Raw genomic sequence first — 72,089 nt, forward strand, 5'->3', positions numbered from 1 at the left:
CATCTACATGGATTTTTTTCCTCCTTCTCTCATGAATCAAAGTTCAATTTCCCACCAAGATGATATAAATTTCTTTTTCTGAGGTAAACATTCCTGTGCTTTCCTCCTGGCTCCTTTTATTGTTAAAAGAAAATCTCAGAATTACACTAGTGAGAAATGAATTTGCCCTCTCCTCTGTCTTAATAAGAAAAATTGATTGTGGGTAATTGTGTTGTCTGTCTTTGTAAAAAGCCAATGTAGATGCAAAATGTTCGTGGCCGAGCTCAAATTATCTTTCAGATGATTAATGTGAATATAGAAATTGGGCTTCAATACTGAAGTCAAGCATCTGATTTTATTCTCTGCCTGGAAAAGAGCTGAGTACTTGCTACTGCTTAAGAAATTCAAATCCTGATGAAATGAACTGAACATTGCCCGGTACCAGAAAAGTGTGGAGTGCACTGCAGGCTCTAAATCTTCTTGTAAGACATCTTTCAAGGCAAGATTTTTTTCCTCTTGTTTTCTAACAGGTTGATTCAAAGACCCCAAGGAATCCCAGTTCCAGATGTGTTTATACTTCCAGCTTTTCATCCTGGTGTCCTCAGAATAGCACAAATAAAAACCAGAACCCCTATAACGACGTATCTAAACAAAAAACACAAACATGGTCTGCATCAAAGAGTTTGGGCTGTAGGATCCCAAATTTCTTTAAAGTACAGCTGCTGGAGTTATCCTCCACACAGCTATTGTTAATTCAGTTAAACGGCTCAACCAGAAAGTATATGGCCTGTTTTAGTAACCTGCCAAGTCCTCGACTTACAGAGCCAGGGACATGCCCCAGGGCTCAGATGAGTTGGAAGGAGACACACCTCTTCACGGGGCTTGGAGGAGATACCTTGGGACCACTGCACCTCTTCACACCATGGCTGCAACTCCTCCGATCCTTTCCTTTCTCCCCCTCCCCAAACTCTAGGAAGCATCCATTGCAGGCTCATCTAAAGCTGAAATAAATCCAAACGCATCCATTTATCCTGGTCTTGAGGGACAGGTCACCTGCTGGACAGCTTTTATACGCTGGCAACCATTACATGAGCAAATATGGCATGTTGCCTTCCGTCAGGGAGGCTTCAGTGCCTAACAACTGAAAAGAAATCCTGAAAAGCTGTCAAACTGATTGTCAAACTAACATGGCTGTCATCTGTTTGTGGTCATTGCTTAGTGTGTATCATCAGTTATAAAAGAACAGCATCATAAATTTAGAAAATTAGCAACAAGCTGAATGATTCAAATCCCTCCCCCAATCATGATACTCAAGTCTCTTCATAGGATCCTCTCTGCTACTAGACAGGCTCAAACCATAGCCTGACAGTCAACAGGCTCCAGTTTCTGCTAGATCAGGAAGAGAAGCCAGACTTGCCAGCTGGGCATCCTCTCCCAGGCTCCATGGGTTTGACCTGCCTGAGCCAGGGTTCTGGCAGAACTCTGCTTCTGGAAAGGGGCACAGCACTGAAATGGCCACGTCTGCCTAGTGTCCAACCGAGATGATCAAACCATAACTTGCTGGAAAATCTGCTTGAAATTCCAGATTTTGGGCAGAGGAACAACTTTGCTGAAATGTGTGCTCCCAGACACAGTATTTCTAGCAGGGTTGCAATGGTTACCTTCAAAACCAGAAACACAGGCTCTTTCCCATCACTCATATTACTACCTAAAAAAATACATTTCTGGCACTGTTTAAAATATATATTTGAAAAGAAAGTTCACATCCTGTTGGTATGCAAAAACGACTTGTAGGCAGTAGACTACATAGCCTATTAAAAAGCTCCCAAAATGGCCCTAGAATTGATGAATAGGCAACCATTTACTTTTCCAAAGCGTTGCTAAGTTGGTAAACGTGACCTTTCATTTGCAAGGAAAAACAGAAGTTGCCTCTACCATTCTCCTGCCTTTCACTTCACTCTGCAGTACTCAGAGGATCTTCACAGTATTCTCCTCTGTCCTGTATATTAGAAGTTCAGATGAAACCTTTTCTGCCTAAATTTAATGAAAAATACAGGACAATAAAAATCCTTTCTCTCTTTTTTCCCCCACTCACTATCAAATAACTTTTTGGAAGGCACTGAAAAGTGATAATGAATACACCAGGCTTTCTAATATATTTGGTTTCCTAGACTGGATGGAACTTTTATGTTAATACTCTTCATATTCAACCCGGATGGATTTAATATAAAGACAAGAAACAAGAAAAACCATATAGGAATAGGGATAGTGAAAGGGTAAGATGTTGTAGCACAAGGACAGTGTGCCTCTTTGTGCTCTCCAATTACACTTTGTGTTTTGGGACCACGTAAGTTAAAAAGGACCTATGGTGCACTTCTAGAATTTGCACATTTTTATCATTAAAGATTTTTAAAGACACTAAAAAATTCGATTAAAATCCCAAATCAATGAGACTGCTGTTATCAACACAATTATCCTAAAGAACAGAATCTGCCCAGAATGAGATCTGCACCTCTTTTGGATCCCAGACACACTAGTGGCAATTATGGGGTTGAAGATCTGCTTATATTTCAATTGTAGGCTGTTTCCCCTAGAAAATGCCTTTGCCAAAAATTTATGATCATCTTATTTCTTTGTAAACAATACAATTGCAAAAGAAGGAGAAAAGGCTTTAATATTAAAATATTTTGAAAATCTGCACACACAAAAAAAGTCTTCAAAGGTTGTTTCCATCCTTTCTCAAAGTTTGAGCTATAGAGAGGTCATCATGGAAAAGGCCTCTAAAGCTACAAAAGCCACTATGCTCATTCAAGAACTACAACCAAAACTGCCATCAAAGAAAACAATCTTTTCCAGTCCTGCTAATGTTATTTGCAGACTAGACTGAACTGATATTATATGCTACATGCTTGTTTGAGTTTGTCATGACTTAGCACCCAGCAAAAGAAAAAATGTGAGCTCCCTTAAGGTTAGGGCTCTACAGATAGTGGCATGTCATTTTGACTCTTACTGCGATGCACAAATTATGATACTGAGCACAACCGGTTCTCTCATGCCAAATACCAAGGGCAAAATTAAATTCCAAAAGTCTCATCAGACACATATTTAAATACACACACGACAGTTTCATAGCTCCACTTAAACTTACATACAGCCAAGAGCCCAATGACTTCAGAACAGCAGAATTAGGCTGTTAATATATGCTGAGCAACAAAGTTACACCCATATACAAAAGCTAAAGCATCTTTCCTGAGCTTCTAATACTATTAATCTGGAAAAATGCATTCATAGAGAGTCTAATAATTCTGCTTATAAAGTAGCTGGTTGGAAGAAGTACATCTAGTATGTACCTCTGTTATGAGTTTCAGCTTGAAATTGTTTTCCTAAATTGCCGCCTTTATAATAGCTTAGCACAAAACTCACGTACTTACACATCTGTTCTTAAAGCAGTTATCCTAAAAACAGACTACAAACAGAAAACAAATTTAAAATAGTAATTTTAAAGAACAGCCATGAAATCTGCATACATAGCTGATTTCTTCCCTATTTTCTATTTAAATATGTCTATTGCTGCAGCAAATCCCTTACACTTTTTCAAGATACTTCATACTTCACTCGGTAGTACAGATAAAGCATAAGAGCAACAAAATGTTAACTATAAACAAAAATGTCCTGTTCTTTGGCCCTTCACCAGAAGAGCCAAAAAGCTTAATTCTGAGAGACAGGTGTTGTCTTTTTTTTCAATAAGAAGAACTGGATCAAAGTTCAGAGACTTTGAGGATGCTGAAGAAAAACAGACTGCAGATCAGTCAACTGCTGTTAACCCAATGCGTTTTCTCTCTCATGCTGGCCTGAAGAAAATAATAAACAATTGGTTTAGGACCAACATTCCTTTCATGCATCAAATCAGCTCTTCTTTTATCTTGCTGGGAAGCAAAAAAACCCCAACACCCAGATAGACAAATTACAACAAATGTTCTTCCAAGATATCTCTGATATAACTGTTTGCTGAAAACATCTGTACAACCAAATACAGTCCCTGTGTGCAAAACCCAGCTGAGATTGCATAGTCTCATGACCATGATGTCATGATTCACAAATGGAAATGTATATCTATACAAAGTTCTTGAAGTAACCAAAATTCAATTTACAACTAAAGGGGACATAAAAGAGAAATTTTCTGGACAGATTGGTCTCTAGGTTTTATTAGGCAAGAATGCTTCTTTGCTGCTTGGGACCTTCAACTCGGGAGAATGTCTGCTTAATTGTGTGCTCTACAGGTAGAGCATAACAGGGTTCTCCAAGCAAACCACCACTGGCACGCACCATAAGCTGTGAGGTCTGACACTTCCCCCAGAATAGAGGGGAAGGTCAGTACACGCAGTTCTTAACCAGGCGTGGATTAGGCTTCAATAACAGCAGCAATAACATGTCTGTTGCTTAAAGAAAGGGCTGAAGCATCTGCAGTGCTTAAAGCATAAGGAGCAGTATCTTGTGCAGTGACATGGTAACTTTACTGGAAAAAGTGAGACCTACACTTAAGAGCATATAGAAACCTCTTGGACCAGCCCCTCCTTATTTGAACATCATGCCATTAAACCTAACACGTGTACAGTGGCTTTTCATAAAGCCTGACCTTTAAAAACAAACCAGTGGTATTAGACAACAAACACCAACAAAATACTCAGCGTTATGGAGGGATAAAGGAGAAAATCCTCTTCCCAAGAGAAGGCCAGGCTTCAGGACTGGAAGGCAGTACCACCTGCCTCAGCATACCTCACGGGCCACCAGCATGGCCCCAGCTGACCAAGGAGTTTATAAAATTTCCTTTTTTAATAGAAAAGCCACAGACCACGTTCTGTGGCCTTATGAGCCACCAAGACATCTACAAATCTCTGCAGCAGCCAGGAAGGGACAGGTTTCCCTCTGAAGAGCATGCCCGTGTTAGTGCCTCAGGTCAGGCAAGGGATGTGTTGGTAAGGGAAGCAGTCTCTTTGGTTCACAGACACCCGGACACCCTCCCCTCCCCAGTGCTCCTTTGGGCTTTATAAGTGTAGCATGGATGACCGATCCTGGCACCGACTACACAGGGTGCACACTGCCTCAGGCAGAAGTGCCAGTCTCATTGTATTTCCTGCCAACCAGCAGAAATTAGGTATATCCCAATACCTCATTAATTTTGCACCTTGGTATCATGTTGGAACATGGAACATGCTCTTAGACTTCCCTCCACAAGTCAGGGACAAAAAAGGCTCCAGGCTTTCCCCTGGTGGAGTAGTCAATAATGCAGCTGCTGAACACCCACCATGTTAGTGGCGCAAAGAAAATCTGAAGGCGCCTGGTCAATTCAAGTGGCAGCGGTTAAGCCTGCGTGTGGTAGGAGAAGCCAAAGGAAAAAGCAATACAAACAAAACCTCACCCCACACCCCCTGATTTCCTCTTTCTAAACAGTACCATAATAAACCAGATGTGTGTGTTATTGCCTTTCTCTGGAAAAATCTCTTATATTGCGGTTTTTCCTTCTTCCTTGTCACACAAGTCAAAAAAAATGTGGCAAAGAGAAACATCATAAGCAGTTCCCTCAGGAGGGAAGGAGAGAGATGCTTAGAAGTATAATATGTACTGAGTACAACGACTGCTGGATGCCAAGAAAAAAGGTGTATTTCCAGGAAACCACCGATCAGCTTCCGGATGGGAGAGATTGGTTTTTCTTACTGTTATTCTACAGCTATGAAAAAGGACAGCATATGGCTTTCACTTAGGCATTACAACCAAGATAATATAATTAGCCAAATATTTGTATAGGAAAATGATTGAAGCTTTGTAGCTCAGCTGCATAATGATGGGGAATGAATAGCAAAGAGGCTGGCAAAAGGACTCCAGGGTAGCTTCTCCTCACCACCCAGAGGGAAGAGGAGCACTTAAGGTACAGGACACACATACAACCTGCCCTAAAATCTAACTGAAATCCTTCCCCCTACTCTGTTTGTAGGATAAGCCACAAGCCAGTCTTGTACAAGGCATGCTAGAAGCCTAACCTGAGGGCTCCAAAGGCACTTAAAGGCTGCAGAGCCTTGTGCAAGCTACACAGTGAATTTTAGTTTTGAAGCAAACAGAGCGACCATCTAGTTGCTGAGCACTTCGCATTATGTTTTAGGCTCAGAGTTGAGCAACCCCTCCAAATCCTCAGGCAAATCACCAGTCCAACCACAAAACAAACTCCCCCAGTTTACGCAGGGAACAAGAACCTGTCCCCTGGCACAAAACCAACCTTCACACATGCCCAATGCATCAGTGTGAAAGTGGAAGACCTGGAAAGAGAAAGCACCTGCTGTGCTCTAATAGCTTGGTTTAGCTATAAGCTTGCAACCGTGGTCCCCGCGATTGCGTCAGAGAGCTGGTACAATAGCAACATTGAAGGGATCATTGAGAAAAGCAGTTGGGGATCCTCTTCCTTCTTGCCACCTCTCAGGAGCCAGTCGAGTCCTCTTCCTTCTCACCATCTCTAGGGAGTTTTGAATCCGCTGCCAAACCCATCTTTGAGAGCAGGTGTATTCATTAACCTTTAGGAAAATGCCTCACCAGATGAATTAAGTCAGGTGACATTTTATAGGCAGCGAGTGATTTTCCAGACACGTTTCTGTACTCGTTAGTAATATACATATGGATAAAATTTCAGTGTTGTTCCTAATGCTTAGAGCTGGAAGAAGAAATTGAGCACACTTGCACGATGAGGACTAGGAAACAAGTGGCACCAGTCTCCCCCTCCGCTGCAGAAAGTGATGTTTCCTCTGAAGGACAACAGATGAGAAGCTCTGGCATACATTAGGAAAAACATATGTTTTGCTTTTCTAACAGCCCTAGCCTATTATTCCCTAAAAGTCTGAGGCCAAACCTTTTAAATCATCAAGTATTCATTCAGAATTCAAGCATAAAGAGACCAAACCAAGACTGAAAACTATTCCCATTTCTCTCCTTCCCTGGGAGATTTTCTCCCCATGCCCTCTTGAAAACCGCTGTCCTCAACTCCCTAGACAGCCTCTCCACATCAGCCTCCTGCCACCCCATAATGGCCTCTACTGAGAAGCCGCTGATTTTAACCCCGCAGCAATGCTTCCCCTTGACTGAGCTACATGTGGGCACAAGCCTTCACAACTTAACTCCTCTGACTATAAACCCTCTCTGGATAGGAATGTTGCTTTCTCTGTTGGTGAAGAAACTCTGCTCTTAATTTACTTAAACCCAGCTTGCTTTAAATGGAGGCATGTTATGGCTGACAGATTTAAGATCTCAAACATTTCAGTGGAAGGATGTAGCCGTGCCTCTGCGCCATCTCTGAGGACATTCACCATTTCATATGGTAGTGTTCAAACCTAACAGGAGCAGACAGACCCCAGTGCCCGAGAGCACATGGATATCTCCAAAATCATTCCCAAGCAGGATGGAAACTAATAGTAGACTAGATCTGAGTGCAGGATGCCATCTGGATAGCCCTCGTCTGTGAGGCAAGGTGAGATATGAGCTCTGTTAACAGCACTTAGTAGCCCTGCAGAGTTTTATTAAAAACAAAACACCTCCCCACACAGCCCATGCCAGATCTTGAGGTTTACATTTATCAAGAACATGCAAAGGTAATAAATAGGACAGAGAAGAAGGTGTGGCTGCCAGAGTAATTGTTTGCTTTCATGAAGGCAATGAGATGTCATTTTGCGTATCACAATTTTCTTCTCTACTGCAGATACAGAAAAACTTCCAAAAAATATCACGAGAGCATTTCAACGAGATTTTTACAGATAGGTGCTGATCAGTCTGAGTGGGCCAGAACCACACTTTAATAACAAGATCATGTTTCTCTCTGCCAAACACAAAGCCATTTAGAAGTTGAGCAATATACTGCAAATAGAAATATTAACCAGAGCACTTTGTACTAAAAAGCCACAGATTTATTTTTTCAATGTATGGACCATAAATATTGCTAGAGAAAAGAAACACTAAACATACACCATCTGGCACACATCTTTAACTTACACACCGAAGCTGTTAGCAGCTTTATTTCAAACATGGATCTATTCTAATGAGGCCGTTCCAGCTTCTAGCACTGTATTATATTGTTTCAATACACAGCTGAAAAGCTTCCATTATAATTAATTTTTCTGCATTTTCAGAGCCCTGTTTGGCTTTCTAACATTTGGTCTACAAAGGCTAGAAGCTCAGCTGGTTGGAATCAATGCAGCTTCAGAGCAGGAGACTTCTCAGATAGCAACATCTTCTCTAGCAGACTGTACTGTACTGACTGTTGGTGCTAGCTCAAAGGGGCTGGAAGAGATTGTGGTGGTGGTGAGGGAAGACTTAAAGCTTGGTTGAAGAGCCTCAGCTAGTTAAAAAGAAAAGCTCTGCTAATATTTCCCAAACTTCCTTTTGCAAAGGGTGTACCAAGTGAAAATATGAAATACGCCACCTTTTCTGCTCACATGACTGCACAGAGAATAACCCATACAAAAGGGAGGGGTAGCCTTTTAGATGAAGAATTAAAAAGCTAGGATGTTAGTTATGTGCCCAGTCCTTGTAAAGCAGAGGAGTTTATAAACAACAAATCCTTTCTGGTGAGTGGAAGTGCTGGGGGTTAAGCTTAATTGCGAACCTCTGATCCCTTCCCTCCGTTTCTGCAATTGCAAGCTCTCTCCACATGTACTACGCAGCCACTCTCTACATCAGGAGCTCTTGCTATGTTTAGGGTTTTTATTACAGACTCCTGCAAAAAACTAATGAGCAATAAACTTGTTGTCTCAGACGTCAGCAATGACCGTGACAAGGGTATTCTGACTAAGTTTCCCTGAATCACCCAGTTATTTATCAGTTGACTAGAATAAATATTGACTGTTCTTTGCACTGTCCTCTACAAATACAAACCCACCAAAGGGCTCAAAAGGCTAAAAAAAAAAAAAAAAATCAAAGTTGCTAGATAAATACGAAAAAGAGCTGGTTGTTTGCCCAGGGATTTTCTTGCTGTTTCAGATGTCCAGTGTATCAAATAATGGCATTTAGAGAATAATCTTAAAGAAAGAAGACCTGATATTAATATTAAAACCTGAGTAACTGAAGTTTGTGTTGGTTTGTTTGTTTTTAAAGGAATTGTCCAGAAGAAAAATAAAACCAAAAGTTTTCTTTCCAGGAACACAGATAAACACACATACTCTGATTCGCATGGGTTTGGAAAAGCCAAGCACAATTAAGCCTGGCGCTCTTTCCTAGATCTTTAGCTATGAGTTTTCTGCTTCTCTCTCTCCTCTCTTGCTTAAGTTTTCAACTGTAATCACTATCTGGGAGGTTTCCTTTTGTAGGCACTCAACTTGAGGCACCTTTCTTTCAATTTTTCAAGGTACCCATTTCCAAAAACGTCAGTCACAGTCTGAGGGATGCAAAACAGCACCTGAAAGCAGCAGCCCTCAGCACCTCCATCTGAGCACTCAGCCAATAAGGCGCTGAAAACCACAGAGCACTTGACAATGTGATACTTTTGTTTACTTGCCTGTATCTTGCCCAGAACAAGCAAAAAAGCAGTGAAGACTACAGAGAAGTCAGTCTCCACTCGAAGTCACTCATGCAGACCAAACATGAGTGCAAGCTTTGCTGCATGTGACCTCATATATAACTTCTTCTATTAATGTAATCACAAAACATATAAACTTATGGTCTTACAAAAAGCACAGCTTCACATGACTATCTTTCAATTCTCCCCCCAGCCCGCTTTATTTAGTGAACAAGGGCTCTAGGGAGCCAAACCAGAAAAAACTTGCATTGACCTTGGTGCACTGTGGGCCAAAACTTTAACCTCTCTCTCCCTGGGCACCAGCATAAAGTTAGGTCTTCCATTCCTCCACCACTGGACAAGTTGAATGAACCTTCTCCTACCCAGCTGTGAGCTACACTTCATGAAAGGGGAGGCCAGCAGTGGTAGAAAAGGAGATCATGAGAACCCAACAGGGAGGGCAACTGGGGTTACCATGATGAGGTACCATACCCAGGAGACACAGGAAACATCAACAGAGAAGAAGCTCCTGTAATTCTACCACTCACAGAGTCCTTGGTGCTCAAAAGTACATTGAGAAGGGAAAGATAAAATCCAAGAAGTAACACTTGCAGGAGTAACTGGATGCAATTAAATGGTTTATGTTATTCTGGATGATGTTAAGAGTCAATTTTAGCCTGAAAATGTCTATGACGTATGTATCGATTTCTGCTGCTGGTTGACAGGTAAAAAACCCCAAACCACACAAACAACAAATCCCCCTAAGCTTATAAGCAAAGAAGTGTAGCAGCAGAAATACCAGTCAAAGGCAGTAAAAAGGAAAAGTCTTTCAATTTTAATTAAAAGAAAAACCTAAACACCCTATTTGGATGGCTGTCAGGCTAACACTTTCTGTCTCTATTAGCTCCCCTACTAACAGTGTGCATCTGGTGAGCCTTAGCTAAGGGTAGCACTCTAGGAAGAGAAGGTGCTCTTTCCTTGATGCTTCTCTTTCTGCATGAACATATCCATGGAAATTTTGGAGGTGAATGAATATAACTCCTGAAATGAAAAGTATGCGTGTAATTCCAAGATGCTGCACACACTACTATATTTTTTTTTAATAAAACATGGGCTCAAACAAAGCATTTTTAATAAAGACCAGACACCAAAAGATTCTTTTCATGTTTTCAAAAATAGTTTTAATCTCACACTTAATGAGATTTATTTCACTTTTCTAAAATTCCAGCCCTCTTCCAGATAGACTAACTTAAAACAAAAGAAAAGAAACTCCACTGGCTTCAAAGTCACTCCAGCTGCACAGCCCAGCTGGAGGGAGACAGAAGGCGTTACTCCCCATCCACTCCTTCAGGGGCTGGAAGAATCCAGTGTTGTCCTTGACGGTTTGATACGCGGAGGGGGAGGAGAAGAGACACAAAGTCAAGAGCCATCAGAAGGTCAGATGCCTGGGTGGGAGTCCTGCCTCAGATACTGCTGTCCCCTGAATGCCGAGAAGCACATCCAACATCGGACATTCTCCTGCTGCTGGCTCTGCTGACGGGCCCCATCAGATCCCATGGGCATCAGCAGGAGCCTGTCCATTCACTTCAGTAGCGCTGTAGTACCAGGCCCCCATGTAAGTAGGTGGAATTTTAATTAAAGAAAGGGAAAAAAAATGTTAATCTCATTATTAACCATGTAGGGGAAAACCCACTAAGATGAAAGACTTGTTTTCTAGGGACATGAGAAGAATTTCCCTATGTCTGGCACGTGCAGTGCTCTTCCGCTGGTCTGTCCGTCCATCCTGCTCTTCAGGAACATTTGGTCAGTGAGGGGTTTTATTGTCTGTGCGTGGGTAATGTCATGCTTCTGTCACTACCCTCATACTAAGCATCAGCAAAGCCAAGACAAGCATGCATATGAACAATAGGTAACTTAATGCATTATATCAGCAAAATCATCCAAAGCACAGCATCCTTGTGACGGTCCTTGCACGGTTACACATGCAGTGGGATTTCTTAAAAAAAAGGAGTATTTTTGCAAGGCACATGCCAAAGCACATTACACAGGCACTTGATAGATAATAAATACACTAAGAAAAGATAGTGCAACTATGGCAAGTGACGACAATCCTGCTCACAGCTGAGAGAATCAAAGGAACACCACTGTAACATTTAAATCATAGAATCATAGAATCGTTTAGGTTGGAAAAGACCTTTAAGATCATCCAGTCCAACCATTAACTTACACTACCAAGTCCACTCTAAACCAATCAAGGGTAGACTAGACTAAACCATGTATATGATTGTTCAGGTAATTGCATGGTCATAAGGGTCGCAATTTGTGTTATGCTGGCTACTTACATGTGCAATCAAAGTAGATAACAGAAACAATATGAATAACTGATCTCAGATCTTATTTCAAAATGTAAGTCTGTTCTTTTGTTAAGGAAGAGAAGAAAACTCCTCAACACCCAAACAATTTGGAGAAACTTGTCATTGGCTGATGGATGAGAAAAGAGAACCAGGTTACAGAAAGAAAAGGGAATTACATTGAACAAATTTTCAGGGACTATCCAAGCAATTTATGTTCTACTTCTCAGCTGTGAAAGCTCTTATTCATCTGACTTGGAAGCTTTAAATAGTCCTCTGAGCATCAGTGAGTAAATGAAATGAAGTATAGATGATAAGGTTTGTAAGCTGTGGCCTCAGAGCTCTCTCTGATATCAAAGAAAGTAGAGAGTGTTTATCACCTTAGAAACTTTTAAGCCTCCATTTGTGCCTTTGCTTTGCAGGTTTATCTCCTGTTGGCTGAAACCAAGGACAAGATTAGACTCAACAAGTAAATTGCCATCGGTTTGTTAAAGCACAGGACCGTTTTCTGTTCTGTATATTAGACATCTTGGATTCTTGGACTACAGCTTAGATGCAACTGCTGTGAGATGAGATGAGACTGATGCCCATGAAATGAAAATAAGAGACTCATATGGGAAGTGGAATAGCACCGAGTTCATCAGAAAGGGTTCTGTGCTGGCAAATGTCACCCAGGCCACCTTGTAAATAAAGTGGTTTTATCTGTATTAAGCAAACATTTGATAATCTAGAGTTTCCATCTGATGAGTTATTTCCACATAACATTTCCACAAAAATTTTAGTTTTAGAGTTTTTTTAAAATGGTCTGAGCAGATGGACAAAATTAAACATTTGTCAATGCTCTTCTAACTTTATCAGCTATGAAACAAATGCACAGGGCAAGTACTCTATTAAAGAGCAGCAGCACACATTTTATTTAACCTACCTTGTTAATATTGTGCTGGATGTATTTCTTAGAGAGTTCAGTATAGCATACAGCACTGCACTGGTTATATCCCAGGGTTTTTACCCTGGACTAGAACTTCTTGCATGCAGCTCAACACTATTTACATTACAAGTCTTAATTAATTTAAAAAATTTAATTACGTTTTCTAAACAATGAGCAGAGAATTCATGCTTGGAAGATGGCTGTGGTTAATATTACTTGACCATAGAGAATACATGAACTTGATATCATTTCATCATTGCATCTGGTTCAGCAAAATTAATCCAAACCTCCCCTGAAGTCTAAAGCCTACCATTTCCAGGAGACATCTGAAACTTAACAATATTCCTGTGTAATAGACAGGATGAGTTACGTCTTAAGTGGGTGTGCAGTTTGATATTGTACCAATATATTTGTTTCCATCAATGGCAACTGCCATCTGCACAGAAACAAAAGTTCCAAAGGAATAAATGTTATCACCAGACGTCATCCCCTGGGACCCAGCCTCAGGAATTATGTTTTCCTCTTGCAATGTGGAAAGTTGTTCAGTGTGAGCATCTCTGGGAGCATTGTGGACAGCATGTTCTCCCGTTAACTTGAGAAACATATTTAATAAACGACAGGGTTTGCATTTGATTGCTAAAATACGCCTCTCACCTTATTCTCCTTGGGTACACATGGAGGATGTCTATTAGAGTCCTAAGGCATGACTTATGAACACAACAGGGTTCACTACGGCAACTGGATGCGCTTAAGAAAAGCCAAGATCAGCTCTAAGAGTAACATACCGGCAATTGTGACTATAGTGGTTCTACTACTGATGCTTCAGATGGTTTTGGAAGCTATAGAGGAGAAAGAGGAGGTTCAAGAACTGTTTCTCATATACTTGAAATCCAGGAAGGCTCTTTCTGCATGCCCTCACATCCATCCTAGCCTCCAAAATATTTTCACTAAGAGTTTAGTTAACAGATGGCTTACACGTATCTTTTAAAGACCGTTAAAGCTGCCTTAAGATGAACAAAGTCTTCTCCCATATGCCCAAGAGCCCAGCAGCTCACTCGGGTTTTGGGCACAGCAATGATGAGGGGACAGGCCACCCTGGCAGCAGTGCTGTCTAGCCCCCCTCCTTCAGGACCACAGCCCAGAAGACGAGCCCACTGGGGCCCAGCATAAGCTTCTTCCTGGTCACAAACATACTCCAGACTCACTTGCAGTGCACACGGAGAGGGGAGAGAGCTCCTTTTCACCCCTTGCTTGCCCGTCTTCTACAAAGCCCTTCAAAACATTTTAAGCAAATATTAAGCTAATTAGTGTTGAACTATGATAGCAGTCACTAGTTTTATTCAGGGCGTTTTAGCTTAAAAAAACAAAGAATAAATGTTATATGTCTAGTGGAGCGTTGCAGACTTGCATGGTTGGCACAACAGCACGTACATGTGGTAAGAGTTGTGTGTGTGCACTTATGTACTCGCAATGCCTCTACAGGTCAAAACATCCCACTGCTCATCCTGAACGCATTTTCAGAACAACAGAAATCGACTGTACAACATGAATGTAAATTTGGGGCTCAAAGATCACATAGCTATTTTCTCCTTCCCATTTGCCATAACACGGAAAACTTACTGCCTTTTCCTTCCTCTTCTACGATAAGCAGCACAGAGTTCCTGACAAAAAACAGATCCTGTGATCTGCCTCATGCACAGCAATTTTTTCAGTGGTTCACCTACAGGTTGGCTGGATTACCTCCATTATATCTGAATGGCAAAACCAAAGTCACAGGTTATCCCAAGCGGGTGCTAAGGAACTCTTGCTTCACACCCCCCTAATTACTGTGCTCCACAACCTTGGGAAAACCTGCTTCAGGATTCACGATATGTTATTGGCAATAGCTTTCATACTCTCTCATTACTACATGTTAAAGACCTACTGCAACTGCACCCGCAGAAGGGAATAATTAGGCTAAAGCTGCAAATTTGACAAACTTATGAAGCAGTTTTTCTCTAAATAATAAAAATACTGTCATTTTATGTCCCACGGATATCTTGTAAATAGTAGATCAAGGAGAGGAGGTGCTTTTCAGTCTTTGTTTGCACTATAATACGCCCCCTCAAGCCTCCCAGTTTGCTGCTGGAGTGGAGCAGGAACCGGGGGCTCCTGGCCGCGGCCCCGGGAGTGAGACGGCAGCACAAAGCCCATGGGGACAGGCTGGGCCAACAACCGAGGGCAGCTGGTGGTGGCGGCTCAGCGGTCAGGAATGCGAGCAGGGCGCCGGGGATTAAGTGGGCAGAGTGCAGGTGGGGCAGTCACATGCAAATGCAATTTCTGCATGTAGCTATCAACTGCAGATGCGCAAGTTCACAAAGGGTCTTGTGATCACTTGGGAGCTGTGTGCTTGGAGTGCGGAATATACATTATTGACACAGTCCAGTTCAAATATATATGCTTGCTTTTATGGAGGATATGCATTCATGTTTTCTGCTCCAAACCCAGCCTGGGCAAAGAGCGAACAATCCACAAAGTCCTGCCAGCGCCCACACCCCAGGCCAGCCAGCATCACTGGGATGAGGCTAAACCTAGCACACACCAGTGGAAGCCAGTGAGTGTGCATTTGCATAAACAGGCTGCTGGCTGGCCGCATGGCTGACCGTCAATTGCAGAAGATGGGCCAGCCTGCAGCAGCCTTGCACCAGCACCCCCCTTTTGCTGGGAGTGTACCTGTGCCCACCCCGAGACCCACACCAGCCTGCATGTTTGGACACAGCGGTCCCACTTTGGTGCCAGGACACGGAAATCCAGGAGAAAAACGCTTGGTGAAACTTTGCAGTTGATAATCTCGGCCCTAACCATCTTCAACAAAAACTAAGGAGGAACGAACGTATAAAGGATAATTCCTGTGCATATTTTTGTTTAGTACACATCTAATTCTTTGGCTTGAGTAGCGCCACAGAGTGATTACTACTTGTAATAGAAATGCTGCAAAACAGATGCTACAATCCTGTGCCTTTTTTTTTTTTTCTAAAAGAGAGCTCAGAAATGCAATTTAAACTTCCAAACAACTCAATGGCTCTGTAGAAAGAGAAAGAAGAACTAGAAGCCTTTAAGTATTTGACTTGCCAAATAGTCCTTTCGCAAGATAAACCAAATACTGCAATAAATGTCAGCATTTCAGAAGAGAAGTTGAAACTGCAGCTCTGCAAAGACTCTGATTTAGCACAAAGGAGTGGACTGGATCTTTTCTTTCACATATGTCACATAAGGAAGGATTTCTTTCAAGGGCCAATAGATGTGGTAATCACAGGGGTAGCTCACGCTATAATGCACTTACTTGACTTTACTGGAAATGTCACATGCCAGAAGGTGTTCCACTGTACTATAATTTGCTCTATAATGTAGTATTACCTTAACAAAATAACACCCTCAGATTTTATTTTTAAAGTTAAAAAGACCTGGCAATTCACTTAGAAATTGCACTGAAATTTTCTGCATTTGATGTGACTAGCCACATGTATTTGAGCTGCTCGCTGAAAATGAGCGAAGTACCTTGGGAAGGGAATAACCTTGTCTGAGAGCTGCCTGCTGGAAGGTGAGCATCATCTGCCGGCCAAGGCTCAACTTCTCAGTGCGTGACGGTATCAAATGGATGATAAGGAAATGACCAAAATCAGATTAGTGATGTCAGATTTTAAGCCCTACTCCTGAAAAAGAAACCTAGAGGCTCTTCTCAGTATTGTATACAATACTGTATACAATATTGCATGCACTATCCCCTTGACCTTCAGAGCCAAATCTGCCTGCTGTGCTGTTTGGAAGAAGGAAGGGCTGAGGGCTAACCAGCTTCAAATTACTTCTGACTTGGTCTTTGCTGTCTCAAATCCATGCATCCTGCCAGCTCAGTAAGTGGAATCTGAAGAGAACTTGGCAAAATAATTGAATGTTTGCTTTTTCCCTCTGTGCAGTGTCGCTGCATATATTACCGTGTGGCACAGTCCACACCAGCTATTTTCCCAATGTACTATTACTTCCAAGCATCAGAAACGCTTGAATGACAACTTCTAAGCAAATACAACAACCAAAACACACTTTGGGGTTTATCATCCACTTCCTAATCTAGATTTATCACAATATTGCCAGCATGCTTCAAAGTAGAGGAAAGGAAGGAAAAGATAAGGGTTTCTGCAATGATTAATAAAGAACTGCTGTTATCTGATTATACTGTTCATGAAATATACCCAAGTAAAATAAGCATTTAATATTTATAACTCCTGGGCAGCCCTAATGGTGAAGACTTCTTCAATCAACATTGTACAAAATTATCAGTGCTGCTGGATTGAAACATGCATGTAGCGCTTTGGGGGTCTTTCATGCAGGTGAGTCCCCAAAGCTCTCCCGAGAAGATAAACGGGATGCTTTATTGCCATAGTTTTTCTTCCTGTTGTTATTTTTGTCTTGGGGGGGGGGGGGGGAAGTTTCCAGATGAAAATATGCGTGAGTGTAATGGAAATGACATGCAGGCAAGAGCTTCCCTCCCCCATTTGGCTGTCAAATTGAGCTCAGGATAGAGCAGCCCAGCAAACTGCGTAGGGGGGGTGAGGGGGAAGGTTCAAGTGGGCAGGGGAAGCAGTGAAAGCCTAAATAAACTTTGACCATTAGATAACAGGGCTATTATTGCTCTGTAAGACTTCCTGAATGGCCTAGAAAAAACAGAGACACTTCTTGTTCCTGCCTGAAGGAAAGGAAACACAAGGATGAGTGCTCAGTATGTCAACTGAAAACTCTGGTTGTTTCCTTCCTTCCTTCTTTCTCTCTCTTTTCTTTTTCTTATTTTTTATTTGGATTTTTTTTCCTACTTAAAAAACACACTGTATTGTATACTTAGCCAAAGCCAGGAGGACCCTCTTTTCATACAGAAAAAAACCCTTTAAGTTTCTATTGCGGGATGTAAACCCCACACATTTTGCCCAGGCGCTGGGCGCAGGCTGCCAGCTGCTCTGGCTGCAAGGCGATGCATCCAGCCATGCTGCCAGCGGCACCCCGGCAGGGAACAGCCGCAGCTCCCCGGCGGCATCTCTGCACTTGGGTAGCACTGACAAGAGCAAACAGAGCAAGAATAGGAGCATCCCCAGTAATTAAAAGAACTAAAAGATAAAAAGAGGAGGAAAGAAAATGGCTTTTTGAGGAAATACAATCATTTTTAACAGCAGGCAATTAAAAATATGCATGCTTTATGAGGGGTTAGTTCCCCCTCTACAGATGTTATACTGAAACAACTGGCTGGCAAGTGCAAAAACTCTGCCCCGTCCTGTATCTTTCCTTTTCCCTCCAATATACATCACCTCTCTGCACAAAGACATTTCATCCTTTCAGAACTTCGAAAAGGTTTTTACTCACTTAAGTTAACCTTTTTTCTTGCATATATTATATTGTCAGTGTGCTAAAGCTGTTACTCATTAGGAAAGCATCTACACCAGTGATGTATAATTACAGTTCCTCAGGCTCAAAACAGGTGCTCCAGACTGTCACGACACCACTAACTTGTGCTGTTTATATTCACTGTTCTCTTTTAAGGTGAAAGAAGTGAGAAGTAGATGACTCAACACCACATTTGGAAGATGGTGTGTCTTAGATCTGGCGTCCCAGCTGATCTTCCTCTCCCAAAACATTACAAACTTCTCCTTTCCTCTCCACCTCCTCCTGGTCCATCAAGCACTCCCCGTCTGCTGTGAGCTCCCACTCTGGCTGCTCAGCTTGCTCCAGCTACACAAAAGTTGTTACAAAATGCAGCGACTAAGACCACCTCACTGCACTGCCTCTCAGGCGAAGCTACTCACCTCCCCAAATCTGCTCAACAGCTTTTGTACCAATGTGAACTTTCTACCTATTGCTCTCTGCTACCGCTGTCAGATTATACCTGTATTTTCCACTTAATTCCACACTCCTTGTTGTGTTCATGCTCTTGTCTAAGCCACCCACTTACATAGTAGTTTTCTGTTCTTCCCCAGCTCCCCACTGCTCCATACTCTCTTTACCTGTACATACATTTCCAACTCCTTCCCCACAAATCCACTTTAAAGCCTTTCTTCTGCAGCATTCAGCCATCTCTTCGGCAGAGGAAAGGTGGGCTGGATCTGCGCAGGACTCCACACACCCTAACACCTGCTCCACAGTTCTGAGCGGCATCAGGTTGGCCACCAGGCTGACTGGTGCTGACCGCTGAACAGGAATGTCAAACTGGAAAGTACTGGTTTGTAACAGGAGCTAAGGGGACAGCCTCTATGGACAGAGACTTCCGATCTCTGTGCGCTCAGAACTGAACAGAAAATATGCAGCTAAAACAGACACACACATTACAAACAAAAAAAGACCAAACAAAAAGAAAAGACCAAACCCTTGAATGCCCCAATTTTGGTCTAGTGGCCTTAATATGTTGCTTCTTGCTCAAGCAGGGAGCATGTTAAAAAACAGAACTGTAGAGGAAGGGAAAGAAGCTCCAGACCCATGAGACCACATGAAGGCACCGGGAAGGTGTGAGAGAGAGAGACAGACAGACAGACAGCGGGAAGAGCAGGTTGCTGAAATGTAAAACTGAGCTTGTGGCAGACGAAATGAAAATAATGCTTAAACATATTTCTGGTGCAAATAATCGTGATTTAATTTTTCGTAACTCTTTTCCTGATATTCCCCCAAATTGTTCCTCCTAAAATACCTGCTCCTGGATAGGAGAATGAACACCCAGAGGGAAAAAAAGAAAAAATGGGAGTGAAAGCAAATTTTACACTTGTATTTTAGTAAGTCTCCAACATAAAACATTCACAGGCCGTGAGCTCATCCAAAACCTTAAGAGGTAGAAAAGTCACTCTTCAGGACTGGAAAACATGATGTTAGTTTACTTTTAAGTGACTTAAAAGTCTAACCTCGTTGCCTCCAGTTTCAGCATCTTCCTAGGAATGCCAGAGTCAATTCAGGAGCCCTTGTGATCATAAACAGTTTTTTTCCTGGTTAGTGGCTGTTTAATTTTTTTTTTCTCAGAAAGGCTGTCATTAAATAAACAACAGGGTTCACTTATGAAAAGACAGATATCTGTCGAGCCTGAACAAAGAGAAAGCAATTCCAAAAGCTCCTAAAATGAGCAACCAAACAAGAGACAAGGATGGTGTTGAATATGACTCAAGGTCTGACACACTCCAAGTCCTAACGACTGACCTCGACTGGGACTCAATGGGGAAAATTTCCAGAGAAAACAAAGCCATTACATGCAAAATAGGTGAGGAAATAAAGGAAGCCAAGGCTTGCTAGTGAGAAGCCCTGTCACTGCACTTAGTGGTACAGGGAGGAGCGGACCCTGCAAGTGCATTCATAGGTGAATATTCACAAAGGTGAATAGCACCAAGCAACTAAAGCACGTTGGCTTTTGCCTTTGGCCTGCGGTGAGCTTCCCCGCTAAGAGCTGGCTGGTAAAGTCTTCTAAGAAAAAAGGTTGTTGTACCAACTCTTGCGTGCCCCTGATGCTGGTAAAGCCTCGCCTACGGACTCCATCACCATGTTGAAAAGCAAGGACCTGTGCTACTACTGAAGCCTTTGGGGCTACTCCAAGCTCATCAGGGCTGCTCTGAGAAAGCGACTGCTCTAAAAATGATGGGTCCAGACCAGTAAACATGCTAGAAATCAATTGTCATCACTCTTGACTGAGAAGCTGCAATTATATAATCAAAGCTGTCTTAAGTGCTAACCTTTGACTTTTGCCTGTGCCATTACCAAGTACCATATAGGACTGTCTTCTCTGAAGAAGGACCTGTTGGAAATCCTCCATGAAGATGAAATCATTTACCATGGCCAAGTGCAGTGCAAGGGTTGGTGTCTGTTATCACATGGTAAATGATTATCAGAAAGGGTTACCTTGATGGTGGCTGTGCATTTGTTCAAGCCTGGAAGGAATTTTTCCCATCATGACTGCACTAGGTGTTTTGAATTGACAGAGTCATCACAAAGAGAAAGCATAAGCAAATTTGGAAACAATAAGCTCAGAAAGAGATGTTCTTTGCACTAAGACTCACACCTTGATGCAAGCATTTCAATGTAAGAAAAATAAAGGAAGACAGGGACTTTCCATGTCCTATTTTTATTAGATCTCACCGAGCAAGGGACGCTTGCTGCAGGCTTGTGGGAGCCGCACTTCAGTAAGATGGGGGATTTTTGTGCAGCTTTGCACCCATATTACTTGGAATGAAATTTCTTTTTAGTGCACTAAAAGGAGTACTCTTGACTATAGACTGTTAAAGTTAAGTAACTTTAAAAGGGAAAAAAAGTATGAAAACAGTTTTGAACTGGCTAATAATAAAATTTTTCTGGTTGAATGCATTTACCTCTATGCTCATTTAAATGAAAAGAAAGTACTCCATCGAGTCCTATTAGTCTGGATAACTAAGGAACTTGGCCAAAAATAAATGAATGGAAAGAAAAAAAAAATCCTAAGTTTTGCTCTAGTTTCTTGTTTCAAGCTATCTGATCAGCACGTTTCCTTTTCCTGTCCTCAGCCCCCTGAAGCAGTGGCAAGCTATCCTCTTTCACAGGGATCATCATCGCTTTACCTGGATAATTCTACCAAATGAGGCTGAATCCCAATCCCAGTTTTTCACCAAGTGATACTATTACCAGAATGATGAAAAAGGAAATATAAAAAACAGGACAGAAATGTAAAACCTGAAATAAGTTTCTGAATATGAAATCACAAGGGGAAGAGCTGCAGAAGGTCACTGTAGTCCCTTAATTCACTCTGTACTGGGGCTTCCTGTGAGCAGTGATGCCTGTAAATTGTTGAAAGCACAAACAGATCTGAAACATTTCTGCGTCTTAGCATCAAACTGAGACAGTTGCTAAGAAAAGCTTCAACAATTGTGCCTTGCACATCTCTGTCTAGGAAACAGCATTAAAAAACCAAAAAAACCCCACCAACAAAACATCACAGACCCAGTTACTGATAAATAATATACACGAATACATCTGAAAGTTTCAATGAGAGATATAAGTGCCCAGAATACAGTTCATACCTTCTAAAGCTGAATAAAATACATTTTCCACATTATTGAGGGTAAATTATAAGGATGCCTGATGAAATAGCAAGAATACGAGGTAGGAGTGATTTGCAAGGCATCTCTTTTGATGCCTGCCCATGTCAAAAAACCCTCACCGTTTCCATCATTGTCAGTAGCATAGGAAACCTCAGCCTATCTCTTCTCCCCCAGGACAAGAAGGCAGCTACCAGGACACACACAAATGTTTTGGGGAGTGTGGGTGGAGATCACCCTCCATTCGAAAGCTTTCCTGGTATGAAATTCTTCAGGCTGCTGTTTCCAAAGGAGAAGGCTTCCTTCACAAACCACATTGAACATAATGGTTTGTCAGCTATAACAACATAAGACCACCAGCTTTGGCAAAGAGATGGTCTATACATCTACTGACTGCTCGTTCACATGGTAGCAATGCAGCAAGGGCAAAGCCTGCTGTCTCCAAGGCCTGATCTGTTCTCCATCAGACGTAAGTTCTTATGCTCTTCCACTGTTTTCTTACCACTAGCCCACATGAGGACTCTGGTGTTGCTGAGTTAAGATTATGGGGTTTATTTATTTTCCCCACTATAAATGTTCTCCCACTGAAGCCACTTGGTGTCAACCAGAATGTTAAACAAGTCACTTGAAGTCTAAAACATGGGAAAGCCATAGCCCCATCTAGCATTTCCAATTCTGCAACAGAGGGATGTTGCACAATATAAAAGGCAGGATTATTTCTTTTTTAGCCTGCCAGAGCATCGTTACCTCCAGCCCTTCAAGGACCCTGTCTTCTCCACTTCTCTCTCCAGGCCTGTTCTTATCCCTAGCCCAACTCAAAGCATTGCTTTTTTTCCATGCCCAACACTTCAATCTCCTCAAACACCACTTTCATCCTGTGCCAATGGGACCTCTTACTGTTCTCACAGCTAAGAAACACCTCTTTCTAAGCAACCTCAGGAGAAAAGTAGCTAAAATGCTGTAGTTAATGACCTGGATGGGGAAACATTACCTCTGTGCTCCAGCCTGGGCCCCATCACACATCTCCTACATGACATTGGGTAAGTAAATCACTCTCCCTATATCTTTGCAGAGCCAGGCACGGAAGAGTCGAATCAAAATTGGATTCGCTAACATTTGCAAAGCACTCATTGATCATAGCTGGCAAGTGTTATTAATACTTTATTACGGAGATGACTGGCTTCACTGCAGAGATATACCTCTTCTCCTCCACAGCTGAGGGTTTGTGAAACAAACAGCTGACCCAAAAACCTCATCAACCTCCAGTGAGACCTGCTCTAGCACTGCCATGCTCGGGGGGGAACTGTGGGACAGAAATCTCATTTCATCTCATTAAACAGGCTCAGCTACAAAAAGTTAACAAACTGCTAGAGAACCGTGCAAACCCATATCTGTGCGGTGGTGGCGCGTGACTGCAACAGAGCATACAGACTGCGAGCCATGTGAAAAGACTGATGAGATCTTGAAGGGAAAAAAAAAAAACAACCCACCACTGAACTACAGACTAGTAAATTAAAAAGAGCTTGTGTGGGCAAGTCTGCCTCACTCCCTCTGGTTTTTGTAGTAGTAAAGATGCCATTATGAAGTGGCTGGGGCGAGTTAAACACCTTTTAAGTGTGTTCTAACAATTAGTGGTGTTATGAAAAAAAAAAAAAATCTGGCATTTGTTTAAAAAATAAAAGTTGTCTTATTTAACTACAACTCCAGTGTTTCAAGTATTAATAGCTGCCTATGCTGCTCGTTCCTACATGCTTACATGCTTTTCAAATTGCATTTGGTAAAGCTCGGTCCATCTGTTTTCCCACACTCCGTCAACACATGCAATAAAGTGAGCAGAGGGTACCTACGGTAGGGTTGTATTTTGTTCAGAACTTTCTGCTTGCATACCAGAAATTCAATGCTAATTCAACATGCTTTGCGGGCATTCAAGCTACAAAGGAGGGGGCTCAGGAAGGGGAGGGGAGAAAGGGGGGGTTTCACTCATCATGATATACACACTTAGAGACGAACAAGTGGCCAGGAAGGATTTGTGCATTGCTGAAGCCTGGTTGCTTACCAGTGCCTCTCAACTGCAGCACAGACCTGTTGCAACACGACAATATTATGCACCAGAAACTGGACAAGCGGCTGCTAATTCTTGCACTAACTTCAAAAAACCATAAATTTTCTTTTCAAACCCATCCAACAGGACAAAGAGAAGTCTGTTTGAGATTCATTACAAGTCCCAGGCTGATGGCTAATTTGTATGGAAATGGGTATGGTGGTTCCTGTAAACAGCTCTCCTCAGATGCTCCATAGGTAAGTGGCCTCAGGAGGATTTCAAAATAAATCACCCCCCAAGACAAGCCTGCACAGAGTCTAGAAAGAGACGAACGCTCAGACCTGTAGCCCCAAAAGGGGTGGTGAGGGGTCTTCATACAGAGAGCCAGGAACCACCAAGGTGCAAAGGCAGAAGGAGCAGAGGCAGAAAATGAGGATGCGCTAAGGCTGTGGCTTTCCAGGTGAATTCTTCACCGGCCATGTGCCCTGGTTCACTGCTGTCTTGCTGCTCCCCCACCCCGCCTGTCCCCACAACGCTGTCTGTCTGCCACCCCTCCGTTGCGCCAGCACAACTGTTTCAGCAGCCATATTCTGTGAACCGGATTAACAGGTCTGGCTCCCCCCCCAACAAAAAAACAAAACAAACAAAAAAAAAAACCAAACCCAAACGTTTTAATTGCCAGGCTATTTTTAATTTCTCCAGTGTTACACAACGTGGCAGGTACGACTGAGGGGGTGGCAGTTATTAGCACAAGGTAAGGGCAGAAGGAGAATGAGGATGCTTTTAGCAGGTAACATCAGGAAAGGTTTTGTCAAATGAAATGTATGGCTTCACTTTCCCCTCCATTAGAGTTCACACTTGCTGCTTTGTCTGTCATTACTTTTCGGATGGCCTGATTTTGGAGTCACATTAGCCTTTATCCTAGCACGGACATTTTAAACTACTATTAATTTCTTCAAACTTCTACATTTTGACTCCTTGAAAACATTTAAACAAATCTACCAACTCTCAGAAGGAAGCCAACCAGACACAGAATTTTAAGTATTTTTTTTTTAAATGTCCTCTTTGGTAGGGATTTATACCAGGAGGCACTACATCAAATGCTAGTCAGGCATAGAACAGCCATCATTTATATTATCACTTTGTCTGAAAATACCTGGGAAAAACACTGCATTTGGCAAAGGACAGAGTAAAGACACAAGCAAATGAACTAGCACTACCATCCCTGGAAGCAGTTTTAGGTGGAGAAATGAAGAAGCTATCACCTAAATCCTTTGTATGTGAAGCTTGGGAGGCTTTTTACAAGAAGAAACGATTCTCAAAAGCCATGAAGGAAAAAATTCTGAGTTGTCTCACTGCTTTTTTGCTAATGTAATTTATCATCTTTGCTACGCATCAAGGTAGACGGGCTGCTGAGCATTTACTGTTAGACATCACAATGGATATTTAAAATACCCCCTCTATTACAGATGGGTTTCTGGCGATGCAGATGGGATGCTATGTACACATTCACTATTAAACACACAGGCAGTCGTCACCTGCATGTGCTCTGGATGCCATCTGAATGTCAACCAGCAACCCTGAAAAGGAGCTCAGAACAAAAAGTTCTTCTGTTCAATATAAAGGTCAAAATCTGTCCTCATGTGAAGCCTAGATTTTACATAAAATATTTTTCCCATTTAAAGCTCTTGCGCTGTAACACACTGAATTCTAATGCAGTAATGGTTTGTGCTTCAGGACTAAAGGTTATTGTTTTAAAATATGGGTCCCTACTTGATTCATATATCCCCAACCATATATTCAATGACACTATAAAGTCTTCCAGTAGCTTATGCCAATGTAAAACCTGGAATAACAAAAAGGGGTCCCCATTCAGCTTTTACTCTTCCTGGGAAAGTCCTCATGGAAGCATTTAAAAATATTCTTTGGCTAAAGATTTCAATATTTGGTTCAAAGAATGATATCCCAGTCCTATTCAACTGTAAAATTCAGTGAGGCTAAAATTTAAGGCCAGACTTTGCAAAGCTGACTGACTGGCTGGCTGCTACATTTGAACTAAAACTGGTTTCCAAAACCTATGTCACACTGACTGAAGCATGGAGGCACACTGTTTGACTGATGAGTTTTATTTTTCTCAGCCTCCCTCGTCTGGAGCTCTTCCTGTGCCATCAAGGAGCTACTCATGGCTCTGTAAACTTTGACTCCGCAAAAGAAAAATTCCCGCACCTTGTGGGATTTCCCCACCAGGCAGCGTGGTTGAACTTAAGGGCCAGCAAATCTCTGCTTCCACTGTGTTTATGTTGAGTGGCATGGCAACTCCGAGTCAATTAAAGGAGTTTATCTGGTGTCACTGTGATTCCCCCTGCCTCCCCCCCCTCGTTAGTTTTTATACATACAAAGGGGAAGGAAGGAGCTCTGCAAACATTGGAGACCGTTACAAGTTCTTCCTTCAGCCATTCTGCTGCTGCATGCAGTTAACTTGTAGGGATGGAATAAAGTGAAAACATCTTATACTATGACTTACAGTCACAGAGGTTTTCTCCAAACAACCATAAATGTAAATGACAACAGAAGACTTTGAGGGAGCAGAATTATTCTGTGGCACAAAATGAGCCCATTCAAAAGAAAATCCAGAAAGATGGGGTACCCATCCCACTACCAGAGCTGGAGTAATTAAAATAACATTTCAATTCTGTGTACTTGGTTCACTTTTGCTTTTGAATAGTGCAGAATCTAATACCAACCTGGGCCTTCCAGCCTGCTTTCAACATCTATGTACCAGGCACCAGGTGCTGGTGGAGCCTCATGTCACCTTCAGCTCCAAACAACACTAAACCTTGGTTCTGTTAAGATGATAGCAGAGAACAGCTAGACTTTTATTCAATGCTTTCATAATGTTGGCCAGGTTGTACTTTGCTGGGAACAGGACGAGGCTATCAAAGCAGCACAGGGGGGATTTTGTTCACCGCTATTTTTCTTCCTAAACCAAGTGCTCACTTGAAACGTATCACTTTATCTAGGAGAGATTTTCATTCACAAGCAATTTGTCATGCAACTCCGAACTTCTGGGACTGTATTGATTCCAGAACTGCAATTGCAGTTGTCAGCAGCGCGGGTTCCTGCGATCTGTTAAACACATTCCTCGAAGGTGGTTAGTATCCTCCCTTCTCCTTTCCTGTGGGAAAGACAGCCGCAACGGGCTCTCACTCATCCTCTGGAAAGCTTCACTGGGGTGGTTTATTATCCTAAGGCCCCACCAGTCTCTTTGCCCTTCCTGCCTGTGAGCTGCCTTGGAGCAGAGCTAGCCGGGCTGGCTGATGCCCGGCGGTAGCCTGCTGACTGATGATATCCCGTAAGGGATCGGGCCAGCCATAGGGGCTGGAGGCCCAGTGCCTGCCACCTCTGACACCCCCGAGACAGGGACAACAAAGCCCCAGGGGTAGCCAGGGCATCAAAGGCAACCCCAGCTCAGTATGGACAAGAGTATAAATCATCCCCTCAGTGTGTCTAAACACAGGGTAAGAAGACTTTTTTTGTTGTTACCTTTATTTTTTTTTCCTTTTTAACGTGTCCAACAGGGCTAGAGCAAATTAGCAGCAAAACACTCAGTCCCCCACATACGGCCAAAGAGCCAGAAGCCTGGCAGTTGGGTTGCTGTTGCTTGCTGCTGCCACGCTGCAGCAACGCCTCCTGCCTAACTCTCGTTAAAAAAAGGCCGTGAATTACATACAGCGTGGAACAGACCCATTCTCAGGACCCGTCTTCTTCCAGGATGTTTCCCATTGCGAATTAAACCCTTTTTCAGACCTGACAGTAAGGTGAAATGAGGTATAAGAAATCATTTGAGCTCCTCAGCCAGCCCTTCAGCTGGCAGAGCCTGGCAGAGGGCCATGGAGAAGCAATGGTACTGTGCTGATTTGCACCGACTGAGGCTCTGCCAATAACCCTTTTAAGGATTTGGAAAGAGTCCCTGTGAACTAATAGGCCGGGAGATTTTAATCCGAGTGAAGGAGAAGGTTGATTCTGTCTGAGCCTTGCCTCTTCGGAAGGAGGGGGAAGGAAAGCGGGAACGGTCGTGCTGAAATGATCTGACACAAAAGCAGGTGTCGGTGTCCATGAGGTACTGCCTGGAAAACTGAAAGCTGCTGCAGCCTAAACCAGCATTCCTTCATACCAGAGACATGAATAATATCAAATAATACACGCAAGGAAAACATGCATCATTGTCATCGATTCTCTGTTTCCTTCCCTGTTGTACTTCTCAACTACAACCAAGATCAAAGATGAGGCTATTCTGGTGTATAGCAGAGGTGTTCATTTATTTGTTTTAAATAAAAATGCCACAAAGATGCCAAAAATAACACTCAAAGGATTTGCATCAGAACAATCCTACTGAGGGTGCAGTGTGGACAAGTGGCACAAGGGCTAAACTCATGACGGTCAAAGCCTAAGAGGGATTACGCGGCTTTGTTGTAAGAAACTCCTCTCTAAGCACTTTCTTCTTTCAACGCTGCTGAAATTGTTGCTAGCAACGAAGCAAAGTAAAAACAGAAGAAAATTTAGATCTAACATGCCCTCAGCAAGATAGGGCATTAGCTGGCAGTCTGCACAGCAAAGCAGACCTGTAGAGTTTATGGCAAGCTCTGCCAGAAATGCAATATATATAGTCAGCCCTTCTGAAAACTCCAGTTTGCCTTTAATTAATTTTATTGTCGTATCATCTAGCTATACTCAGTGGTCTTTACAGGAACTGCTACGGATAGCACAGTAATCATGAAATTATCAAGGGCAAATGGCATGTTTTAAGAGCAGCCACTTGAACTACAGCTCTTTTTACAAAACTAACTCAATTAGAGATGAGTTTTCTCCACAGGCATCATATGCTTAACATCAAAGGCTGCTGGCTGTGTTTCTAAAAAGGTGTATCAATGCATAAATGGAGCTGTATCTCCTCAGAAAGCAGAAGATATTGGATAATCACTAAGTGCTGTTGATGGGTACTCAAAATTGAGAGCAGGACATACTACATGCTTTTGCAGAAACACAAGTGTACAGACAAGAGTGAAGTATTGCAAATATATACAACTGCTATTATATAAATTCCATATTATATAAATTCCAAGTCATCATGTTGTTCTAGATATTAAAATCCCTTTCTCTAATGAACTGCAACCATAAGCTACTTCAATTCTCTAAGTATGTCACAGGATACTGGGACATTCAAATCCTTCCATCCAGCAGCAGTATACGCAGCAGCTACACCAAAGAAAGTGCAAAAAAATAAATATCTACTTCATCTGGCTGTCCTTGTTTTATTGGTATGCTCATCTTGATACTCTTTGCATGTGGAGAGAAAGAGGCAATGCAGGTTACATGCCTATGTTTGTATATACGAGGAGCGTAGGGGGGCAAGAAGTGAGGAGAAAGGAGCCGTGCTGGGCTCCCAGGGGAGCAAAAACACTTGGCTACTACCAGCAAATCTTCCCCCGATTCCAACCCATACCTTACCACCTCGTTGTCAGATTCTGCAAGGGATCCACGGCTTTCAGTTCTTGCTTATTTTGGGGGCAGCTGATGGGATTTAACATCCCATGTGTCACCCATGACGTGGCAGGATTTCCCACTTTGGTCATAGTTCTACAATAATTGTCCCTAGCAGGTAACAAAAATGTACTTGGCTATCCTCTCGCCTCTCCCCAAACTCCCAAAAGAAAAACATTATTATTATTATTATTATTACTACTACTACTACTTCTTTAAACACAAATTAAATACTCTGACCAAATGACCAGAAACCTGATTCCCAACATAGCCCCATGAACAGTTGTACAGGCACAGGGTGGTGGTAGGAAACTGCAATAGGTGGCTACAAATGAGGGGGCAGAGCAAGTATTCTCTAAGCCAGCTTTATGGGTGAGGAAGAGTCTTGGAAGCAGTTTCCTAAATACATGCATACAATAAATTATATTGGCATTTCATTCACTGCCTGTATCTTCTACTCTACTGTCTATGTCAACTTCTCATACACTGTACTTACAAACTTTTTAAATAAAGTAATGGAGGTTATTTAACTAAGGCTCTGTTCCATATAAAAACGCTCTCCCCGGGTGCATCTGATTAATTTTGGTTAAAGCTTAATAGAGTAATATACACTGATATGCCTGTCTACATTTCTCACTGGAGAGTCTCCTCTCTTCCCACCAACTTAAGCTACAGGAACCCCGCAATTTAAAAAATCAGAGTTGAGATACATTTAAAGAACTCTTCCTCCTCTTTAACTTTTGCAATTCATTAGACATCCATAATTAAACCAAATGGGAAATCTTCCAGTTCCCCAGTGGGTTTTGTTAGTTTGGGGGGTGGGGGGGTGGGGTGGGGGGAGTAGTAAGTTTTCCTGCATGCGCCTTTCAGTTTGTACTGAGAAAATCCCAGGCTTTTCGTGTGAGCAGCTGCGGCAGGGTTACCCAGGGTCGGCTTGGGTAGGAAGCAAAGGTTTCTTCCAGTCAGTTAGGGGGAACACAGCCACAGTTGGCAAAAGGGGAAAGAGAAAACAACTTCCATTCAATTCAAAGTGCTTTTAAAATGAAAAGCAACAAGAAACATTTCAGAAAGGGACTTAGCTAATGGAGATGATGAAGAGAGGAAAAACAGAAAAATCTAGGTGAAGTGCTAAACATTCAGAAAAAAAAAATCAACAGAATCCAAATAAACCACTGACAAGAACTTTTAATTTTATATCTATGCACAGTCAGTGTACCTTAACCTCACAAACTGGCTCAATACCTTTCTTCCAATCCTCAGTCTCAGCTGAAGCAGCTTTGATTCCCACAGTCCCTCCATCCTCCACCAAGTGACCCATATCCCTAAGAGCTTAGCAGCTTGGGCATCCCGGGTACGCGGTTACACACAACAGCATGAGCCAGCACGTCTGGCCTTGTCCTTTTAATTGTACTGTATTTAGAACATCCCCCTGCTTCTCAAACCAAAGAGGAAAAGGGGCAAAACCTGTCTTGAGAGCCTCTCTATAGCACTATCCACCAGTGGCCACTTCACACAGTCTCAAGTAGATCCCATGACAGTATGGGAGGATGCCTGGGTCAGAAACCAGATCTATTCTGCGGGCTTTGCTGCATGCAAGACCTCACCTCTCTGAGGACTTAAAAGTCAAGAATAAACAAAACCATCCTCCTCATCTAAAATCCCCCTCAAACCCCAAAATGCAATGTGACTTGCAAGGTTCTTGGAGTTTCAATTTCCATCCTGTTTACGAGAAAAGGTTATTCTTACCCATAAATGAAAAGCAAAGCTGATGAGTTTTAATATTACTAACCCCAGGAGCAGCTCTTTCTATTCCTCAAAGCCTGCCCCCTATTTGTGTACATGCTTATTCTCCTCGTCCAGTGTGTGCCACTCATTAAAATTTCTGGGACACATGTCCATGTGAACCATCTGATGAAAATACATGCACTATTTATTTTCAATACTGGTGGTATTCGCAGCTCCTCCCCATTGCATAGGCTAAAAAAGTGATAAAACAGACTTTTAAAATATTTCCTTAAAAATTAAAGAACATATGAGCAAGCTGGCTTTTTTTTTTTTTTTTTTAAAGAAAGAAAGGAAAAACCCATGTAGCACCTGACAGATTGCAATAGCTGCAGAAACTGAAATTCGGTTTATCTCCGGAAGAACTGCAAGGAAGGGATGTAGCAGAAGCTACCCCAGCTAGCTACCCCAGGAGGACCTGCCTTCAGCAACAAGGACCACTCCTCTGCATGGCAGCTGTAGCAAGCTGTGCCAACCACCATCCCATAGGGCAGCCACCATTCATTTTGCAGAGGCTCAACAGCCAGTGGTAACATGGCACAGGGATGAACTTATGGTCTAGAGGTTTAACAAAACAAGCAAAAATAGGTGGTGGCCTCCCCCCACATATTCTGCCCCCACACTATACATCAGTGTTATTGCAGCCAAAAAACTTGGGTGCTGTTGTACATAGTCTCTCTGTTTCCGTCCCAAAGTGTCAGCATATGTAAGTATATAATGTACATAAGAAGATGTTCAAATAATCTCCAGAATCAATATTGATCAGCCATAGATCTTGTTTACTACGTTTTTATTCTACAAGCTGTACACCTCACTGGGAAGCCACATACCTATAGGAAAAAAAAAAAAAAACAACTCTTATTATTTGGTTCATGACAAGATTAATGACTTGAAACGCATAGATTAGTTTCTTGCTTCAGACTACACCAATCCTATAACAGCAGATCCCTGTTGCGAAACGAAAAAGAGTACAACTCAATATGCTATTCATGAATAATCCAATGTGGATACAGAGTTATTCAGCTACAATGCAATTAAGAATGAAAAAGAGAGAGTAACAGCGGTAAACACCCAGGGATATTTTGAATTTAATTGGGATTAGCATGTAATACGCTTACAGCCTTTTGAAGAGAGGCTACGCAGTGGCGTATTGAGAACATAGGCGTTTGAAAGCCCCAAGCACCTCATTTAATGGTCTTTTCAGCTGGCAAAAGCTGCTTTTGACAGTGGGTTCGTTTGCAAGGAGTTTAACCCAGCACTATTGCTTGAAGCTGAACTATGCTGGGTGGGGGGAGCAGACTCCAGTGCTAAAGTACATTTTGCAGTTTCAGGGCAGGGGAACTGAAGCATGTGAGGGTAGTTCTGAAAGCCCACGACCTAATCTCCTCTCACACGCTCAGCTCCTCACGGACAGAGATACTATATGTAATACTGGGAAGCGCTCACCTTGAAAAAAATCACAGAATAGAGACAGATTGGAGGGTTGCCAACATGATGGTGGGTGGGTGTACAATGCACGTACCAGGATGCTACTTGGAGAGCTGGATCTCCAAGCCTGGTGTGCATAAGCTTTCTGTGCATAGTTCTTCTAGGGGAGGTATAAATAGGGGAAAAATAATCAATGACTATTCTCAATTTATGTTTTGGGAAGATGAATAGGAAGAAATCAAGCAGCCCCTGGTGGTTTATCCTCCGCTTGCAGGAGTATTTCTGGCTTGTACCAATGTTTTGGTAATGCCCAAATTGTTTAAGAGGCAATGGCACAAATATCTGCAGGCTGTTTGCAAGAGGAGGGTGTCCACTGGCATCTCAGCTAGTTGTGCTGCCCTTGCCTGGAAGGATGTCTCAGGGAAGAGAAAGGGCTGGTTCAGAGTCCACGTCACTGTTACGGGCTCCCAAAGCATATTCGGCAGCTATCAAGTTCACAGAGGGCATCTCTAAGGCTCTCTCACGTGGCTAAGCAGAGCAGAAAAACTGAAGTACTGTGAATTTTACCTTGCTAATTTCCACAGCCCATTCATTTTTTGGTGACTTAGTCTACAGGAGGACAGTATGGAAATCTGGGCACACGGAGAATGAGAAGTAAGGAAAGTCTTGGATATTTTTTCCTTTCTACCTGCTGATTCTCTCTCCTTCAGATTGCAAGTGTCAGAATGGTTTTATAAAAGCCAAAGTTTGTGGTAGGGCTCCCACTGCAAAGGCCCTACTGTCCTCAAGTAGTCTTTGAAGATTTTCTTCCAAGCTGTTCCCACCATGCTTCTCCTCAGTTACCAAACTCAGCGGGAATGAGCTGCACATGTTGCCTCAAGTATTTCTACAACTGCAGAGCTTTGTTTGTATGTGGTGATAGTGGGGGAAATGGCTTTATTCTAAATACAACTCCCCCTTACATCTGGGTGAAGAAACAGGGATGAGGTTATCCTTTTAAGCACTGGTAACCGGGGCTAGTATATTTGTTATTGCTGCACCTCTGAGAAAACCGAATTAGGGACCGTTGTACTAAGTGTTATTTTTCTCGTGTAAGGACAATCTCTGCTCTGGTGAGCTTATACAAATCTGCCTTCTGCCAACAACTTAGCAAAACACGGAGCAAATATTCCGCTGACTTATGTCTGCTGCAGTCCCACTGAAATCAATGAGGTTGACCTACTTGTAAATCGAGCAGAATTTGATTCCTGTGTTTATTTGTGGATGGCTATGGAAGAGGCTGACCAAGTCTGTGTGGAAAAAGATAACCCAGAACATCAGAGGTAGCTTCTGCTTGGACTAAACTTCAGAGGGTTTGAGGACAGAACATGGGAACGGATGGACAAATCCTTACAAAAATAGCAACTGGACTTAGCAACTTTGCTTTGTTAACCTGAAAAGTGCTCAGGGAGCTCCCACGCTGGGACAATTCACATGATCTCACTATTACGCTTACTACCGCTTTTCATTTATACACCTAATTTGAATAAAAGGAAACCAGCTGCAGATCAATGACATACACCAATACCACAGCAGCGGTAAATCAAAAGCAAAAGGCAAAGAAAAACCCAGAAAAGATTTTTAGCTACACCATGTAAGAGGCAAGGCAGCAGAACCTGAAATGTGCTTCATCAGCCAGCCAGGCACAGCATTCGCAACTGGCCTGAGCACCACAAGCAACACAGCAACATAAATCCAAACATGCACCCTGTATTATAACAGGAGAGCATTAGCATTCACCAAGCGGCTTCTAGTTGCCACGGGTTTAACAGGGATAGAAGTGAAGGGGCATAGCTCAGAGCCAAAGTAATTAAAGGTTTGGGCTGATGACTGGGATTAAGATACCAGCACCACTGTTTATCTGTAAGCACCCAGGAATCCTTGGAGCAGCTGCACCAGTTGCTGAGCTACTACCCCAAGTTCAACAAGGAATTGTGCATCACGGCCTGCAAGTATCACTCCACAGGGATGGGAGGAAAGGACAGCTAGATGAAGCCTCAGCAGTCTGGAGAATACTTCTGAAGCTTGCACCTCTGCTACAAAAAGCTTTTTTGGAGATCAAAAGTTTTAAAAAGGCTGGAAAGTATAAGCACGTAAGCATTAGAAAGACCCAGGACCTGGATTTGGAAATGGCTGGGAGTAAAGCATCTCTTCAGCATGCTGCAGAAGGAGAGCCAGCCTGCTATCAGACCTAGCAGAAGCTGTGGGTCTCACTGATTGACTAGCCAGTTGGGTGGGTTGAGAGACAGATAACATCATGTTTGCACCCTCAGTTCAGAGGCAAAAATGTGGACAGAAAAAAGTATGCTACCATTAAGTGAGCAAATACAGGAATTATTTAAATGTTCACAGGGAATGGAGAAGGAAAAGTCTGAGCACAGGCGAGGTAAAACATCTTAAAAATGAGCCTTCACACAGGGCTCTCCATCATTTCCAGGATGCTCTAAACCAAGCTGGCATGCTGTGGTACAAAGGCCAGTTTTGACTGGCACGCAATAGCTCCTGGCTTCCAGCGATTTCCGAACTCAGCAAGAGCTAGGAGCCAGGAGCCACTACCTCTCGCAGACACGCTACCAGCATGCTTAATTTGGGAAAGGAAAATACAGTCTGACACATTAGCCCTGAACGGCTGCCAAGTCCTGCTCTCATCTATGCGGCGCTGGAGCTGGCAAAAAAACATAGGGGGAAAAAAAGTCCAACACCAGGCTGGACTCCCTCAGTAACAATCCCCCTTCGTAGCCATCTCGGTCTCGGTATGCTTACCTTCTTTGGAACGTAACAGGGGATCGGAGCTTATATTCAGAGCTGATAGAAAAATCAAGCCATGAGCAATCTGGGAGAAATAGGGAATCAGGCAACACAAAACAAATGTGAGTCTACACAGGAGCTTGCACACCCTATAATGTTGAAGAAACGAGTTCTGGAGATTGTGCTCAGGCTTGGTTCACCATCCTGCTTGATACCACCACCAAGTATGACAAAAATCTTGCCTTCAAGGCTGCAGTACAATACACACTCCTGTGCCTAATCCAGCTATAATTAAATAAACCTAATGTTGAACCTATTAAGAAGAAACCTGCAGCTATTATATGGATTAAGAAACATTCTGGAATTACAGATACATATATTATTAACACAAGTTAGGCCTAATGAGAAGAAAACCCCTACATCTTTGAATAGACTACCTCAATCACCTAGATCTTTTCAGAAATCACAAAGTAAACAGGCCTCTAGAAATGAGTTTTATAAAAATAAATGTAGGATAATAAATGGGGAGATAGCTGTATTTATTTACATTTTAAACCATAGGAAGCATTGATATCTTATTTCAAAACATTCTCTACAAGCAGCAAGACTAAACCCAGCATTTTGGGTGGGCTTGTTTGGATTTGTGAGGCTTTTTTTAAGATCACTTTGTCATTTAATCACTTGTTTCCAGAACACTAAGCTTTAAAGAAAATGTCAAGTGTCATCAGTTGACATTGCTGACAATGGAAAAAAAAGGGTTTGCAAGTACATACAGGGATCTTCTATTCGGCTTTGACCAGTACTAACTGGTAAACAATGTTTACCCTCAAAAAACATGCTCCAGAAAACACACTTAAATACACATGCAAATGTATTTGTGTGCTGTCTTTTGTTGCAAGTACTGCTATTAAAAGCTTGAGTTTTCTGCATTCACCGAAGGAAGTGCGAGAAGGGACTCCGGTAACACATTACAACGCAGGACAACAATATAGCGTGCAGAGCACAGAGTAATTCAAAGCTAATCTACATATCCACAGTCCCATGAACTGCTTTTAGTAACAACTACAATTTCTATGAAGAACACAAGCAACAGTGGATCACATTTGCCTCCATCACCCTCGAAGGTTCCCATTCAGTCATACCAGGCCATGGAGCGGCCGATGGCTATCTCTGGCCATTACACCAATACTAGCCATCCCACTGAGTCAATCAACTCCACACCTCTCCCTTTCCTTCTCAAACCTGAGTCACCCTTGAGTTTTCATTTGCAGGGGTGAGCATGCCCCAGCTGCAATTTCAATGGGCACCAGTGGAACCAGCAACTGGGACCAGCTTAGAGGGTTTTCTTGTGGCGACGAGCTCATGTGTGCTGTCTCCAGCCCATTCATTCTCAAGAACAGAATGAGGCAGGCATAATAATTGGTTTTTGTGGTCACTGTTGAGAGGACTATTGATTTTGCCCCATCCCTAGGTGGCCCCTAGGTGATACCTCTCCAGCTGCAGGGAGATGCTGGACAGTTCCCCAACCACACAGCAGGGTGGAGTCACATTGGCCTGGACAGGAAGGTGACCATCCCTAGTCAAGTATTAAGTAAAGGGGCTGAAATCAACCTGTCTTTTGAAATGTTCCTACCATTTCTAATACTCAAGCCACCATAAATCGCAGGGCAACTAACCAAAGCTCAACAGAATTCAAACGATGCTGTCTTAGATTAAAAAAATAAAAGGATTGGTTTCATTTCTTGGATAGATAAACTATTGAAAAAGGTCTTGAAAAAAAAAAGGCCAAGTTTTTCCTATGAACCACGTAGTAAGGGAAGTGCCTTGTTTTGGAAGCTGTATCAATTTCTGATGCTGTCTTGCCTCCTCTTAGGTTCATTCAGCTAGAAATTAACTGCTCAGAAGTGCAGCATGACTATAAAAGATCATGCCACTCATTCAGGAGAAGTGAGCCTGCTAGCAAAGCAGCAGCAAACACCCTGCTGATCCACTGCCCAAAAGGCAGTGTTCAAGGTGTATGAAAGAGAGTACAAAAATTTACATAAACAAGGCAGTGTTCTTACAAAACTGTAATATTTTGGATTTATGTTGCTAACTTTGCTACTTGAAGGAGCTGAGCAGATGGTCTGTCACACAAGAATGACCCAGCCTCTTGGACTCAGCATAGACTAAACAATGATAGCCCACTTTCAGAACCTGGCAGAAGTGTCCCAGCCTCACCCCATCCTTCTTTAACCACAAGCTCCCTCCTTACTCTCTTTATTTAACATCAACCACCTGCTTACCACTCACTGACTAAAAACTGCCTTACTCTCTGGAGTTGCAAGAATGTTGCATCTCTCACAAACCAAAAACCTCAGTTTATCTCAGTTTATCTCTTTCAGTTTATCTCTTTCGCTCTCTCTCATCATTTGTTTGAATTACAATGCTTTCAAGAAGAAAAGAAACCCAGAAACCAAACTGAACAAATGAAGACAATTTCCACCTGAATTGGCCTTCCCTGAGCAGACAAATACTCTCCCTCATAGTACTAGCACTGCCCAGATGAAGGGGCTGGAGAAGTTTGTAAAATAATTGTGATGTCCTCATGGTGCCCAACTTGCTCCTCCTCTGCCTTCTGTTAGGGCAAACAGTGGGCTGTTACTGGTAATTAATTACTTAATATTATAAAGCAGTAATTCTGCTTTGGGTATTTTTCCCCTTGGAATTTAGCTACGGTCAGGCATTGATGGTACCTAATGAAAAGCTTTGAGAGGAGCGCATGACCAGCTATCATTTTCAAACATGTTTTGGTAAAGGACAGAAATGCACACAAACGCAGCAAGGCAAATAAGGGAAGAATATAGATAAACACACCCATTTTTCAGGAGTATCATCAGAAGTTAAAGTAACAGGAGGAGGGTGTCTCCTTCTGTCCCATAACTTTCCCATATTGTCCCCCTCTCCCCTCCTTGTTGGATGGCACAGGCAGAACTCGCACTCCCATTTATGATTTGCTTCACTTCCAGCCCACTGGAGCTCTCATACAATAAAGACAGCCATCTCCCATCAGAAACCAAATTGTCACATAAAACAGGGCAGACCTAGCTATTGGGTCACTTCAAACCAAGTCAATCTGAACAATATGCAATGGTCCAGAGGAAGAAGAGCAAAGAGGGGAATACGCTTCCAACATTCACCCTGGGAAGTTGACTCTGAAACTAAATGCAGCTCTTTCCCTTGCTCTAGAACTATGGACCATGCAGGAATAAAGCATGTCTCATCCCTACTTTCCTTACAGGCCCTTCCATGGGTTGACCTAGAACAGGATCTTCAGGGCTGTACTTCATTACCTGCCTATACAGTATATTTTCTAAAGGCATCCCAATCATGCCTGGGACCACTGGTAACCCACCCCAGAAATCAACATAACAGGAGCTTGCCTCCCAACTGTCTCACTTGCAGATAGTGGAGACCCAGTTTTACACAGGCAGAATTTCACGCATGAAATTCTTGTTTCAGCTGCACTAATCCACTAACTCCAATAATGTCATGGAGAGGCGTGCTTTCCCATTTCAGTTCATGTACATTCTCTAGCTGCAGGGGACATTAAGCTTCAATAAAGACTATTTTAAGAAGTCTGCTCATCACTTTTTTTTTTTTTTTAAATTTCCAAACTCAACTATGAAATTGAACAAAACCAGACAATTTGTCATTAATCTGTCAATTAAGATAGACCCACTGAGCTAAGATAATGGCATATATTGAGTGGTACAAGCTCAAGAATTACGCCAAGCTGAAAATGCGCTAAGCTGCCATGAGGAATCTGTGGTGTCTCAGTGTGATCTCATGCTATAATTTCCATTCAAGGGAGGCCCTGTCAATCAAGATGTATTAAAAATGATCTAAGGCTTTTGGTGTTGCTCAAAAAGGTCTTAAAGCACCAAATTTACACAAATGCTTCAGTTTTAGTTTCTGACATAACAGAGATTACGTCAATGGTTGGGGTGTTCAGCGCTATCACAGAGTAAACAGGTCAAGACACCTAAGCAAAAATAAATGAAAAGAAGCCCCCAAACTGAAAAGCAAATCTTAGAACATGTTGGAAAATAAGCAGCAAATCAACATGGAGTAACGTGTTCTGGTCATACATGGCAGACAATGGGAAAGTAAGGAGCAAGCCCCATCTCTAAAGCAAAGCAAAGCAAACAAATGTGTATTCTTCTTTAATCCAGCATTATGGGACTGGTAAATAAAGGTTTTGTCAAAAAAGCCCAAAGAATCTGTAACTGCCTACTCCTCTAAAGACAGAGCAAAATCTCCAGCTGTAGCTAATGGCATCCCGTGATGGGCATCAAGCTCCTCTTCCCTCCTCTGTCAGCCCTGCTGCTGTTCTTCAGCAAGCAGAGGTCACGCAAGTCTTTCAGCTTCACCCGCCCCCTCACATTGCTCCCTCTCATTTTTTGGCACAGGGCTTACCTGCCCGATGTTACTCTGCTGACATGTTTGATCTGTGTACCCAAGTTGCCATGGAGTAGGACAAAACTTTGTAAATCTCCACTGTTCAAACGGATTCTCTCAAGATGTGTCATTTTAACACGTTTTCTCAGTCTCTCTTTACATACCATCTCTCCTCCCTCCTTCCCCTCCAGCCCAATTTTCCTTTCCCATTCCCTTGAAGAATAGCGCACGCAGTAAGAAGTGAAAATGCAGCAGCTGCTCACTTGTTAAAATATTTATATTTTTAATTTATGCTTTACAGATTGAGCCAGTTATGCTCTCTGACCCAATCTGAAAAAATATAGAGCTGTATGTTTTATTTAATCTAAATAAACATGCAAAGAGTTCACGGCATTTGGGAGAGACAAACACAAGTGACAAGTTGGGAGAAGGGACAAAAAGAATACGCTGGCTTTTTTTTTTAAATAATCCTGTTTTCCGATCCTTTCTTGGGAATGTTTACTTTTGCATTAACACCACAACTTATTTCAACTGCTCTGTAAATATTTCTATTAATTTCCTAGTTTAGTTTAAATTTCATTAGTATCCTAAATACAGAAAAAAGGAAACATCTTTAACCAATGAACAAGATGCAGAGAATTTTGCTGGGATGCTGGAAAGGCTCCTGTTTGGTACTGACCCAGCTCCACTGCAGCAGCCCAGTAATGATTTCAGTAATTTGTTCTTAAGCACAGTTATACCAATTTCTCCAAAAACACTACAGACAATGCACTAACATGCAATTAATGTGCACACACAGAGAGGTGCATTTGCTGCCGTGGGAAGTATGAGAATTAAAAGCTGCTTAGTTTTCAGCTGGATTAATATTAATTGAACACAAAAAGTCAGTCCATATGGAAATAATCAGTTAAATGAAGACTGAATGCTTGCTATGAACTTTCCTTAAGTAAAGCAGAAAAATATATTACTTTTCAACTGTATGAATGACCTTAATTTTTTTTTACTTTTCCAGGAGAAAACTCCCACCATTCATTAAAGCACTTCACAGTCCTTAAAAGGAGATGTGGCTCTCGCCTACGAGCAAGATGGATATCTACCCGGCCCCTACCCCTACAGTCTTCTCAACTCACGGGTTGCGAAAAAGAAAAAAAAAGAGTACTGCAGGTCTCCTCTTCATCTCCTTAATTTTTCTCTTCATTTATCTTTGTTTTTCATACCATTAGGCTGAACTGGAGTTGGATAATATGTCATCAACTGAGAACCAGGGTTAAAACACATCCATGGGTTTTAACTCTCTTGGTTCACAGTTCTTTAAAAAATAGGGGGGAAAAAAATTCTTCAGATGGACAGCAACTCACTGAGATATTTCACACTTTCATTGCTCTGTGGCAGAGACCCACAGACATGCACTCATTTAGCAAACAGCTGAAGTGAATGAGCATGCACGCACCTCCCCGCCTGGGCTTGTCCTGGCCCTGGCTCAGCTAGCAAGGGCTAATGGACCTAGACCTGAACGCTGACATGCTCTCAGTTTACATTTCCTTCCTATCCTGAGCACCAGCTTCAAGACGGAGATGTAGCCACCTGGGCTTTAATTCACAGCAGCTTCAGTTTCTGTAGCTTATTTAAAGAGCTAAAATTATACGTACCATACAGGCAAAGCGGACTACCACATGGGTGTAAGGAGCTCCACTTTTCCCTGTTTTTTCCCCGAATTTGATATTTTTGCTCATTTCTGATGAGCAATTTTCAGGCAAGCCTTGCTGTTTCTTCTTCTCCAATTCATAGATGAAGACAGCAACTCTGTATTCATCATCCAGATTGCAGAGACAGTTTTCTATCCTTGTTTTGAAGTTCAAGTTAGTGCAGATAAAATACTGGAAGTAGCAATGAGAGGGCTGACCTCAGATGACGGCTTTAAGACTGTGCACATCAGTACCGGAGGAAAGCCACAGCACCCACCAGTGTGTTGCAGGCACATTTCCAGCAGGGAATGATGGCTGAAAGAAACCTCATCAGGGCAGGAGGAAAGGTCACCAGTGGGAACCAGAGGGGCAAATGGCTCCTCTTTTCCCCTTGTCTCATTGGCACTGGTTGTGTTTATTTTATCGGAGCCAGATACTTCACATCACAAAAGGGTGCAACAACCTCTGAAACAAACCCTAACTCTGGTTATTTTTTTTTTATAACAAGGCCTTCATTTTTCATAGGAGGAGTCAAGACTGTCAAGAACTGGCTGGTTCTTTCATCAAAGAACCAAAAATCACTTCGGTGCTGCACAGAAAATTCACATTACTTCTGAAGGCAGAGGCGAACCCCACCTAGGTCTTGCTATTTAACCTTCACTCAAGAACTGACTTGCCACAAAATTTCACTGGCTTGCAGCTCAGGAACAAGGCAGAGTCTTTCAGTGGCTTCTTTTTCCTCCCAGAACCACAGCATACCTATCCTCAATACATTAAAAAAGAAGAGATGCCAAAGCCAGATGTTCAACAAGGAAAAATGAGCTGTCGGTAACGCTGAAAAGATACATTATTGGTTGCATATAAAGGTTGATATCAGGCTAAAAATACACTAGAGGATTGAGGATTGTCCACTCGTGGTATTCCACAGAGAGGACAGGGTGAGTGCCAAATGCATGGAGGTAGAGCTGGAGAGGGGCAGGACCCTTCCCCTCATGTCCAATGTCTGGTTTCCCCTCGAGAAACCACTGCTGGAGCCACAGTGGGTCATGCTGACACCCTCCTGCCTCCCTCTTTGGTTTGAACAAGGAAAGCTGCAGCTCCTCAATTGCCCATGGCGAGCGTCCCACAGGAGGACATGAGGGGTTCGGATCAGCCACAGGCATATGACAGCATTTCTGGCAGGTTAGTTGGAACACATGATAGGACATTTATTTTGACTTGGTGCTTTTACACCATCTTCACGCCAGTTGTAGAAGAACAGCTAGTATCTGATCAGGCATCAAGCCAGTCAGTACTGAATTACATAATTCAACTTTTTGTACTTTTTATTTTTAAATAGAAGTCTTGAGACTGGATGTGCAAGGACCAATGAAGTGGGATTTACCTCATCACGAAGCTGGCACAGCAAAAGATAGTAAGTCTGGAAGGGGCGCCTACACAATATAGACTGAACTGCCCATCATGCTTGGCCATTCTTTAATAACATAACTGACCCCTGCCCTTCAAGTCATGCCTCACAAAAGTTTCCCACAAGAAACATGACTCTTCCAGCCTGGCAAAAGGCTTAACAAGAGCATGAGGCTCCTGTGAGGTGCTCCTCAAAGAGAGGGGAGCCTCAGCCTCAGGAGCAGAGCTTGAGGCTCTCTTCAGTCCTGAGGCCGAGAGCTTGTGAGCAGCTGTAGGAAGATGCCCTGACAAAAGTGCTCCCTGTCAGTGCCAGGACATGCCACCTACCATACCTCTTGTGGAGCTGGGCATGCAGCAGTCACGGGTCATTTTGTGGGTGCCATGCACCCTCCACTGCGGGGCTGGGTGGGACTGGCATGGCACGTCCTTACATGGAGCTAGAGGAGCATGGCACTCAGAGAGCACTCCAGCCAGGGCTCCGTATCCCTAACGCATTCACAGTGTTTTCTGACTCCACAGTGTGGCTTCTGGTCCAAAGGGCTCTGGAAAACTTAATCAGCATGTAGAATGTCTTGCTAAGGAAGAGAAACTCTCCTGTAGGCACTCAAGAGCCTCCTATTTCAGCTGGTGCAGTAAGGTCGTTCACATCTCCCCCTTCAGTTTAACTTAAACTCTTAAACAATTCTGTTGAATTAATTAAAGCCATACTTAATAATCTCCCTACTGCTGGGTCTCAAAGCTAAGGCACCACACAAACATCAACTAGATTTTTTCTTTTCTTAAACATTCTCAGTCATTTCTGTGAGGGATCTTTCAAAGAAGATGTTTAGACTCAAGGAAGTAGAAGTGCATGTTTTTAGAAAGTAGATTACTGCAGATACACAGAAGAACAGAGAGGAGTTTGCAGACTTAACTTGGGAGAATCCCCTCCATCCCCCAAACCGAACTGTCTTCAAATTGCAAGTGCAACCTCAGTGCTGAAGAATGCCTGAAGCAGCAAGTGGACAAGAGCTGGAGCCAAGCTTTTCACCTCCTACAGCTATCATTTTATGTATCTGAATTCGTGATGAGCCTAAACTGCAGACTTTGATCCAGGTTTTTGGTCCAGGTCTGTCTCTTTGTTGGAAAATGAAAATGCACTTACATGCACAGTACTTGTAAATGTTTGGGAATACCTTGTATTTTATGAAAGGATCCTCTGTTACTACAGCAGATGTCTCTCCAGTTACAAGACACTATAATAAAGACATAAATCTTTATATTAATTTCCCTTTTTTCTGCTTGTATTTCTGAATGGCTGGCCTAAAGAGTTTCCTCTTTTTACCTTAAAGCACTAAACAAAATTCCTTTGGTGGGACTATATTTAAGAAACCTGGTGGCCTTCCTCACTTGCAAACCATCACTGCAAAGACATTTAGGATAACATAAAAATTTCTTTTTCCATTTGGAACTTTGGGCTTAAAAAGTCACAGATTACCTGAAAAGATTTAAGCCCCACTTAAATTTAGTAGTAAAATCTTCAAGTCATTAGCTGAGCTTTAGCATGAACTTCAGATGTTTTAAGGCACTATGAGGTTGTCCCCGAGCAGCAAGCGCTAAAAGGAAAATGGAGTTAATCCTCATATGTTTGGTTTATGCCTGTTTTCCAACACAAGTGTGCATTTAGCCTGCTGGCAGATGTTAGCAGGCAGCAAACTATAGACCACAGGTTAAAACCATTACAAGAGTAGTAGTGTTGTAGAAACATCAAGATAGTAGTTAGGGAAAAGTGTTTTCCAACCTGTGATTTCTCCCTGCTCTTTTATAGTTTGCATATCAGTTATTTTCCGCACCCCCCCCCCCCCCCCCCTTTCTTTTCTGTCATTCCAGCTGGCAGTGCTGGTTATGAGGTTCAGGTCCCCATGGGTAGCAATGTTGCAGGGACAGCCGAGTGACCCAGGTAAGAACAGACCAGGAAGTGCTTGAGAATGGAAGTGAATCTCAGGAGGTTTTGTATAATAGTCCTCCCTTCTCCTGCAGACTACCTCCCTCATCTTTTACAAGGACTGTCCAAAACATCTCGTCTATCCATCTGCAAAGGGAGGTGGCGTGGCCTGTACGGTCTATATAGGTAGCTGTACCTATCTATAGTGACTCAAAAGTCAGCAACTTTAACAGAGAGGACATGGCAGGGGGGAAAAAAAGCCCCAAACCCAAATAACTCCAAGCAGACTTGACATCACAGGGGAGTAATAATGAAGTGAAAAGAATAGGAAATGAGCAAAAGGCAATATAAGCACAGTGGTTATTTCCTGTTCATTTATTTCTTAATTTGTTATTCACGTGTCAATTGACCCCATCTGTTTTTTTCATTCAGCCCCTGAAGGGAAAATATGGGCCACAATAACAAAGTTCCCACAAGACATGGCAATTCAATGTCATCTCAATACATTGTTCCAAAAAGTAGAAGGAGGCGGCACAACACAAAAGACCGTAAGACTGCCACATGACAAGCAATATCTATTTGCAGAGACCTGTAGGATGAGAGTGAACTGACAGCAGAGCAGAGAACAAAACAAATGTAATCCAACATTAAACACCGAAGAAAGTGCGTACATTGTGAAAACTAGTTCTAGCATGGCTGCAAGCAGTGAGAGGACTTTCCCACTGCTACTCCTGCCATGAATTTTGATGGTAACCATGGAGTAATTGCAACAGTGTGAGAAAGTCACAGACCAAGAACACTGTATTTTAGAAAAAGTCTCTCTAGTTCATTCTTTTGAAATCTCTTCAAATTAAACATTATGGAAAAGGAAATCTGTAACCATCTTCTGGCAACTCTGCAACACAATGTTCTAATTTCCTTTTAATAAATGGCCAGATGCTACCAGGTCTCCTTTAAGAAGTGCCATCAAAGCTACCTGACCCCCTGCCTGGCTGAGGTGGCCATACTCCTTATTGAAATAAAGGCAAACTTTTCTCCACCACTTCACAGGAACCCATCTAAGAGTCTGCTTTTACACCACTGAACTCTAGGTACAAGCTTTCAGGGTTGAAGACTGAAAATATGACTTCTTAACAGCTACATGTGTATCGACCGAAACCTTCTGTGTGGAAAGAATAGTCCCACCATGTTATTTGCATTATAGTCCTTCTAATACGGATCATGGAGGTTATGAACTTGCTTTAGATGCAAGTCTTGTCCACAACTTCTTTATAATAGCCTCTTCTTTAAAAAAAAAAGTTATCATTTATACTTCTCCTCCACAGGACTAAGGCATTCAGCCCTCCACATCACCCTGGTGCTCTAATTTGGGGTTACAATCGTACAGCACAAAGTGATTTATTGCCCTGGGATACTCTAAGAAAGGTACCCAGCTCTCAAAACAGGCTCAAAAAAGGAAGTTTTCATCACCCGGTTCATAACAAAAACATTTGAAAGAAAGGGAGGAATAAAATAGAAAACACATGCGCAACACATGTTGTAGGAAAAATCTGTTTGTTTCTAATGCACTGGTGAAATTGGTCAAGACCATCACATCTGTTCTGAAGTACAGTTCTCATAAACACAAACAAGGCCACAAGCAAAGGCAAGGATTAAGCAGAAAGGAGGAAGGGTTGAAGCGCTGTCTGCTGTGGCACGTACCCTCATACTTTTTGTGAGGCAGAGGTGCCAACACATACCCCTAGAGGTCGGTGGCCGTTCCTTTCTGATCATGAGAGAGATGGATGTGATCAAAACAACTCGGCACCAGGTCCTTGGGAAAGCTGTTCCCCTATCTAACTGCATCCATCTGCTTTGGGACACAGACACAAATCCTGTTGCATATTTTTTCTGGGAAAACAGAGATCTTATTAAAAAAAAAACCAAAAACAAACCCCCAAAACCCAGAAAACACACAAATCAGATGCCTTTTCATTAGATTCCAAAACCCCCCAGATATTAGAAAAACTTCAGTCAGTATAGATGGAAACTATATTTTTGGAAACACAAAATTCAAGCATGTGTAAATTGAGAACAGCCAAGCACTGTCCACCCTGCAGAGAAATGCCTCCAGAGTGTTACCTCTCAGCCCTGCAGTTAGAAACAAATCCTTTTGCTATATAGGCAATCAAGTTTTAAGTAGAAATTCTTGCTTTCAGTAGGGTATCAAAGTCAATGGTGAGTTCTACTAAAACAAAACAAAAAACCACAATAGGAGTAGTTTGGTCCAGTGAGACTTGTATGTGTCCACAAAAATTTATGGAGATGAAACGACAGCACTCTCTGGGTACTTTCTGGGAGCAATTGTTGGATACAGCTAGTTATAAAAGAAAGCCAAGATAGGAAATCAAGTCTGAAAAATCTTTTGATATATTGTATTTGCCATGGAAATGCATGTAATAAAGTGGTAAGCTGGAATGGAGGAGTGGGAAAAATATGCAGTTACCAAGGAGGAAGCAGCACGGTCAAATAACTTACTTTCCTCTAAACTTCCTTTATAAAAGAAGGATAGAAAGAAGGTGCTCTGTGAGTCCTCAGAGGTAAAAGCCACTACATAACTGCTCAATAAAAAAAAAGGCTATTTTATACGGAGCAAATCTCTATTAAGATTAATTACAAAACACTGTAAAACAACAAACTTTCTTTTGCCATGCTTAGTTGTCATTTTCTTTTAAAACCTCATGACCTTCTCACTGTGCCCTTGAATTGTAGCGTTAGTTATACACAATATTGTGAAGTAAAATGAACAACGATCATCCATGCCCAAACCTTATATATAGATTTAAAAAAAAATTGGCAAGCAGGCTATTAAAAGTGGATGCACCTTATTGATTCCCCCTTAAAGCAATTTAGAGTTAGACAGCACTATTTGCTCAGTAGCATTAGAACAAAAATTGCTTGTATTTATCTTGTTGGCAAGGACAAAACACATCAGTGCATTAGAGCTGAGATTTGTACCTTGTTCAAGCAGCGCTAAGAGCTTGTCCATTGTGTCTAGCACAGAACTGCACATGTGCTAATGTGCCGATACTTTGAAAGATGAAGATTAGCAAAAGAAGGAAATATTTTGCCATACAATTGCATTTCCAAGTGATTCCCTACATTCTTCACTCCTTGGTGGGTCTTCTTCAAGACAAATAATTATAGAAAGCACTTTCACTGCAAAACGTCTGGAGATTTAATAGTCCATTTCATCAAGACAAAAATATCTTTATCTATGATACTGTAGCTGATGCTCCCAAAGAGGAAAAAGCACATATTGGAAGGAAAGACAGCTACAGAGACCAGGAGAGGAAGGAAGAGATATCTTGACTGACTTGAGAAAAAGAACTCAGTTTGACCAGTTCCTTTCGGTACCCTGGTTCAGAAGTCCCCCAACTAATGTGTCTTTCCTCTTAGGTCTCCTCTTATACGTCTTTTTCCAGGTCCATTCATGGAATATTTAGAAAAGTGCAAGAGCATTGCATTTTGCTTAATTCAGTGAGAAAACCACACAGACCACTGCTGCACTAGACAGCATTTATTAAAGGTACATAGAGGTTCTCATCTGCACATCTGATCGACTCATGCTTAATGGTTTCAAAATCTGCCCACCAGGCACAACTTTAGGTACACACCTTTTCACTTTTATAAACAGCCATTCTCAAAACCACGCTTCCCAGAAAGTCAAATAGTGATAAAAATGTTAGTCATCATAATCAGACAAAAGAGAGATTGAGAGAAAGGTTTACTTTTGCTGCTTTGGAGTAAGGTTAAACATGATAATCGCTATCCCTAATGACTGCAAACATCATTTAATCCAGCCACTGACTGAACCACAAGGTCAAAACCAAGCAGGGATGTTAGTGATGACATCATGACATTAAGTCACCAGGAGCATTGATGCATCAGAGAGGCTAAGACAGCTCGAGTCTTGTCCTAGCAGACCCTTACCCTTCTGTATCACCAACCACTGCCACTGCTGCGTGTCCAAGGGCCTACCGTGAAGAGTCAAACCGCATTTGCTCCACCACATGCAGCAACACTGTGTCACAACACGATGACACCCTGATCTTGACCTGCATTCCTCTTACTTGTGTGTGAATGTCATCTTTCTTTCACACTCATTCCCATCAACATATGAGACTAATTCCAATTCAGGTAAACAATTTTCTCATTCTGATAAATTCTGAGGTGGTTCCATGAAATGGGTTTCCTGGTTTGAGGATATGACTGAAAATCCAACCTCATGTCTGTCTATTAGGAAAGACAGCTTTCAGACTAGAGGGTCCAAATGCCCCAAATGCAGTAATAAATTAGCCCTTATTCACTTAACACTATTTATTTTGTTCTTGATGAACTTAGCAGATACCATCAGAGCATTGAAATGCCTTGAACAAGTTAAAGTTGGCGTCCTCAAGGTAACGGATCAGCTGCAGCGTGAACCAATATCTGAAAGCTCTCGATGACCAGAGATCACTGTGATTTTTTCACAGTTTCTGGGAATGCATTCTAGAAAAACAAGAACTTACCTCCAAAGAGCCTAGGGAGACAATGGGAACCACAGAAACCCTGCATACCCAAAACATTGGCAAGAATAACAAAGCCCTCTCCAAGGGGTGTTTATCTGACACCTGCCATTTTGGAGGTCAGTGGAAGGCAGGTAGGGCAGCCCTCCTGTGCTAAAGCAAAGGAGACGCTTTCCAGCCTTTGAGAAAAGAGGCACTTTTGTCACACAGAGATCACATGTGTCCGGGAACACTTCTCGTGACCAAACATAACTGGCACGTACTCGAGATTGGAATCGGGACACAGAACAACAACAAAAGCCCTGCAGCTGCCTTGACATCATCTGCTTGGATTGCACAAGTCATCAATAACATTCTTCTACTGCCATTATACAAAACAGCCATTTCTGTCATTGATGACTGAATGTGACTGCCTCCTACCTCTTACCAAGGGGAACCATGCCTTCAGACACACACCATGTGTCTGAACACTTCATGCACTTAAGCTTCAGCTCCTTGTTCTGGCTTTTTTGTGCCCGTAAGTCCATATGTTAAGAGGTAACACACACAACTGCACGATTATATCTTGTCCAGCAGATCAGATTTTCCTACCATATTCATCACACAAACAAACATCATGCAATGCTACAACTATAGAATAGGCAAAACGTTTGTGAACTTTGACTATTTAGAGGAAAAAAGATGAAGCTATTGGAACAGGCACCCGCAGAGATACAAAATCTGTGTAACGTTCATCTGACCATAACAGAGCTTCAAGTCTCACTTTAGGCTTCTCACAGGCTTCTGAAGCCATATTAGTTACATCTTTATCAAATGCTTTAAGGAAAAAAAAAGTTGTTACAGAGATAAAGAGTATGCTACAGATGTATTATTTCCTCATACTAAACTAAATACTCATTAATATACTGGAGATGGCTGATTTACAGTGCTGGGCCTGATCCCAAAAGTCACACCCATGCATAGACTTGCTTTCTTCAAATCAGTGTGAGCTGAGGTTATTCAAAGCCTCCCAAGAAAACTCTAAGAAGCAGCTGTGTTTGCACTTTTAACTGTCCTTTAAGCATTTACAGGCAGGATACCGTTAGTAAATAAACAGATAATAGTTCCATGATGCACCCCATTTCTATACTATTGAAAGGGAAGCTAATTTTATGACCAAAGCTTGGTTTTCAGTGAATGCAGCTTTAGCACAGATGCTTCGGTGCTGCTGAAATCCACAGGATTTCCACAGTATCTGCATCATCAGTTATTATCACCATTAACTGAATGGATCTGTGGTTTGCCAGATGTATAGAGGCAAAATGCAGGGTCTACTTCCAATTCAGAGGAGGTTCCTAGATGTCAAACAGGACACCCTCTCTGAATCAGCACTGCTGTTTCTTCAAGGTATTTGCCAAATTTTGCAAATTAGATAGTGGCAATTTGCCTGGCTCCTCTGAGTGATTAGCACTCATTCAAAAATGAGCAGAGACATCTGAAGTGAACAAGCAGCATATGAGCACCCCTGGAGGGTTTTTTTTTTTTTTTTAGTGTGTGGAAGGTGGAGATTTTCATCCAAGAAAGTGGCTTTAGCTGGAAGAAGCATAATGATCATCTTACAGATGGTCTCCTTAGAGCTCCAACCAGTGAATGCTAAAAGGCAAGGAGCACAGAAAAAACAGCAGGGTCTCCTGCCTGTCTGAATTTGGTTGTCAAGAGGAAAACTGAAACTGATTCAGGAATTTTTGTTCCTGGGAATACCAGTAACTTCAGGGAGCTGCTTTAAAAAGCCATTTATGGCAGCTATGAGAAGCATCTAGGGGTCAGGAGACTGCATTAGCCAGCACCAGCAAATCAGCGAGAATCTCATGCAACCAGTTGAGGGACTGCAGGTTAATAGCCTCTAGCCCCATTCAGCAATGTCCTGGTTAACTATAAAACATCTTATAATGTTATAATGGACTCATTGATTGGAAGGCTTTACAGGTCAGTAGAATAAGAAAAGCACAATCCTGTAAATCATATAGACATCTGGCTGGTGGTGGAAACTTCACAACAGCATTCACCCATTTGGACTGAGCTTCCTTTTAAAAATTCAAAATCATGTTTAGAAATCTAAAGATTGCTGTATGGGGCAATGCTCTAGGATGGACAACTAACCCAAGTTCTTTTCCTGGAAATTGCTAGAGGGTAAAAGGAAATTCTCTGAAATTCATCACCAAGTTTTACCGGTCCTCAAAATTGTTGCCTTGATCATCCATTTCCTGATTTCAAATCACCCTGCTGTATACCAGCCTGATGTCCACAACATTATTTAAAGCAGGAAACCGCCTGTGTTTGAACGAACTACCATGCTAAAACTGGGTTGGTAACTACTCATGGAGAAGAACAGGCCAGGCCAATTTTATTCAGTAGTGGGTTCATCTCCAAATAAGCTTCTGTTGTTTCTTTTCTCCTTCAAAGCCTATACCGTTCAAATCCCCATTAACTTTTGCAGAATTCAAACAAATGAAGCTCAGCATGTCTCAGGACCATAAGAGTCTTCTGATCTTTTGGACCATAAGCCTCTCCATCTTGTTCCCTGCCCTAGTAGCAGCAGCAGCAAAGGAAAGCAGCCAGGAATGCAGTGAAGAACGAAAGATCTAATCTCATGATGTTTTCTGTCTTTCCATCAACCTGCTGCTGAACAAGTTCTGGAACCAAGGGATGTAGTTGTATTTAATGGCACTTGATAGATATTTCGTCTACAAATTTCCCCTGCTTGCTCTCTGAACCCATGTAAACACTGTGGTAATGAGTTCAAGGGTTTTAAAAAAGTTCTAAATAAAACTTGACACAGCTGTCAAATGTATGCCATAGACTATAATGTACTGTTGCAATACAGTGGTATTTACGAAAAAGCAAACATTAAAAAAAGCTAAAGGCATCAGTGTATGTTTTAAAAAGGGAAGGCATGGGCCTGTCTCTGGATCCCTTTTGCAGGAAGAAACTCATTAGTGACACGGGGCCATGCCTCAAGGGATGATTAAAGGACCTATCCTGCAAACATTTAGATGCCAGCTCAGTTTCAGTGGGATTCCTCACATGCTTAAAGCAAAGCAAGGGTGTAAATGTTTGAAGAATGCCTCTTTGCTAATGTTTGACACTGTAAGAGCACCAAATATTTGTTACTGCCTTGGGCAACCTGGGGACTCTCAAAGAGATGTTACATTCCTATTCGCAGAAGCATTCAGCAGAATTTGGATCACACAGCAAGGTGGATGGCATCAAAGGAAGGTCAAGGAACAGACCTGTTAATGAAACGCTACGAATTCACATCTTTTGCTCTCCTGGTTCAGAGCCTGTCACCCGAGCCCCTTTCAGCGTCAAAAGCCTCTGCCAATACACAGTTCTATTTCAGAAACACAGCTCAGTACACTGGAAAAGCTTACAGTTTCCAAATACTGTCTTTAAAAATATTCTACAATTTTTCTTCCTGTAGTCATAACAATAAAATTTAAAAAAAAAAAAAGGCGTAAGACATGCTCTTACCTCACTCCCCGCCCCTAGACATGGTACTACACAACACTACTGTAATAAAACCAGCCACTATGCAAAGACTGCTGGAACAGCAAAGCTGTCATGAATTACAGGTGTAGTGTTATCCCCTGATGCAAGCACTATGCACACACAGACACCTCTCATTTGCCACTCAAGGTGGTTTAACGAACCAGAGTTTGTCTGTCACACACATGGCCTGAAGTTCAGAACATTTGCAGCAGTACCTCCTTGTGAGCACCACAAGTCACACGTGCTCGCAGGGCAGGAAGGAGCTCAAAGCCAGGTCAGGCATGTAGCAAGCACAAGGCATAGCCCAGTGGTCCCGGCGCTGCACAGCACCACAAAAACCCAGGGGGGTGAGTGCAGCAACCCTGGCCCAAGCCAGGCTGCAGCAGTGGGACAGCTGTAGGGAGACACATCTCCCTGGGGTTTGGGCACCAAAGCACTTACCCACTTCCAACATGTGCCACATAAACAGCTTACCCACTTTTTTTTTTTTTTTTTTTTAATAGTACATTATTGAGGCTCTAGCTCTGCACTGGAGGGGCACTGGCAGCAAACTTTGGCTTAGAGGAGTGGTTGGACACCTCCGCCAGCCTGCTTGCTCCCGTCCTCACCTGGCAGCGCTCTTCCCAGTCATGCCAACCCAACCTTTGGGGAGTAGCACGGGACCAGCCAGTTTGTTTTGGTAAGAGAGGATTTTTGACTTGGGCCAGCACAGCAATTCATTTCAAAGCACAGTGGTGATGGAGGAGGTCTTGGATACACCAAGATGGGAAAGGTGGCATCGGAGAAAAGCCTATGCCAGCACTGCTGCCAGCGCTTCCTCTGACCTGAGAAGTAAACTGTGGAAAAGCAGCGTGAATTTAATTCTGTTGCGAGCATGTAACTACAGAGAAGATGACCACCTTGAGTCCTGAATAACAGCTTCTGCAGGCAGGGTTTCAAGCTCCCTAGAAGAGAGAAGAGCTCTCCAGGAGTGCTCACGGAGCTGCTCTGTAGTGATACAGAGCAAAGAAGAAAGCAGAAGGTTTAAAAAGGATTGTTTGGGGCTTTTCTAAGTACATTCCCTTGTTTAGGATTAGAAGATAATGACTTTTGCTACACTGCAGAGCAATTATAAAAATAATTCTATTTACCTAGTATCTTTTATCCTGAGAGATCCAAGAGGTATTTATGAACCATAGGCCAGATTTTTTAGCTCAGGAATGTGTACAACTGCAAACAAACAGCTTCTGGGCTTGTTCAGTTCAAACATTTGCACATGTGAACATCCAGCTAGGTGTTTCAATTCATTTGCTTTTAAACCAACAAACAAGAAAACATGCTATTTGAAAAACTGATTTGTAGGAAAAAAATTCATGTTTTTAGGAAAATACTGAAAAAGCTCCACTAAGAGAAAACACACTGTAGTAAAATTACAAATTCAAGTGTGGTCCTGTTACAGATTCCACAATAACTATATTTAATTACACCTATGCATACCAATTTACCTCTGCTTTCTCGGAGGTTGTTTTATTATTGCTGTACAAGAATACCTCCCAGGCAACTCACTTGGAGGAGTGGTGACAACTGCTGTTTAATCAGTAGAGCAATTAGCTTAAGTTCTGCTTAATGGCTGAACATTCAACCCATGGCATGGACTTTAGTGATGTTTAACTTAGGGATGGAGCAAAGGCAAAAGTTTAAACCTCAATCTTATTTCAGAAGAAGCTGGAATGAAGATTAAATAAAATTAAAAAAAAAGAAAGTATCAGATAGCAGCAAAATTTCAATAAGGCTCGTTTTCAGGATGTTTTTAAAATAAGCGTGGTCCTCTTGGCCAAATACAGTAACACAATTCCCAAAGTGAACTTCCTAAGGGAGTGCTGAGGGTGGGAGGGAGGAATCCTTCTCCCACTGCAAAACTACTTTACATCTGATGGCTGAAACAGCCTTCTCCAGCCACACTGCTCCCCTGCTCCAGCTTGGGGCACAACCAGGAAAATCCTCCCTAGATTACAAATGCTTCCAGATGCACTGTAAATAAACTAAAGCGAAAAGCCCACCAAACCTTCTACCCCAGTTCCTGTGCGACTGAGTCTCCCATAGAGGTCAAGAAATGGTTGTGGGCTGGGGAATGCAGCTCTCAAACCCTGCTGGGAAGCCTCGGGGCTTCTCTTCCTTAAAAAATAAAAAAACTGCTGATGAGGCTGGAAAGGGCAATACCACTCTGAAAGCCTTATCACCTCCGTTAAACGCTGCAAAAGAAAGGCAGAGGGCTCAACCAGCCATTTAACATCCTGCAGTGGACACGGTTTTGATGGAAATTCTGATTTGGGGCTTGATAGCTTTGCCAGGGAAAGGAATTGAGTCTGATGAGAATCCAAGCTGTACTGCATCATTCTTAGATTTTCTTGAATAATGCTTGAATAATTGCCATCTTACAATTAGAAGTTAAATCAGATCATCTTTCTCAGCACAGGATACATTATTATTATAATTTGCTTGAAAAATACCTAGACAAAGGATGCTATTCATTCTAACAAAGCTAAGGTGCTCCTAGTAGACACAATATATTACTGGAGTTGAACCCTCAAGTGAACTGTTTTTATCTATTCTGCGATATCTGCTGTTATCTGATGTTCTGAATATCAATTACTGCAACAAAGTAGTGCTAAACCTCTCCTACTCAGAGGCCAGGGCAGAAGATATAATTAAATTTACTTCAAGTGGGCATGATTCACTAATTTTTAGATGCATAAGGACAACTCTCCATTTTACACCTGTGCTACGTATAAAGTTCATTTACTTTACCATTTTGGTTGGGTTTTGTGTAACTGATTTTTCAAGCCTTCCTCCTGAATTAAATGAGGATCAAACCAACTTGTATTCTCTGAAAAAGAACAAATACAAGTCCCCAGCAGATGTTAAACTGCATGCCACATTTAAAAGGCATGCAAGGCACGAGTGTATTAGGAAGAAAAGTTGATGTGTTAGCAATGGGTTTGTAGCATCATTTCTCCTTCTCTTTTCTTTCCAGTAGAAAATATTTTGTGACAAAATTGTGCGGCTAAAAAATGATAAAAACACAGTATGTGCTATCAGCTGTCTTAGTGCCATGTTCACAATAACAGAAGCAGCCCTTCCTAAGTGCCATGAAATAAATAGAGGAGTATATAGGCTTTAATCAACAGGGCTGCTTTAATACAGAGTTCATTCTTGCTCAGCTTCGCACACACACACTGCTCTTCTGCTACACCACCACCCACATATTGTGCTCTTCAGAAGTATCTGCTCGCCATTAAACAGACAGCTTTCCACTTTCCTGATCTGCTTTGACTTTTTGGAGTGGATGTGGCCACACATGAAGTTACACTGATACATCAGTTTACATTCACCTCTTTGCTTACACTGCTACAGCTCTTTGCGCTTGCTTGCAAGATGCAACAGCAGGTAATGTAAATACAGGGGTCCGAGAGCTGAGGGGCTCCTTCTGGAGACCCTTCTCCATGGAGGCTGCTGGTGCTACCCTTTACTCCGGCCACTTTGTCCTTCTGCCACCAGATCATCTGAAGGGAACGCTGGCTCCCACCTCCACCATTCCTGCAGGGGATCCCAGAGCCGAAACCTTGGCAGCAAGGGCTGCTGCCGCTGCAGAGAAACTGTCCTAACTTGAAGCTCTTCAGAGAGGGCAGGGAGTAGTTTCACCAATCAAGGAGTTCAAGGCAGAGGAGGGGGAGTGTGTTCTAGCTTTTAATATAAACACGAGGAGCTCTGCTCAGCCAAGTTGAATTTTTTTTTGTCTCCTTTGTGAAGCTCACCGAGGTTTTCCACACGGCGGAACAGAACAACAAGGTTGTTTAGCACCCCAGGCAAAGAACAAATGTTTATTAACCAAGAGAAAATATTCCTGCTCAGACATGGCCTGGCACGTACAGCTCTGATGAAAAGTCACTCCAGCCTTCTACATTAATCAGACTGAGCTCTTCATTAACAGTAGAAGTGTCTGCTCTACATGTCCATCATAGCTTTTACTCCTTTTTTTTTTTAAATAATATCCAAGTTTTTCAATCTTAGTTTTAATTAATCTGTCATTCTTACCTGTAGCCATTTGCTGGGTACATCATGGCTTCCATGTAAAAGGGTCTGTTTTCATTAAATATACGGTCTCCTAATCGTTTCGTACTTCTAACTTCCCTTCCTCCTTCCATCTCTTAAGACACTTGAAAATACAGTATCTTATTTTAAATGCTTCCAGAAAACACATGTTAAACAAAGCCAAGAAGCGTTTAAGATGTCAGAGATTTAGTAAAGTGTAGGTGAAGCAGAATGGATTGTAGATCTCTGTGTGCAAAAAGAGCAGAGACTTCAGGACATGAAGCCGCTGCAGAAACACTTCTTTACAGTTTCATCAATTGTTTCATTTTAAAGCTAAGCACAGGAACAGTTAACCAAAATTCTGCTGAAGTTAACAAAGTCGCATCTCTCCACTGGTATCAGGGCCACAGGGTCAACAGCAGGCACACACACACAGAGTTCCAATGTGAAGATAATCTGAATTTCTTTCTGGGGCAATATGCCTTATATCTGCTTCCTCTCTACAGTATGGGATCGCAATGTCCCTCCCACATGGGCTAAGTACAACCACTGAATTTGGATGAGTAATGACTGGCTGGGCTGAAATGTCTCCGCTAAAATGTTCAGCCACCACAACGTCTGAAGCCTTTTTTGTTTTCTGGCTTTTAGTTTAAACTACAAAGTCCACAGATTCAAGCAGGCACCCCCTGCTTAAGCCAAAGATTTGGTCTACGGAAAGTTCATGCTTGCTTTGTAATGCAGGCAGAGCACGCTCTTACCTGGAAGGGACTAAAGGAACAGAAACAGCATGACATTCAGGAACAATACACCTTAAAAAAAATACTCAGCTGAAATACAAAACACGATACAATTACATGTACAAAACATGACAATCAGCATTCATCGCAGTAGCACTATAGCTCCTAATTGTATGTAACAATCTTGCCAGGTAGCAAGTTACTCATCAGATCTACCACCTCAGCATGAGAGGACAGATGGTTCTTCTACAACATGCACATTTTCCAGAGAAAGGTAGAAAAAGCCAGTAAATATCCCAGACAACTACAAGTGTCTCTCCTGACTTCATTGTCTCCCATACATAAGAGATTGGTTACAGTCATTTTCTTCACAAGCAGCCTTAGAGGGAGTCTGTGACCCCAGGGCAGACATTTTGAAAAACCTAAAGATAACTCCCTGATAGAGAAGCAGTGCTAGTATGAAAGATGTCTAACAGATCCCATATTCCACATCAGCTGCCCATGGAACAGCATTTAAAAAAAACCAAACACCAAAAAGACCCCCTCCACCAAGTCCTTTGCTTTTCCAAATGCTGAGGAATGAGAAAACGCAAGCAGAACATAGAGCTTTACTCCCCAGTCGAGGTCTAAGCATTAGACCTCTGTGTGTCTTATGCAGAAAGGATTCAACAGTCTGCAGTGCTGGCCATGGGCATTTAACCATATGCAGACAAGTACCAATTTGAAAAGTGGGACGGGACCCAGAAATCTCTCCCCAAAGACAAACGTATAGAATTCAACCACGTTATCTGCAAGAACTTGGAGACATCCCAACAACAGGTTAGAACAGCCTTGACATATCTGATGCTTCAGCAAGAGCCCTGTGGGAATGGCTCACACCAACCTGTGCAGCTGGCAAGCATCCAGCTTCCACACAGTAGATCAGGAGAATCCCAAGAACTCACCAGGACAGTGAGAAGCCATTAACAACTTCAAAGCCAGGAGTACAAAAACAATTTTTTTTTTGAAGGGTGGGACAGAAGACCCATAAAGGCAAAGCAGCCAATACACATTGGGAACTGTCCAGTAGCTCTCCAGTTGTAATGTTCTGCCTCTCTCCTGGAAGAAATGAAGCACCTTAAATCCTATCTATACTTATGTGACCCAGGAATCCTACATGCTTTTAAAACTGCTAGCAGACACAGTCCTGTGGGCCAGTGAGCCTAGCAAATGACTTCTCTATCAAACAAAGGATAGAGATCCACCACAAACATGAGTCATATGATGACGGGATACAAGAAGTTCCTCCATCCTGCCACTCCCCAGACATGTATATAGAAGTGGACTCTCCACAATATCACCCACTCAATGTCAGTTCAGCTCTGAAAGTCAGATTATGCTTTTCAGGTGAGGCACTACACATAGCACATCCTGATTTCTCATTAATTAAAACGTAATTCTGCATATCAGCATGGCCATTTCTTCCAGATCAGAACAAAAGCCCTTGCACATGAAGCCTTCTTCTATGTTGGTTGCATAGACTATGTGTTTAGATTGATCATTTCAGCTTAATCATACCTTCATGCTCTGTTTATCCTACTGCTACTTCAGAAGGAAATGCTACAGAATTCAACACTACAAAACTCAACACTGCCAATCACTTCTAACTCACACAGCCTACGATAAAACTTCAGGGTTTGTGCTGAGTGAACATCTCCATCCTAAAGAACCTGAATTGCCTCCCTAGGCTTTCTGAACTTTCACTTTTCTTACACTGATGCCAGTTGTACACAGTTTGGAGTTAGGTCATTGGTGATTTAAATGAAGGTGTTAGATTCACACTCCACAAATGGAGGCACTTTTCCCCCTGCAGACCCTCTGGTGGGCTCAGCAGTGCTGGGCAGAGGGAGCTCCTTCAACCAGTCCAGCCTGTGTCAGAAGCATGTGTCTGAACTTGACCTCTGGTCCTAACCGTGCTTAGTGAAGCAGAGCTTTGTGTTACAAATGTAGGATTAGGATCAAAAAGGAGTATATGAAACAATTCCATTTCATAAAGCACTTTTACTGGCAGAGAAAAATTCCCCAGAAAGGTCAAAATTGGGTGCTACAAGCAAGTTGCTATATTTTGCATACATATTCTACTAACAATAGAATAATTTCTGTTATTAAACTGCTGGGGGGTTATTTTGAATTATATCACTGCATGTTTGAAAGATGATTAATCAACCTCCTCAAATTAGCCTTAGGGAAACAATTGTTCTCTCTCATTATTTATTTATTTATTTTACATTTCATTACAGCCAAAGCTTAGGTTTTGAACCCAGTGACTAACCAAAACAACATACCTTCTCTTTTGGAAGGTGAAAAGTAGAGATACCTTTCAGCTGAAAAGCAGCAAGTAAGATCTGCCTTCCATTTAGTCACATCACTGTCTCCTCGCTCAGCTTCCTACTCTCTCTCTTTGCACAGCAGGCTTGATTCGAGCTAACAGGTTGCACTGCGCTAGTTACCAACCTTATCTTCACTTAGTAATCCCACATATCTTTAAGAGGCTCGAAGAACTCTGCAGAGAGTAATTATGAATAGCCCATGAGCTTAAGGGGTGAGCTCTGGCATGGGCCTTTCAGGTCGTTGCACTTCCACCTGTGAAGTATGGAAAGGCACCTCTTCTCAACTCCACAGAGCTGAAAGTGATTTTCAACGGAGATGCAACTGCACAGGAAGCATCTACTTTCCCCTCAGTGAGTGATAGGGCTGAAAATAAAAAAATCAATGTTTTATATACTGCTCCTGCTTATTTAATCCAGAAGTCTGCATTATGTTTTCAAGAAACAATGAGAAGGCTGGATTTAAAAAAAAAAAAAAAACAACTGTATGAACTCTTTTTTTTCCCCTCCCATAAATATGTACAAAGTCCTTGGATGTTCCCATCAGTTTCTGGCCTTGCCTTTAAATACATTAATACGCTTAAATACCTGGCAATTAGGTTTCAATAACCACAATCCCCCAGAGGTGTTTTTACTTTTTCTTCTTCATTACACAAAGAACATGAAGCAAGATCAGGTTTTTATGAGCCCACCCACAGAGACATCAAATATGCTGACTCTTAATAACAAATTTGGAATGGAGAACCTAGTCTTGGTGAATGTATTTTAATGTAAAAAAAGAAAAATAGAACTGCCGAAGAGGTCCTTTCACTCTAATGGCACAACCACAGGACAGTAATGAAAGTAACGTGACTTCCCAGTGTCTCCAAAAGGTCACTCCATACAATTTCATCACCTGCCAGGGTGCAGGGTAGATCTAACTATTCCTGCTGCCTTCTTTCTTCAAAAAAAAATGGAGAAAAGCAAGATCTGGCAGCTTCACTTCCATCCTGTTCTCCAGGCAGTAGCATAAGGTGGGCAGAAACAGCACCAACCATCTCTCACTACACCTCCTCGGTGTTGAAAAGACTGAACTGGTTACCAGAACAATAATGCAAAACTCAACAGGTGTAGACCCATAAACAGGCAGTTAATACAATTATTAATAAATACAGCCATTTAGTGAAACCATCCACTTACTTTGTTTATGCACTAGAAATTTTAGGCCTCCTTGGAAATTATCTTTCATCCTCTGGGAATGGAGTCTCATGGTTGGCTTCAAAGATGCTGGCACAAAGTGCAGACCTTTTGTTTAATTGCTCTCTTTTGAAGCAGAATATTAAGTCAAATGAAATTGAATATGAAAGAGGGAGGCTGTACTGGAGTTGATGGGAACAAAGGAAGCTAATGCAGACCACATCTGCCCCCTTCTCCCCATCTATAATGTTATTAAGGGAATTATAAGTTCCCATCTAGCCTCTGCAAAATGCTCCATCAGGAAAGAAAAAAAATGTTTTGGATGGAAAAAAACCTACACTTCCCCAAGTAATTTTTATTTAATTTTATTTTTTAACACACAACAATATCCACAGACCATGTATCTAAGGCTGCCACTCTCAGAAGTCCTGGCACTGGAATAGCTCTCCTCCCATTGTCATGAAGTCACCGGTATCGAGTTAGAGTGGGGCCACTTGAAAAAAAAAAAACATGGGTAATCTTTTTAAAGAATCAAGGTTTCTATGCAGCAGATGTGTGAAAATATGAATTACATATATATATGCATTTCCATGGATACATGTAAGTAAATACATACAGAAATGCACCAACAACCACACCTCTGTGGACTGTAGGGGTTGGTTCCCCCCCAGGACTCAGAACTTTTCCAGCATGCTACAATTTAGTATTTGCATTCCCTCCCTTAAAAAGAAACTGCCAAAGTGAATAGCTTGAACTGTGTTTTCATTTGCTGATACAAATTGTTATGCAAACAAAAGGGAACAACTACTCTGGGGACTGTACCTATGAACACAGGGTAAGTCGCTTACTTTGATGAAGAAAACTTACAAGGAAAAAAAAAAAAGGTTTCTTCTCCCTTTCCTGTAATAGCAAAATTTTCTACTCTTTCACAGACATTCAGGACATTGCTTACTTAAGGCTTCCAAAATTTAAATTAAATCACTGCATTGTCTTTATCCAGTTAAGTAAACTATTATAGATGCTGCAAGTATGAAATTTCTAGAGAGCAAAGAGACAGATTTTTCAGTTGGAGTGCCCTGAAACTCCTCTTTAAAACATTTGGCGCTGGATTTTTATTTAACATTTGAAGAACTTCTCTCTTCCCTTCTAAATTCTTCACCTCAAATGAGTTATTGCAGGCTGGGATCTAACGGGTTGAGGGATGTAACCATGTCTTTTCCTTTTGGCGTATGTCAAAGGACATGGTTATGTCCTTTTCCTGGAAGCGTGTGTCATTCACATGAAGGAGATAAACTGTCACCCTAAAAAGGACATGCAATCTGGGATTAGACAGTTGATAGTGAGTAATTACATGTAACGTACAGCAAAACGCAGAGGCCACGTACACCCAAACTGCTGTGTCCATTTAAGTAGAGAGACAAATGCTTTCTCTGGGCAGATAGAGAAATTTATGCTGTTCCCTGCCACAGCAGACAGGGAATTCTCCAGGCAGGCATAGATCCATACCATACTGTAAATTATGGCCTGCTATAAATGAAAAATGCTGATTTGGGGATTGTTCACTTTGTTATAATTTTCCAAGGGTAATATCCTTCAGGGAACAGCCAAGTTAATACAATGTTTCCACTCAGAAATTGGCAGCCTGAGAGCAGCCGATGGGGTGTATTTAGTGAGAGTTTGCCTGCTGATAAAATGTTATTGCAGAACACGCAGGCTAACTAGAGCCTCTTATTTTCCATCCCGGGATGTAACCTTAGCCTAAAAAAAGGGTAACTAGCAATAGTTCTCTGGATTTGTAATACACGATATGTTTTTACTCTGTTTTAAACGTGTTCTGTAATTTATAAGGTCTTTCAGCCATTAGAGCTGTACAGACACTGTTTTGTCTGGTTTATTCTCAAAGGTAACGGCTTGGGATCTGCCATGGATGCAACTCGTACCCATTATTTTCACGCTTGGCTCCAACATGCCACGCAAATCTCATCTGCTCCATTGGAACAGGAGAGTAACTCACAGAGCTAATCACCTCCGACACAAGTATTTGCTCATCTTTCCTTAATCTACTCACGGATGGCTCAGTATTTTCTCCAAACTTCCCATTTCTGCTCCAGCAAGTGAATAATTTACAGTGAAATGTGAAACTACGATAGTGTACAAAACAAAAGCTGGGATTGAGCAACTGAACTGAAAAAAATCCGAAGTGTCAAGAAGCCCCTGCTGCTCTGTTGCGAGCATGGCACGAAGGTAACAGATGTGTGCAGCCCTGAAACCATCCTCCCTGCCCCTCTCCCTACCCTACATCTACAGCGCTCAGCACTCTTTTCACATCCATCAGCTTACATAAAGCTCACAAGCTGCTGAAGTCTGAGACTCATGGAAACGTGTGGGGGGGAAACTCTATTTCACGCTACATCTTGGTGCTCAGCATCACGCACAGACGAGGTTTCAATTTCTGCGAGCATCGCCAGATGACGGATCAGTGCGTGAACACTGAGAGCTTGAAGGAAGAAGCCAAGTACCACAAGAGACCTTTGGGCTGGGCACAGGAGGATGCACAGACACACACCAACAAACGTTACACGTCTCCCCCAGGGAACCTGAGAGCTGAACGCGATGCTAGTTGTATAGAGTGACAGTTTGGGCATAATTTGTAAAATATCATTTTGCAACATAACTGTTTTACATCCAGTATTGTGCAGAGGAGGAAACAAAACCCCAAACACTGACTTGGGATTGCAGGCCAAGTGCTTGCTAGAAGCTACTAACAAACATATGTGTGTGTGCGTGTGTCAGTATCTGCGTGTAACTCCACAGCTCCTTTCTCCACCCCCATATACACTGCAGGGAATCTGCTAATGCTTAAATGGTGGGGAAGGTCAAGGATTTATTGTGGGAAAGCCAACAGTAATTTTACTGCCTCTCTGGAATACTGCAAACAGCCAAATTGCACAGCTTAAGAAGAAAAATAAAAGTTACCCTTTAATTTAGGACTTTAAAAAAACCCATAGCTCTACTGGTCTTAGAATCAACCACCCGAGGGTACAGACCCACTGTACGTTTCCATAAACCAAGGGCAGCAAGTTATTCCTTCGTAAGCAGAGCTCCTTCTACGTAATGTGACAACGAGCTTTCCAAAGGCAGAACCAGGACTTCAGAAACCTCCTTGGTTACAGGCCTGCCAAAATCCCAATACTCTCCCCGCCTTTCCTCAGGTTTCCTTCAACTTTCCCTAGTGCTCCTCCAGAAGGTGAGGCATGCAGACACTTTAGCAAGAGGCAGAAAGATCTCCTGGAGACAAAACGCAGCACTGTGCTTGATCTGGAAGCCCAGTTTACCTTAACACCACGAGGGATGAACAAAATGAGATTTTGCAGGAGAGGTTTGCTGTCTACACAAGCACCCCTTTGCCTTTGGTTACGCACACACAACTTTGGGGAACACTGAAAACTGCATCTGCTAAGTGTCCCAAAGATCAGACTGACATATCTAAATGCTTATTCAATCTCTTGGCTGCAGGGTGGCATCTTGAAAGATGTTATCTGACCCCCCCAGGCTGGCCCCAGGAGGAGAATGGCTCCCAGTCTTTGCTTTTGGGAGTACGTTTTTCCATGGAAGAGGGCAGCTAGCGGGAAAGACCCCCCTGCGCTCAGGAGTGGCTGTGTATTGCAACACCCTTGTTTGGCAGAGGAGGCTGCGGCATCCCTGCAGCTGTCCTGGGCAGCAGCCAGGGGCTCTTGCTGAAGGTGCTTCACCCCATGTCCAAGTCTTTTATGAGTCCCAGACTTGCATAAGAGGACCAATGCCAAGTTCAGTATGTTCTTGGTTTTACCAGCTGCCTTTTTTAATTAAATTAATTTAATTCATAATGGGATGAGAAACTACAAATAGCAAGGTGTGAAAGCTTCACTTGCTTTTGTTCAGGTTCCTCGGTGTTTAGCTGGAGATGTTCACCCAACAGCCCAAGGCCTCAGTTGATGCCTGTGGGTGATGCAGACATTTGTCTGGTAGGAGCAGGAGACTAAAAGCATTAAAGCACCAATCCCATGTAAAAAGCATGGAGCATCTGGCCTGTGCCATACTCTCCTGTGTTAAACTGCTGCTAAGTGCCATAAAAAGTGAGCGTCCCTACATGCTCCATCCCAAAGCTTCCAGCAATTTGTTCCATTACCAAACCTCAAACCAGCTACTTTTTCGATCAGTTGCATTTTAGAGCTCTGTGCACTATTTTTTCATTCGTCACAGATACTCAGAAACCAGGTACTTGGCAATTTTTGCTCTCTCCACCCTTAAGCCATATGACAAAAAGCCCACTACAGAAAAAGCAAAGGGGGAACACTCAGTGTTAGGGCCTCCCTGCTTTTAGTTCTCAGACCTCACCACAAGCAGACCTCCTGGTGACTGGGTTCACTAAAGAACAATGCTACATAGGTCCCAGGCCTGAGGGATTTTCCTTTGCATCATATAAATTTCTCATTCAACTAGCAACTTCTCTTCTGGCCATGATGATTGGGAAAGCAAATTAACAAGCATTCACTAAATCTGAGAAGAAACCCCTAGGAAGCTATATGAACCAGCTAGGCTTTGATGGCCCATTGCCACATGCCCTGTCTAAACAGCTTGACTGTAACCAGCGCGGGAAATGGAGCAGACAAACCATGCCAGCAGTTGAAATGTTTTCTAAAAATCACCGTGAAGAAAAAAAAAATTCAATTGCTGGCCTCGCATAGTACCATCAATACGTGACAGAAAGCAAGCACTTGGTTTCAAAGGGGTCATTAAGCCTTTAACTATCCACTTAACATGAATGCCACTAGCAATACTGGTCAAGTCAATGTTTGTGCATGATTACGCTTGAAATTTAGATGGGAAGCTGCTGTATATAACAGGATCTGTGGAGACTTGTTTCTCTTTCTAATGGATTTAAATTGCCAATAAAACACGGCCCAGGACCGAGATGCAAAACAGAGCTTGAAGAATAAACATTTTGTCTATCATTCGTTTTCAAAAAGCCATGAAGATCAAGCGGATTTTGTCTTGCCTGTCCAATGCATGTAATTTAAAAAAATCCATTAAAAATAAATAAGAATTGTGGGGATGGAGCACCTTTTGAATCAAATCACATGATGGACAGCCATCACATGGCACTTTTCTCCACTCCTGACCCCAAAGAAAAACGCTGCAGGTACAAATACCCTGGTGGTGGTGAATTAACTGGCACTGCTGCCTTGGGGAGAGCAAGCCCAAACCACCCAGCTATAAGCTGCTTTTCCTTCCTACGGAGCTTCACCCAGAAGCGCAGATCAGCCCTGTGTGCACTCAGCCACCTGAAAACTTCTGGCAAGGGCAACGGGCAGCTGACTGGGCAAAGGACTATGCCTGTCTCAGCTTGGGAGAAAATAAACCAAACACAACACGCCCAAGACTGGCGCTGAGTTCCTTGGCTAGGGAGAATTCTCCACCCCTCTTCTGCAGGGCTCGATCCGGCCAGTTTGCAAGTATCCTTCTAACACATTAGGTAAGTGCAGAAGTTGAGCACCTTTTGTAGGCTTCCCAGATATTGCAGGGCCAGTTTTTGCTTACAAAGCGCTTTTGTCTTCAGAAATCATGTAAGACCTGCAAACCAACTATTGTCCTGAGATTTGCCAATGTATAAAAGGACCAAATTCTCTTTTGATGGAAATAAGCTATGAACTCCTAAGCCTCTATGGGATCAAACGCTTTAAAAAAAGAAAGCAAGAAAGGAGATGCAAATATCTCACCTGTTATCCTGGCATGCTGCGGAAAGTAGTGTCACTTAAAAAAAAAGCCAACAACAACAACAATAAAAAAAAACCCAAAACCCAAATACCACCCTCCCAAACACCCAAACCAGAACCTACTACTCCATGCAGGTGCCCCATAAATATCCTCTTTAAACCTTTACCTATAGTTGAATTTGGACTGCAGCAAAAAAATCTAATTTGTATTCAGCAGAAGGATTGCTGCTAATGCTGCAGAAAAACACAGTGCAGATTAATTCTCGATATTAATGAAAGCAGAATATCCCAAAGCTGCGAAGTAATAAATACGCAGTCATGGCTAATGGCAGTTTGTAGACAACATGTAGTTCAAAGCTTAATAGATTTTCTTCTTCCCCCCCCCCCGCCTTTTGTTTTCTATTGCTCCACAACTTACAAACCCTGACAGACTTTGCAAGAAAATGCTACCAATGGATAAATTAAGAGGACCCTAAGGAAGAGGTTATGCAATTCCTCACCTAGCTGAGTTGTAACAAGGTGAATCATGCCTAACCGAAACACAACCTCCCAGCTTATCAAGGAGACTCGAACCACTCCAGCCGCCAAGTCAGGGCCAAAGAGCGAATGCGCAGCGGGGCCAGCATGCAAGGTTGTAAGCGGTGCCGGGAACTGCAGGGCGGGCAGAGCCCTTCCTCCCCGGCATCCCTGGAGAGGGGCTTCCATGGGGGCATCTCCCACACAGCAGCAGCCCCCGTGCAGCGCTTGGCACCGGCTGGTGCCTACCTGCTCCTTGGAAAGTCTGAGGCAATCAACAATGGACGTATTTCCTGAAACCATCGGATTGCATGGTAATTTCCACACATGCACACACTAAGACCCCAGCATTTATATCTTGTTGTGGCTTCACCCACCCTTTGTTTTATGGCTAAGTAAATGCTGGAGGAAAAAAAAAAAAAAAAAGTAATTTCTTTAGTCTGTGCGCCTTGTATCGAAGCATGTAATTTCTTGATTACATACAATTACTTGGGGTTGGGGGCGGATTTTAGACCATATCAAATCTATGTAACAGTGCAGACAGTTATAATACACAGATCCTGATTTTATAATCCTCTTTTGACTATCTCATGGGAAATTCATTATTCTGATCCCTATACAGTCAGTCCAACCCACACAAACAAAACCAAAAACCAACCCCCACCCCTCCCCAACATCCAGAGCCTGCTAAAGATTTGATACTTGAGTTCAGATAATTTTAGCTCTTTCTTGCTGTATTTTTTTTTTTCATGGCCACACTTCTTCCAGCACTTCTTCTGAGACACTAAACCAAAATCCCCTGCTTTATCTGAAATGGATTAATTATGATTTCCATGCAGAATTCTTTATTGCAGTTACACGGTGGCCTGAAATAAATACCCAAACCATCAAAAAGTAATTTAAAGAGTGCTGTATAGGACTTCTCTACAAGGGCTTGGATTCATAAAGGACAACCAACAACTTTTTTTTTTTTTTTTTTTTTTTTTTTTTTTTTGCCACAAGCCCTTTGTGCCAGGCAGTACAAACCAGGAGCAAACCTGAAAGGCTTGCATCTCTACTTTTGAGCACTGCTTTCCTGGCTGTAGACCCAGGTCTACTTTCAGTCCTAAGTACATTACACCAGTACTTCAGCAGGGCTGCAAAGGTTTCCCCAAGGGCAGAATGTGACCTCATGCTTTCACATCACGGTGCTGCAGATACTTACACTCCCCTCTTCCATACCTGTGCACATAAAGGTACTGTTAGCTTTAGATAGCAGCTGCCCATGCGGCTGCCTGCTGCACAGGTAAATGTTTGCTGTTCCTCCCTATAAATGAAACTACCATATCAAACTAAAGACTTTCTTACATGACTTTCAGAAGCCTCTGGTGCTTATCCATAGCTAAAGCAAGCTCTCTCTTTTTAGCATAGCACATTGCAATACAATCAGGAGACAGAGCAAGGAAACACATGCATTTTAAACAAGAAACACCAAATAAATTTGGAGCAATGAAATACATAGCCTAAGAAATAACTTTCTACGCCTTGGGAAGCTTCTTCCCCCTGATATCAGTCACTTGCTTTCACTTTGCGCACAGGTTGTGAGTTATGGAGAAAATGCTGTCTTCAGATATCAACCCTAGCCACCACCACATCCTTTCAGCAAGGCCCTGAACTTTTGAGTACTGAAATAATCTCACTCCTTTAATTTTGGGTTTTAAAATAGACTGTCCCCTCAATGTCTCTGTGAGCAGACAACCAAATAAATTCCCTGACTGGTTAAACCATTACAAAGAGGGAACCCAGTTCCTTTGCCACTGTGAACTCCTTTCAGATCAGTCATCAGAATTCTAAGCTTTTCTGTCTCTCCATCTCCAAAAGCATTTTTATTTTGCATCTAAAGCACCTGTTTTTAAAATCCTGCTAGTGCTGGAAAGCATTCCTCACATAACGTCAAGTTTATCATCAGAGGTGATTAATTAGAAATCAGGCAGACAGAGGTTGCATTTTTAAAGGTATACATACATTCCTGAGATAAATCACTGCCTGCCTAACTATTGCTGTACTGCATACAAAACACTGAATGCAAACAATAAACGGTCTCTTAAAAATTCTACTTTTTACTACAATGACTTTTTTTTGTTATGTTTCAGGCAAATTATCATACATGTTACATGTCTGAACACCTTTCCTAAAAATCTGTTCATTTAATACAGTACTGCAATACATGTGGAAGATCTTTCATGCACTGGAGCTGCCTGGCATATTAGTACCAGAACTAAACTGAGTTACTGAAGAGACTTCTCAGGGACCACCTTGCACAGCTTTCCTTATCCTTTGGGTAGCTTGCAAAGATGCCCCATGCAAAGTTTCCAGTAGCAGAATATAGCCACTGTCACTGACTTTAGCTTAGTGAACTTCAAAGTACTTTTGGCATTTGTTTGAACAAAGTGTACCGAGGCTGTAGGATGGTTATTGAGTATAAACCTACTCCACCGTCCTAAAGTACAAGTCACAATAAAGATACTTATCAAGGGACAGTATCTGTGAAGATCAGAATGGGATTAGTGAGAATGAGGATCAGTACAAGTGCTGGAGGTTATACCACAGTGAAGGTGTAAAAAGTAGAGGTTCAGAAATCATCCAAAAGTGATCTTTAAGCATTTGCGCCTACCTGACTCATTCTAGGAGGGGAAAGGGCTGGCTGCCTTCCAACCCAAGACAGCCTTCATGCAAAACTTGTGAATTTCACAGGCATTTTAATGGCACACGGGCTTCACCAGGGCTTGGGTTCAGCTCTGAACATCCAGCTACAGCAGATGAGACAAACTTCTGCAATGGTCCCTCCTAAGTTACCCAACTAAGCACCCTCATGAGGGAGAGAAAGGATGCGAGCTCCAGTGCTGCCTATCCTTAGGTGCATCGCCAGTACCAGCCCCACAGCGTACCAGGGAAAGCACAGTAACCCTGCAGGAACAGAGACACCACTAGACAAGCTGCTCCCTCCAGTCCCACAAGTCGTTTATCTCACAACTAGCAATAGCTCACTGGTGAACATTAGTAGAGGAGACCGAAATTCAGGCTGCAAAGCACAGGACTCATTTTTATGCAGTTTTGGATTAGCACCTCTGCAGATTTTTGTCCATATGGTGATTTCAAAACTCTTTCAAAGACTAAAGGTGCTGTCCAGAAATTCCTGTCAAGAGGGAAAGGGACCAGCATACATGTGTAGTGTTTTTCTGGTTTTTATTTCAAGAACTAGAAAACTGAGATTGTGCTTTTATTTTATGCAATCTGACAAAAACAGTAGTTGTGGGGAAGAAGTCAGCAAGAGAACAGCAGTCAATAATAATCTTGCACACTGCTATTGAGAGTAATAAGTAGTTCCTCATAATCCCAAGTATGCTTCTTCTAAGTACATAGTTTTATTAATACACAGATACTCAGTTCTTTCTAAGAGTTCTTAAGGATGAAGAATACAAAGAAATGTAGTAAATTAATTAGCATAGAAGGTCTTACTATACCGCAGTGTCTTCAAAGGAAAACTACCAAATAGGATATTGACATTACACTACCAGGTTTTCAACGATAAGGTATAGTCTTACTGAGTCCAGACTAGCTTAAGACTTTTCCTAGTGTTTCCTAGGTCTCTTGCTTCCCCTAAAACAATTATATTTTGTTGTACAGTAACATTTTTAATGTACCACTCTAAGGTTTAATAGGCAGCAAAACATCATTATATGCACACACCTCAACACCGTTTCCTTGCTATCAAATACAGGTGATGCACAAATATAATATGAAACCTTGTCCAAAATTCACACCCATAAATCAAAACTTCTGATACTTCCAATTACTCATGACTTCCACGTCAATCATCTTCAGCAGCTCATTGTTGAGAAATGCCAAGTATCTGCCCTCACCAGTCACGCCCTACAAAAGTGTCGCCACTTGAGCCTCTCAAAACCATCACTCCCTTAAACAATTTAATTTTTGTCCCCTGTAAAACAAGGCTCCTGAACCTGTACAAACTTGAGGCCTACACACAACTCCACGGATCTCAAATGGATCGCACATAGACTTGAAATAACGCATCTGCCGAAGCAGCTTGCTGAATCAGAGCTATTGCTAATTATTTCCATTAGCCACTTTTCTCAACTTCTGAACAAATTCATGCCCTCCTTTGACTGCAGCATTCAGCAAGTGTTAAGTTCCTACTCTCACTTTAGTTATGTGCACTTTAAAAAATCTGTCTAATATACTTTTGTAAGTCCTACGTAGATGGGAGCTACTTCAGTACTGGGTGGTATAGCAGTTGCTGTGGTAACACCATTTTTTTCCTTAAGCATAAAGCAAGAGTGCCAGAGGCCTCTCTAAACTAAGAGTTGCATATTAACATACTGTCTCAGGGCTAGAGTAAATAATTTGTTTTATTTTAGAGAGAGGGAGGGAGGGACGGATGTATACACATACATACACACATGCTTCTTTCTAAGAACTCACACGTGAAAGTTTTCGGTCCAACACATCCC

Source organism: Pelecanus crispus, chromosome 2 (genome assembly GCF_030463565.1).
Source record: "Pelecanus crispus isolate bPelCri1 chromosome 2, bPelCri1.pri, whole genome shotgun sequence".
NCBI classification, from domain to species: Eukaryota; Metazoa; Chordata; class Aves; order Pelecaniformes; family Pelecanidae; genus Pelecanus; species Pelecanus crispus.